Source organism: Sorex fumeus, unplaced genomic scaffold (assembly GCF_029834395.1).
Source record: "Sorex fumeus unplaced genomic scaffold, SorFum_2.1 ptg000037l, whole genome shotgun sequence".
NCBI classification, from domain to species: domain Eukaryota; kingdom Metazoa; phylum Chordata; class Mammalia; order Eulipotyphla; family Soricidae; genus Sorex; species Sorex fumeus.
The window spans coordinates 32924537-32996625 of record NW_026606094.1 but is presented as its reverse complement, the minus strand read 5'-3'; positions in this window follow the sequence as shown (position 1 = coordinate 32996625).

The window sequence follows — 72089 nt, the reverse complement described above, 5'->3', positions numbered from 1 at the left end:
ATGGAGATCAGCAAGGAACCTACTGATCTTTTCTGTCATTGGCAATAATTAAGGCTAGACATTGGCAATAATTAAGACTAGCACTAGGTGCCCTTGCAAATCCACCCACGTGCAGACATTTTGATCCCATTTAGAAAGAATTTATTTGCTTCAGGCAGGCAGCTTGCAACATCTTTGAACTGGAAAATTGCCTCTCCTAGTGTTCCAGCATTTATTGTCCTCTAAATTATTACCAAGACTGTGGTTTCCACTTTTTGGACTCTCTATTATTCTTACTAGAGTACACACACACGGGGAGACAGCTCTCTCTCCTCACTTCTGTGGAGCAGAATGCCAGTGGAAGAATTCATGTTAGACTTTGTGAACATTTATAGTATAAGCATATGATACACAATTTTTGACTACATAAGCAATAGTGGAAACTGCAACAGACTTATTACCCGGCAATTGCTTAAATTTTCTTTGTTTAAATTTCCCTTCTCCATAGCAATTTGCATAAACCCTCTGGGTTAAATACAAGTATTTTTACCTCCTCAAAAATGAAAAGCAACGGCTTCAATATATTTGCTGGTGGCTATTGCCACTCATTAGATGACTAATGAGATGACTAGTAGATGACTCATTTCAGATAGAAAGAGGTCAAGTACAGAATCCTGGTCTTAAATTGAATATGGGCAGGGATGGTCAGAAAGACTTGGTTCTCACCTCCAGGGGTATGAACAACCAAATTGTTTTTACTGTTGGTTCAGCCTTTCCTTCTCTCACTTTCTTTCCTTCCAAGAGTCTAAGGAGAAAACACACCCCAGCTCCTCTTCACACCTGCTCCTCCTGCAGCATCTTCTTGCGTTTCTTGATGCTTTGTCTCCATGACCCCTCTCCCCACTGTGCTTATCAGTTCCATCTGTAACAAGGTAAAATGTGACTTGGCTCCAAGTTTTCAGCAAAGCTTCTAAAGTCTTTGAGTCTTTCCCCTCCCAGTCCGCCGTCTTTTTTTTGAAAGCAGTTTTAGTCAGGATAAATAGGAGAGGGGGACGGATATCTGTGTGGAAAGCACAAGTAACTTCTTCAAATAAACTGGACTACATTTACTTTCAGTTTTCAGTGGGATTGTATTTGTTTTCTCACACTTGATCTTTAACTGTTTCAATACAGCTAGAATTTATGTCCTTTTTGTTGATACCGTTTATTTCAATTACAGAGTTTCTTTCAGCTTCTTTATCCTGATAGCACCCCTTTCTTCCTTCTTCTGTCCCCATCCCATTTATATTCATGTTTCGTCACTTCCCTCATTTCTCTCTGCCTCCTCTGCTTGTTTCTCTTCTTCTGAAGAATGAGACACCTAAGAAATTTGGGTCAGTCCTATATATTTGTTTCTCTGACCCATGTTGTATGAAAGACAGTAGAGGGAGGGCCTGATTCTTCCATCTCACACATGTCTTTTCCATAAACATGTTATTTGATACTAACGTTTTCTCATACTCCTGAATCTAGTCCATCTATGGTCCTTCTCTTACTCCTGCAAAAAAAAGTTAGACTGTCAGTATTACATCCTTATAAAGTGTCTTATCATTCTGTTGACAAAAGTGACTAGACAAAGACAAAACCACTTTTACAGGCAAGCAAGCAGTGCAAGCATCTTATCTGCATAGATCACCCATGACTTCTTCCTTATTCCAACTCTTATTGTGGAGGTGGTGGTGCAGGGAGATGATGTCGATTGTGAGGAACACAGAGCAAGAAAATTCCATTGCTCTTTAAAAGTATCACTGTATCACTGTCATCCTGTTGTTCATCAATTTACTTGAGTTGGTGCCAGTAATGTCTCCATTCATCCCAGCCCTGAGGTTTTATTTTATTTATTTTTTATATAATTTTATTTATTGAATCATCGTGAGAGCAGTTACAAAGCTTTAGGGTTTAAGTCTCTGTCATACAATGAAACACCCGTACCTTCACCAGTGCCCATTCTCCACCCACCAAAATCCCAGTATACCACCATCCCTACCCTCCCAGTACGTGTGGAACAGATGATTTCCACATTACTCTCTCTCTCTCTACTTTGATTACATTCAATATTTTGACACCAGACCCACCATCATTATTTGGGATCTCGCCCGCACAGCAAAGCCTGGCAAGCCCCCCGTGATATATTTGATATGCCAAACATAGTAACAATTGTCACAATGGAGACATTACTGGGCCCACTCGAGCAAATAGATGGACAACGGGAGAACAGTGTCAGTGACAGTGACCCCAACACTCAGATCTGCCAAAAAGGCAACAGTAGACAGTTTGTTTTCTATTGCTGGTTATGAATAACATATGATGCCATATGGCTGCAGCAGTGGCCGTTCAATTTTGAAACTCCAAAATTTTAAAATTAAATCTGGAGGGATTTCTTCCAAAACCTGCTGGGTTTCTAGATTTGTTCCTGAGTCTCTTGGATCATGGCCATTAAGTAGCTTGATCAAGAGCCAGAAAGGCCGTTCATGAGCGGTGACTCAGGGTCTCGTTGGGACGGGGAGGAAAGGGCTGGTTCCAACCCCATCCTGTGAGGCCCTGCGAGTCTCATGACTGAGGGCCCAAACCTGACTGTCCAGTGGCCTCTGGAGGATGGCAGCCACTGAGCCACCTAGGGGCAGCAGGCGGAGGGACAACACCCTTTCCCTGCTAGAATGGCCTGGTGACAGTAATCTACTGCGTGGTCTGGACGCATTTCTGCCAAAAGCAACTGGGTTCTGAGATTTGTTTCTGAGTCTCTTGGATCATGGCCATTAAGCAGCATGATCAGGAGCCAGAGAGACCATTCGTGGGCGGTGACTTGGGGTCTTGTTGGGAGGGGAGGAAAGGGCTAGCTCCACCCCTATCCTGTGAGGACCCGTGTGTCTCGTCACTGCGGGCCCAAACCTGACTGTCCAATGGCCTCTGGCAGATGGCGGCCACCGAGCTGCCAAGGGGGATCAGGTGGAGGGACAGCACCCTTTCCCCCCTGGGGTGGCCTGGTGACAGTAACCTACTGCGTGGTCTGGACTCATTTCTGCCAAAAGCCGCTGGGTTTCAAGATTTGTTTCTGATCATGGCCATTAAGCAGCATGATCAACCAGCCCTGAGACTTTAGCCCCCTCTCCTTACTGCCGTACTGGAGACTCTTTCAGGGTCAGGGGAATGAGACCCGTTATTGTTACTGTTTTTGGCATATTGAATATGCCACAGGTAGCTTGCCAGGCTTTGCCGTACCATCTGGTATATAAGGAATCAAATCTCAATTGGCCGCATGCAAGGAAAGCACCCTGCCCCTTGTACTATTGCTCCAGCCCAACCCCTTAGATTACTTCTAAAAGACTTCCTACTATAAAACTATCCGACTATAACTACATGCTCAGGAATCACTCCTAGCGAGGCTGTGGGACCATATGTGGTTCTGTGAATTGAACATACTGGCACACTGGCTGCACAAGGTAAGCGCCTTAACCAATCTACTATCTTCGACACACACACCACCTCTACTTCCCCAGTATTTTTTTTTCACTTCTTTATTGAATACCAATTCCTTATGGCATAAAACTAGATTTTGTTTGGAGTACATAGTTTATCACTTGAAATTGCTGGCTGCAGATAGAACCCAGAGAAACACAAGAATACAGAATGGTCAAAGTTTATGTTTTCACCATATCTGACAAGAATTAGAAGGAACTTGAGGCCTTGGTAGATTGCCTCTCAGAGCTGTCAGAAGAAATAATGAAACAAGATAGTTATTGAGACTGATTGATGGGTACATTTTAAACTTGTGAGCAGATAGACATCTCAATGTTTCATGTATTCAAACTGATGAATTTATTAGCTACAAATGCAAAATTGACATAAATATATTAATACTTTATTTGAGTACCAGTAACAATGATGGATCTCATTCTCCTAATCCTGAAAGAGCATTGAAATGGCTCTTTTAAAATCTCAGGGTTAGGAAGAAGGAGATGTTACTGGTCCCTGCTAGAGGAAATCGACGAACAATAGGATGATCATGATCGTGATCGTGAATACTTTATTTATAACCAGTTCAAATTAGTATTCTAAATCCTAGTATCACATCAGGCAAGTGGATGAAAGATATAAATGGGAAATTTAAAAATGAGCAACCACAATGTCTAGAAACATTTGAAACTATTTAAATGTTAATTTAAAGCATACTAAGTTTCCAATGTTTATTTTAAGAAAAATTTCTTTTTGGAGAGAATTATGAGTAAAGACTCTCATGTGATGTCTTTAAGTAAAACCTTTTTGCAACTTTTTAGTTAATATTTATCATCTACTTTAAAGGAATATGTCACTCATCTGAGAGTTGATTTCAGAGAATTGATTTTAACACTTTATTATAGAGAAATTACTATACCTATTTTTATAATTTTTTCACTATTATCAAATTTAATTTGAAAAATGGCAATGAAGAAATGTATGGTTTAAATCACTATCACTCTCATCCTGTTGTCCATCAATTGCTTCGAGCAGGCCCCAGTAACGTCTCCTTCGTCCTAGCCCTGAGATTTTAAAAAGTGCCACATTCGAGGCTCTTTCAGGGTTAGGAGAATGAGACCAATCTTTGTTACTGTTTTTTGGCATATTGAATATGCCACGGAGAGTTTGCCAGACTCTGCCATGTGAGCAGTATACTTTTGGTAGCCTGCCAGATTCTCCAGAGTAAGAACTATTTGTCCGCACACTCCGGGAGCTGGGTTTTATAGTCTCTGGGTCTTGGCCATTGATGGGATTACATGGCACCAGGGGCAGTTGGTGGGTATAGCGCCAACATACTGGAAGATGGGGGATCTGGGTGGAGGAGGCACCAGTCCCAATCCGAGCAGGCTTAGAGATCTATGCCCTGGGTCCCGCACACCTGTGTTCCTCTGCCGGTTCCTTCATGTGTGAGGCTCGTCTGAACGTGTGGAGAGTTGTCTTAAGCATGGCTGTGGCTGGAACCGGAAGTCTTCAGCTGCCGGGGCTCTGCTCGGGGTGGGGAGGGAAACTCAACCCACCCTCCTCCAAGGGGCCCCTGTGAGAAGAGCCAGACCCGGAGGCAGGAGACTCTATGGTTTAAAATGAATGAAAATATCAGATGAATATGTATCATCAAAAATGTTTCCTAAATAGAGGTCACATCCAGTGGCTCCATGAAGGGGGCTTTGGGCAATGTTTGGCCTGTGGTGCCCGAGGTACTGTAGTACCGTGGTACTGTGCCAGGTACCAGAGCTAAGAGGTCACCAGAGCTAACATACTAAGAAATTCAAAAAGTACAAAATAAATGAATGAGAGAAAACTATAGACAGATATGTGTTTTGCCATATGCTATAACTCATCATAAAATTCCATGAAAACTCAACCTTTTATATAAATCAAAGCATACATATTTTCATGTTAATTATTCTCAGTAAAATGGTCCCCAAGGGAATGTTCATTCACAAATTATACATTAAGAGATAGATGTTATTTGAGGTCCAATAAATTTTTAAAATAAGGGGACTCTAGGGGAAGAAGGTACAATGTACTGTATGGAGGACATACAATGCTGGTGGTTGTTGTAGTACGGTAAGATTTACATTGAGAGTCATGGAATTCAATCCCTAAAATATACAGTCATATAAACTATGTTAAATAAACAAAATATTTAAATGTTACAATTTTTAGGTTTTTAACATGGTCACAGATTTGGAAGGGAAACAAAACCAAATAAAACCAGGACAAGCTGATGTGGGATCCCAGAGCAGCACCACATTTAAGAAACAAAGTATGAACCACACTGTCAGGTGTGTGTGTGACCCTATCATCACAACATCATCACTGATGATGAACAGAAGGGGGAAGGAATAAAAATAATTAAATAGAATTAATATCTAAATACACATACAAATTCCTGGGTGCAGGAAATAGACCCAGAGTGCTTGCCATGCATGTGTGAGGAATCACATTCAATTTTTGTATCATTCCACATTGTCAAGTAATTCCCAGGACCATACTAACCGACCACTGGTTCTTCAAAAAAGTGTGAGACCTCCAGTCACTGAATTTCATTTGAGGGTACTCAAGCTCTATATGAACTCATGTATCTCCCCACACTCCCACCATCCCTGCAAGCTAAACTGCTGACACCGCAACACAAATAATTTATATTAATTCTGACTCCAGGCACCTTTGAAATGCTAAAAAAAAAGTCATTTTCAATATGCTGCAATGCATTTCTTAACAAATGCACACAATTCTATTTTAATAGACACTGAAAAAAATAGAATAGTAACAGCTGACAAATTCTTTTAAGGAAATGTTCTGTGCTATTTAAATAGTAAGTTCTGCTCTATTTATAAAAGATGTCTGTATGTCTAAAACTGCTATAATGGTTCTTTGGTGTTGGATAACATTGGGTTGTCTTTGCTCCTACCGCAGGGAGCATAACGTCTGTTGAGTCACTCCCACAACAGTGCAACTGAGGCACACCCAATTCCATCAATCACTAATAATTCTATATTGCTTTTCTCTTTCCTTTATGTCATTTGCATGGCTTATCTAGCAATGTCCTTTTTGTATAGACACAAGAAGACAGTTCTTGCTATGCTTTGTAACATGGGAGTTAATTGACTCCAAAATAATATTTACTCCTGACATCCATATTTACTAGTCTTAAGCCTCAGTTGTCTGTGGAGCATGGCAACAGGCACCAGAGCAGAGGTGACCTGTCCTTGCATAGAAGATAAGACCTGTCCCTGCATAGCACCCAGTAGGGAATGTCTGGGTGCATTTTACAAACAACAGGCATCTGGCCTTGAATCTCATCTCCCCCTCAAGATTCATTCCTAACTGCAGCATCTAGCCCTAATTAGGATTGGGTCGGGGCAAAGCAGAGTTGGAAAGGTGATAGGTCAGTGATGCTAAACTTTATGTGATTGGACCATCCTCTTAAGCTGAGACCCTCTATAAATATGTGTATACTTGACAATAAAGTGAGCGGCCATCAGCTGTCTCCCAGAGTGGTTTCTCCCCTCCTGTTATCCTGTGCTTTATGTCTACCTGGATACATTGAGTAATGTGTCTGTTCACGTTGGGTAAAAACTATTCCCCAACACTTGCCCTTAGCAGTGTCCCGATGAAAGACTGGATGGACCCAGGGCAAGCTGTGAGCTACCCTGGCATTGAAATGGGCCAGGCCAAAGTGCTATAATACTTAACTATATGTTAAGAGCATGGTCATGGACTAATTCTGTCATGATCCAAAAAAAAAAATACTGAATAAGAACCCTGCTGGATTTAGGAAAGATGTGGTCTGAGGGCTGTGGTTGGAATATATAGCGAGATGTCCCCAGGAAGAGCCAATATGTCTTTTACTATGTTCTTATAAAATGACATTGCTAGAAATATTATAAAAAGTAAATTTACTATGACTGTTTAAATGGATTACTAGCTGAGGAAAGGAGAAAGCAATACACCCTGAATGGAATCCCATCCTTGAGCGATTCTTCTAGTAATCTGGAGTGCTGAATCCTCAAATGAGATTTTCTCCTTGAGTTATTCTCCTGAAGGATAGCCTTTCTACCTCTTTGTTATTATGATAATGTTCAATCCCACCTTTATTTCTCCACCTTTCATGATTTCTATATAACTATGCTATAAGGGGTAAGAGGTGGTAGAAATGTTGAAGATGTTGGGGACCAGATGCTGTAAACCAAATGCTGAAAACTAGACGTTGAGGACTAGACATTGAGGATGAGAAGGTCAATGACAAGATGTTGAAGATGAGGAGGAGAACTGAGACTTTGGAGACTATGACTAGAAGGACAACCAGATGATGACAGTGACTGGAAGTAGAGGACTATGAGACTACATTGAGACAAGGAAGAAGATATAATGAAAGAAAGGACTTTGAGGTATATGAGGAAAATAGGATGATGGAACTCTGATGACCAGGACTATGCCAAAATGATGACTATAACTGTGCCATGAGGGGAGAGATTGGACTATGCCAGGGAGGAGAGAGAAATAAACCGACTACCGACCAGCCCCCATTTGGATTCTTGTTTCTCCATTCTCCCAGTCCTTCTGTCATCCTCAACCACCCTGGACTGGCCTGGGGAGGCGGCTTTCAGCCACTCAATGCTCAAGTGTCTTGCCTGCACAGGCCCACCACACCTTTTTTTGGCAGGGGGGGGGGGGTCACACCCAGTGATGCACAGGGGTTACTCCTGGCTCTGCACTCAGAAATTACTCCTGGCGGTGCTCGGGGGACCATATGGGATGCTGGGAATAGAACCCAGGTCGGCTGCATGCAAGGCAAATGCCCTCCCAACTGTACTATAACCCCTATCCCCCACCGCACCCTTTTTTCTTCTTTGGAAACTCACATTGTTCTAGGAAAAAAAGTACTCAGTTAAGTCATTTGCCTTGCCTGTAGCTGACTTGGGTTCAATTCCTGGCATCCCATATGGTCCCTTGAGCCCACGAGGAGTGATTCCAGAGAACAGAGCCAGGTGTAAGGCTTGAACACTGTCTGGTATGGCCCCAAACCCCAAATAAATTAATAAATAAAATAATCATTTAAAAAATGCTTCCAAGTTATGTCTCAGCAGTTATATAAAAAAAAAACCTAAAGAACAGGAGCAAAGATATAGTACAGGGGTAAGGTACTTGTCTTGAATACAGCCAACCTTACTTTAATCTCTGACACCAAATATGCTTCCCCAGAATGAGCAAAACTAGAAATAACCCCTAAGCTCAGAGTCAGAAGCTTAAGGCCTGAACACTGCCAGATGTGCTCACACAAAAAAAATAAAAATAAGGAAAAAGTTAAATGAGTATTTATTTTGAATAAAAGTGATGGATATATGTGGTAATTATTTAAAATATAAGTATGAAATTTCATTTCTTCATTCTTGGGACACAGACGCCTCCTGTGGTGCTTATGGGACCATGCACTACTGGGAGTGGGGATTAAATCCAGGATGTATGCATGTCAAGCATGCAATACAAGCTATCTCCCTGTACCCTGAATAAGACATTTTTATTTGCAAATTACTGACATCTAAATGCGAGATCTATTTTTCATATATATGCCATGCTGAATTAAACAAAGCTGCTGGAGAATCATTAAACATTTCTTAAAATCAATATATAAATCCTTTTATTTTTTATTCATCCAAGGGACTGCTGCACACAGAAAAGAAAATTAATTCAAAACCAAAATCTGAATATGACAAGATTCATCTAAGTTACAAGGTGGTTCCATAAATCTTTCCTATTTCTAAGTTCTCCCAAGAAGAAAGCAGAAATTAATTAGATGTTTTCTATTCTAGGACACTACAGTGCAACATAACTATTTTAACTATGAGAAAGCATTCCTTTAGTTAGACACAGCGCTTGATTGTGCTGAAGATTTGAAGAGTTTGAACAACCCTATCCATTTACTTGGCCTCTCGGTGACCACCATTTTTAAATGATGAAGTTGGCAAGTGATTAAAAGTAAGAAAAAAATGATAAGAATATAAGAATAGCTAATTACATTAAATTACTTTCACAGATGATTGACCTAATTTTTCACACCACTTTCTATAGCCATGATTTAAATTCTCTGAAAACTGTAGCATTTATGCATATGGAAATTGTTAGTATCAGCCTCACTGGAGATAAGTTAGCAAATATTATGAAAGATTATGAAGAGAGGGATGCTATGTTACATACAAACACAGAAACACACACACACATGAAGTAATGCAAGGAAAGTGAGAATTTCTTTCAAATAGAGATTAATATTTAGCCCCATTAAGACTTACTTAGCTACCAAGGACTTCTTTAACAGTGAAAGTACATTCATTGTTTAAAAACTCTCCTGTCAGGCATTGAGTGGCAATCATGTTTGGTCTATAGTCTACTTTCAGCATGCTTCTCCCATCCTGGGAAGCACCATGAGGTACAGTTGTAGGCTTACAAATTTTTGTGCTTTGGTTTCAATTATACAATGATCAAATACCCATCCCTCCACCAGTGCCCATTTTCCACCACCATGGGTCCCAGCAGTATTCCTCCCACCCCCTATTCCCCCCATCCCACCCTGCCTCTGTGGTAGGGCATTCCCTTTTGTTCTTTCTCTCCTTTGGGGTGTTGTGGTTTGCAAAAGAGGCAATCATGTTTGGTCTATAGTCTACTTTCAGCATGCATCTCCCATCCTGGAAGGATCCTCCCAACACCCTTTACTTGGTGCTCCCTGCTCTATCTGAGCTGCCTTCTCCCTCAGCATGTGCAGCTGGCCTCCAAGCCATGGAGTGAACCTCCTGGTACTTATCTAGGCTATTCTTGGGTGTTAGTCTCCTATTTTGCTACGTTATGTTCCCCAAATGAATGCAATCTTTATGTCTGTCCCTATATCATCTACACATAATCAGAGTTTGTAATGTGTACGGTCTGTGCTGTCTTACAATCATTGGTGACATTAAGCTAGTTACTGGAGTAAAACCATGTCTGTTTTCAATTTATTGCTGTTCACAATGGAGTAGCCAAGACTGGTTTTTACTTTCCAACCTTAAAATACTGACAGAATGAGACAAAATATATCATACGATTGTGGCCTGACACAATGAACAAACAGGCAGTAGGGACACTGATGCCTGAGGGTAGTCAGACACACAAGGGCAGCCCTACATCCTTGCAGCTCTCTGGAATTTCACTTCCCAGTGCCAAAGGAAGAAACTAAACAAAGCCTGAATTAAAGAAAAGAGAGTTTTAAGGGACTAGGGACTTTGTTTCTGGCTAGAATTCATACACAGAGTAGAGAAACAGAGAGAGAGAGAGAGAGAGAGAGAGAGAGAGAGAGAGAGAGAGAGAGAGAGAGAGAGGAGCAGAAAGACAAAAAGAGAAGTTATAACCTTTTCTGAACATCCTTTGCAGAGTATCAGACTTAGTTGAGGAATCCTTCAAGCTTATTAAACTATTAAGTAATTGTATCTGAATGTAATGTTATTCATTCAAATGCAAAGGAGATTTCAATCAGACTTAAAACTGAATTTCTTTCCTCTTCATTATATTTTATCTTATTGATGGATTCTAGAGGACATCTACAATCGTGGAAAGTAGCCTGGCAAGCTCCCTGTGGCGTATTTGATATGCCAAAAACAGTAACAATAATGGGTCTCTTTCCCCTGACCCTGAAAGAGCCTTCAGCACCGCAACATTGGGAAAGATGAGTAAGGAAAGGCTGCTAAAATCTCAGGGCTGGGACGAATGGAGACGTTATTGGCACCCGCTACAGTAAATCGATGAACAATGGGATGACAATAACAGTCACAGTGACAAGAATGTAAAGTTACAAATAAGTTAACAGTGCTGTAATGACAGCTAAATGTTGAAAGAGAATATGGAGTTTGAGCACAGTGATGATAATATGTGGCTGATGGTGTTAATAAGAAATTTTATCAGTATTAATAACCTTTGGTTCAAGAGTAAAATATTGTTTCAGGTTGTATCATGTAAGGAAGTTTTTTCAAAGTTATGATGCTAATCAAAAACTGCTTCAATAACACAATTTTTCAAGCTATATACAGTTGTAGATCTTCATTTTGACAGAAAGGACTTCAACAGAAGAGGACTCAAGAAAAATTAAAACCAGCAGACTCCTCTTACAATGCATGCATTAGATCAATTTTTAAAGAATAAATGCTTAAAAAAAGAATAAATGCTTAACATCTTAGTCATATTTAATTTATTATGCACATATTTTTAATATCCAGGCTCTGAAATAGTATGATGGATTAAATAAAGATGCTCTCAATATAGTTCAAAGGTATATAATGACCTAATACATATTTTAAGGTAAATATTGCCCAAATAACTTATTTACTGATGAAATTTAAAAGATGTTGAAATTATGTATAGTTTCTTTTTAAAACTCACATTTCATTTGTAATATTTGGCTTCTTGATTCTCTAAATCTAATATGTACAGCAGAAAAAGATTCTATGAATAAAAAGGGTAAAGGTAAAAGAATATATTTTATTTGGTTGTACTACTAGATACTTTATATGCATTACTTAGTATTTTCTCGATGGTTATGAGAAGTATATCTCATCACCATTTTTAATTCAACTCCACAGCACCAAAATCTTAATAGTTTAAGAAATCTTATTGTCAGAGATAACAAACAAGCACATATCTGAAAGAAAAAAAATGAAAAGACTAAGGTAAATCAAAAGATTTTAGAATTTTAAGAAGTTAGGTGTAAACTATTGAAAACAAGCAAAGAGGGGTGTGGAGATAGTATTGGGGATAAGGCATATGATTTCCATATACCATACCCAGTTCAATCCCAGAATCAAATGGTTTCCCAAGTTTCATTAGGACTCCCAACACAATTTGATGTGATCGAATGCAGCACAGTTTGGATGGCCCTCACGCCAACCAGAGAATTGCTGAAAGTTGCCCCCAGCACCCTCTGAGCACTCCCTAAGCTTAGGAGGCACCTAATCAAACAACAGCAATAACAGTAATAACCCCAAACAGAAATACCCAGAAAGGTAATTTAACACCTGTTGGATTAGGATGTAGAAGATTTAGTCTATTTGTAGAGCCTAAAGATAGAAGCATAACTGTAAAATGAAAGTAGCAGTAGAAAGTGAGTAAATGAACAAACTGGAGAAATAGAGTAGTAGCTGCATTTAATAGAAAAGGTGATTCAAGGTATCAAAGGAAGAATACCTATATTATCTTGAACCTAGATTACTGATGTGAGATAAATAGGGAAGATAAGAAATCAAAGGCGGGGGCTGGAGCCATAGCACAGAGGGTAGGGCATTTGCCTTGCACGCAGCCGACCCGGGTTTGATTCCCAGCATCCCTGAGCACCGCCAGGAGTGATTCCTTAGTGTAGAGCCAGGAGTAACCTCTGAGCATCGCCAGGTGTGGCCCAAAAAGAAAAAAAAAAGATATCAAAGGGGGAAGTAAGAGAAGTAAGAGTAGGCAGATGGAGGTAACAGGGTCAGAGAACAGGAGACTTGGGTATATTGATGGTGTAGAGGTGTGGGTATATGTATATATCTAAGCCACAGAGCCAATAACACTGTAAATATGAGACATAAACTATAATAACCAAACAATAACTATATGTATGTGTATATACATCTTAAAATCTTAACAACACTCAAAACTGACATATATAACACAGGGTTTAAGGCACATCTGGGCATGGATTATATACATGGCATGGCATGATTCCCTGAGCCCCACAAGAAGTGTCCTCTGAGCACAGAGCCAGGAGTAAATCCTGAACAACAGGTGTGGCCCAGAAAACAAAAGTAAAACAAACAAAAAAAAATTTGCACTAATTACTGAACTCAGTAAATTAGCAGAAAATTAACATTCAGAAATCAATAACACACACTCACACATATATATACATTTCACGGTCCTCCCGTTGTTCATCGATTTGCTCGAGCGGGCCCAGTAATGTCTCCATAATGAGACTTTGTTGTACTGTTTTTGGCATATTGAATACATCACGGGTAGCTTGCCAGGCTCTGCTGTGCGGGCAAGATACTCTCGGTAGCATGCCGGGCTCTCCAAGAGGGGCGGAGGAATAGAATTCGGGTCGGCCATATTGGCTGCATGCAAGGCAAACGCCCTACCGCTGGGCTATCGCTCCAGCCCATATATACATATATATAATAATAATTCAAATTCAGGAGAATACCTATTCTCATTTATATTAGCATCAAAACAATAAAATACTCAGGAAAAAAATTAAGTCGGCGTAAGTTTTCTACAATGACAAATAGAGGACACTGATAATAAACATTGAAAATGACACAAAGAAATGGAATGGTTCACATGTCCATGACAGAAAGAATATTGGTAAATGTCAGTTGTACCAAAAGCCATAATTAAATTCAATAGTTGAAAGTAATATCAATATTCCAATGGATTTTATTTTTACGGAAGTAAAAAAAATCATTCCTAAATTAAAAATTTATATGGGCCCACAAAAGAGCAGAACAAAAAGACATCTTGAAAAAAATTAAAACAAATAGAATATGTCACATTTCAGGATTTGAAGTTATACTATACATTATAAATGATATTTAGAAGGATAGAATGGTATAGGCATTAAAAAAGGAACAAATAACAAATGGAACAAATTCCAGAAATAAACCAAAGAAAAAATTAAATTTGACAAGGGAGTTGAGTATACTTAATGGAGAAATTGCAGGTTTTTCTCCTACTGGTGCTCAGATAATAAAGTATTTGCATACTAAAGAATTGAAATAGACCAATAATTTACATCACTCACAAAACTGAACTCAAAATAAGTTTAATTAGATATAAAAGCTCAAACCGTTGACTCTGGGAAGAGAGCATAAGAATAAAGCTCTTTGATATGGATGTTAGTAGTAATATTTTTGATACAGCACCTGAAGGAGATAGAACAAAATAAAAAGTGAACAGTTGGAAAAAAAGCAAAATTATTCTGCTCAGCAAAATGGGCTTTCAAAAAAAATGAAGAAACAATCTTTATAATAGAAAAAAAGTAACTATATAAATGCGGTAATATAGCCTAAATGTATTTACAAAATTCAAAATTTAAATTTAAATATACTGTAGCACTGCACTGTGGCACTGTCCTCCCGTTGTTCATCAATTTGCTCGAGGGGCACCAGTAACGTCTCCATTGTGAGACTTGTTGTTACTGTTTTTGGCATACGAATATGCCACAGGGAATTTGCCAGGCTCTGCCATGTGGACGGGATGCTCTCGATAGCTTGCCAGCTTGCCGGGTTTTCCAAGAGGGGCGGAGAAATCAAAGCCGGGTCAGCACTTACAAGGCAAACGCCCACCCACTGTGCTGTCAATCCAGCCCTTAAAAATACAACTGAATATATTTAAAATTACAGATGAATAGAAAATAACTAATGCACGTTTTAAATGGATAAAAGACATGAATGGTTATTATTCCAAAGAAGACATAACCAAGGCCAACAGGTTCATAAAAAGATGCTCAACATCAGTAGTCATTAAAGAAATGCAAATCAAAACCATAACTCAATAGCATCCCACACCTGGTAGAAAGGCCTTAAAAATTACAAGAAATAATAAAATTTCTGGTGTGTATGTGGAGTAAAGAGAATCCTTGTATGCTCTTTTCCAGAGTATCATGCTTTTATTTTACACTGCAGGGAAGGAAGGAAGGAAGGAAGGAAGGAAGGAAGGAAGGAAGGAAGGAAGGAAGGAAGGAAGGAAAGGAGGGAGGGAGGGAGGGAGGGAGGGAGGGAGGGAGGGAGGGGTGAGGGATGAGGGAAGGAGGGGGGAGGGAGGAAGGGAGGAAAAGGGAAGTAAAGTGGGAAGGAAGGAAAGAAGGATAGAAAGGTGAGAAAATATGCCTATTACTGGCAATATAAATTAGTGTCAGACATGTTTTTTCCTCTGGCTTTTAACAGTATCTATAGTGCCTCATCTCAAAACCACATTTTTGATCATTTTATTAATTTTTGTTTTAAGACTATATCTGCTCTCTTCAGAGCTAACTCCTGGCTCTGCACTCAGGGATCTCTCCTGGCAGGCATGGGTGCTGGAATCAAACCTGAGTCAGAAGCATGCAAGGTAAGTGCCTTTAGCTGGCATACTATCTATCCAGCACTTAGGATATTCTTTTATCCCAAGAAAATTCTGAGCTAAGTTTACGCCCTAAAGATAGTTTCAACTCAAACATATCACTTCTGAATTTAGGTTCTTCCTTTACATCGGCATGCACACTTAATTTCCTGAACACTTTCCTGATCGTTGTTCCTCATAATCCCATTCCAATACTACAGTTCTGTCTTTTTCCCATCTCATTAACCAAGTAATTGGGCCATTTTGTTAAAAAATACTACTGAGAATACAATATAATTTTAATCCACTGCTGTATCTGAAATATTTGATGAATAACTCCTACTTATTTATTTAACATTTTATTTTTTGAGTCACACCTGGTAGTGCTGAGGTCACTCCTGGTGGGGATTGGTACACTATGTAGGTAATGGGTGCTGGTAATTGAACCTGGGCCAACTATTGCAAGGCAAACACCATACCTTCTGTGCAATCTCTCCAGTCCCATTCTTTACACATAAAAATGAGCTAAGTCCTTGGACACTTGTTTCTTCACCCCTGACCCCATTCTACTCTCTGCTTTCTAGTACCAACACCAACATTTGGCTGATATTATTTACCTGCAGACATCATAATCCATAGCTTGATATCTTGCACAGTTAATTCCTTAATAATTCCTTAATAGTATCTTGCATAATGGAATACTTTCTTCTGTTTTCATATTCTAGACATTATTTCTCAAAAAATATATAAATCATAACATTGGCACTCCTCTCCTTTATTTGTGGTATTTTTCTTCTTAAATAGTAAGATTTGAAATTCAATAAGAGCAGGGCATAGATCACATGTTACTCACATTGATATATAGCAGTAACAGCCCAAATAGCCAAAGGAATCCTAATGCAGATGGGAGGCTTATTTTTCCCCAATTAAAAATTATGCTCCAAAGCTGCAATGATCAAAAAAATGTGAAACTGGAATAAGGACAGCCTTTCAGACCACTGGAATGGAACCGAGTCCAGAGATAGATCATTCGGTACATGGGCAAAAAAAAAAAAAAATCTTTGAAAAAAGAGCAAGGAAAGCATATTCAACAAAGAGGTGTTGGGAAAACTGGTCATCACAATCCAGAATAAATAAGATATCTTTCTAACACTATGCACATAAGTTAAGTCAAAATGGATTAAAGACCACTGGATACGAGACCTGAATTTATAAATTAGACTGAGGAAAACATGGAGCAGTACATGACAATAAATATAGAGATATCTTCAATAATTCTGTGCCATTGACCAAGCAAACAGAAGAAAAAATAAACAAGTGAGACTACACAAAATTAAGAACATACTGTATCACAAAAGAAATGTTGTGCTCAACAAAAGAGTCCACATACTAAAAAAAAAAGTCCACAGACTGGAAGAGAACATTTACCTATCATTCATCTGATTAGGCTGGAGCAATAGTACAGTGGGTAGGGTGTCTGCCTTGCACATGGCCGACCGGGGTTCGATTCCTCGACCCCTCTCGGAGAGCCCAACAAGTCACCAAGAGTATCTCCCCCGCATGGAAAAGCCAGGCAAATACCCGTGACGTATTCAATATGACAAAAACAATAACAACAAGTCTCACAATTTGTTGCGAGATGTTACTGGTGCCCGCTAGAGCAAATCAATGAACAATGCGAGGACAGTGACAGTGACATCTGATTAGGAATTGATGTCTAAGATATATTAGCTTCAGTAGAACTTTACAAGGAAAAAAACCTGTCAAAATATTAAGAAAGAGATGAAAAAAAATTCTTCAAAGACAGACAAATGTCTAAAAGACATACAAAAAAATTTCAGCATCACTATTCATCAGAAAACTGCAAATCAAAACAACAATAAGATATTGCCTCACATCAGTGAAATTGCTATACATCATATTGAACAATAAGAACTAGTGCTGACATGACTGTGGAGAAAATGGGACTCATTTCACTGATGTTGACTGGCCCAGCCATTTTGGGGAAACAAAATAAATGCTCAGAAAACTGTGAAATACAAGAAGAAAACATCCAACCCCATAAAATAATGGGGCAATGAAATGAACAGAAACTTTCTCAAAGAAGAAATCCGAATGGCAAAAAGGCACATGAGAAAATGCTCCACATCATTAATCATCAGGGAGATGCAGATCAAAACCACAATGAGATACCATCTCACACCTCAGAGACTGGCCCACATCCAAAATAACAAAAGCAACCGATGCTGGCGTGGATGTGGCGAGAAAGGGACCCTCCTTCACTGCTGGTGAAAACGCCAACTGGTTCAGGCCATTTGGAAAACAGTATGGACGATTCTCAAAAAATTAGAAATTGAGCTCCCATTTGACCCAGCAATACCACTCCTGGGAATATATCCCAGAGAGGCAAAAATGTATAGTCGAAGTGACATCTGCACTTGTTTGTTCATTGCAGCACTCTTTACAATAGCCAGAATCTGGAAAAAACCTGAGTGCCCAAGAACAGATGACTGGTTACAGAAACTTTGGTACATCTACACAATGGAGTCCTATGTAGCTGTTAGAAAAGATGAAGTCATGAAATTTACATACAAGTGGTATTACATGGAAAGTATCATGCTAAGCGAAATGAGTCAGAAAGAGAGGGATAGACATAGAAAGATTGAGTTCATCTGTGGGACATAAACTAACAAAATAGGAGATTAATACCAAGAATAGCCGAGATCAGTACCAGGAGGATTACTCCATGGCTTAGAGGCCAGCTGGGCTTTCTAGGGGAAAGGGCAGCTCAGATAGAGAAGGGAGCACCAAATAAAGGGTGTTTGGAGGATCCTCCCAGGAGGGGAGATGCATGTTGAAAGTAGACTATGGACAGAACATGATTGCCACTCAATGCCTCTTTTGCAGACCACAACACCCAAATGGAGAGAGAGAACAAAAGGTAATGCCCTGCCACAGAGGCAGGGTGGGATGGGGGGATGGGGGTGGGAGGCAGATTGGGATCCATGGTCGGTGGAAAATAGGCACTGGTGTAGGGAAGGGTATTTGGTCATTGTATAATTGAAACCCAAGCACAAAATTTGTACGTCTACAACTGTACTTCATGGTGTTTCACTAATAAAAATTAATAAAAAAAAAAGAAAACTGTGAAATGAGCCTTCAGTTCTAGTTTTTTGAAGTGCAAGTCACTTCCAATTGACCCAGTAATGGTATTTACCCCAAAGATTCAAAAAAAAAATCTTTTAAGAAAGGACATTTAGTGTTCTTCCTCTGTTTTCCTCCATGAACCTTATGAATTCAGATCTGATAGAGGTCTTTAACTCGTTTTAACCTAACTTTTGTGCATGGCATTAGAAAGTGGTCTGAGTTCATATTTTTATATATGAACTAGGTACCTAGTTTTCCCAGTACCACTTGTTGAAGAGGCTTCCTTTGCTCCACTTCATATTACTTGCTCCTTTAACAAACATAAACAAATATGTTGACTTGTTTACCAGTCAACATATTTGAGGGTCTGTGTCAGGATATTCAACTTTACTCCATTGGTCTGCGGGTCTGTTTTTATTTATACCATGCTGTTTTAATCAATACCATTTTGTAGTACAGTTTGAAGTTTGGGAAAGTGATGTCTTCCATTTTCTTTTTTCTAAAGGGTTGCTTTAGCTATTTGTGGGAGTTTATTGTTCCATATAAATTTCAGGAGTGTTTGACGTATAGTAAAAACATTTACATCCCTATATTCATTGCAGCACTATTCAGAATAGCCAAAATTTGGAAACAACCCAAGTGTCCAGAAATTAAGGACTGGATAAAGAAACATATATGCAATGGAATGATACTTGGCTTTAGGAGAAGATGAATCATGCAATTTGCTGCTATGTGGTTGGGTCTGGAAGGTATCACACTGAGCGAAGTTAGCCAGAAGAAGAAAGACCTACAAAACATATTTAACATGTGAGATCTAAAGAAACATAAATGTCTAAAGGCAGCAGAAACTGAGAACTGGTGTTCAGTAGGAAACTTAACCACTTGCATTGGGAATTATGGGGGGAGAAAAAATGTTAATGGGGACACTCAGACAAGGGTGGCATGAAATGAACAATCTGGTAAAGGGTGTGGTGCTGGAATATTGTTTGTATAAGAGCATACCATTAACAATTTTGTTTATTATGTTCCCTAAAATGAAATTTGATAACATTTAATGAGTAAGATTACGTTGACATAGAAAAGAAAAATATGTGTATATGTATAAATTTGAGGCTACTTTTTTGAATAACCATTTAGTTAAAATGTACTGCCTTGATATTCCCATGAAACATTTAGTAAAACTCTCACTCTTCTTCTACATTTTGTATGTATATATGTATACATTTATACATATATACATACACATAGGATATATATGTATATATACACTTATTTTTATATAGTAACCTCCTATGTTGAATATATACTGAATATATACTAGATATTGAACACTTTGCTCTATATATAATGCTCTACTTTTAAAAATCAGAATGTAATAATAAGTAAAAGCAACAGATGTAACTCTAGAATATATTAGTACTTTGTATTAGTTCTTTCGCTAATTTCTTTTGCCACATCTGAAGTAATTAGAAATTCCAGACACACATACAAGCAAACCATTCTTCTTTGTAAATTTAAAAAAGGTTAAGAATTTTGGGGTCACATCTGAGTTTATTCCGGGATTACTTCTAGTGTTTCTAAATTAGTGCAACAAGAACCGTCCTTTCATTTTATTTACTCTATCTATTACTCTCGGTTCTGAATGCCACTCACTTCCTGTTCTAGTGCAACACTGAGTTAGATCTATGTTAGAATGTGAGCTATGTAAAGCACTCCCTTTTGGGAGAAATCAATTAATGCGTCCATGGCCACAATGGCAGCTTCTTTTTTTTTTTTTTATAATTTATTTCTTTATTGAATCACTGTGGGAAAAGTTACAGAGCTTTCGGGTTTAGGTCTCAGTCATGTAAATATCAAACACATTTCCCTTTACCAATACTTATTTTTAACCACGAACCCCAATAGAACCCCACCTCCCACCCCTCCCAGTTCCTGTGAGGCAGATGAGTTCTAGTTAATACTCTACTTTGACTAGATACATTGTTTCGATAGAAGATGCACAATTATTGTTTAGAGTTTACGACCCACCCCCACAATCAGACATGCTGAAACAGCGTTGTGAAATGATTTGCTTTCTAAAACTTGGTTTAAGAATAAAATGATGTCACGGCCGCGCGGTTTTGGATTTCTGCTATTTTACTTATTGACCCTGGAAGAATTTCTATTAAAAGATAGTTAAGAGATTGGTTTCTGTGCCCTGGAGTCGTGGCCGTGCCGGAGAGCCGCTCGTGGGGGGCAGCTGGCGACCTCGGTCAGGCGTGAGGGACGGCCCACAACGCCCCCCTCGTGGCAGCTTCTTGATAGATCTTTATGATTTTGACTGCAAATACATTTAACTCTGTATACGATCTTTATTTACCAAATTATTCCTTTGGTACAACTCTAATATATGATTCCACCTGATTACCCCTCATCTTGATATATAAGGATGCATTTATTGTTATCTATGAATGAACATTTATCCAAGAAGGACTAGTATCCCATTATAAGTCTTTCTCATCTAGATATTACTATTAATTTGAAAAACAGAAATAGTTTTGTTAGAATATAAATCGAAATGGATTAAATGAAAATATTTGACTAAGATTTATCAATTTTCTCTTTTGTACTGTGTTCTTTGCATCAGTTAAATCTAACTCCCTGAAATAAACAATAATAAAAACAAAAAGTGTAAACTCAAGACAGGTAATATTGGTTAAATGATAGACCAACTTGATGTTAGGACTAACATCTGAAATCAGAACTAAAACCCCCCCCAAAGATTATTGACTCCTAATAGATTATTATATTATATAGAATATTTTGATCCAAACCTGGAAAGAATTTTTATTTTTAAAATTTTCTACTTTTCTAACTACAAATGTGCTATCTATATGTCTCTCCTTACTTCAATAATATCATAAATAGTAGAAAATAATGGCAAGCACTAAGGTTTTATAATTTTCTTCAAGATGTGTAAGAAATTATTTACCAGTTATGTTGTTTTAAAAGAATCACTTTCTGTTTCATTTCTTGGCTTTCATAATTATATGTATAATTTTGATTTTCAAGACAGACTGGGTTTCAGAAACAATGCAATTATATTAAATCACAGTCAGAGATAGGAACTTGAGTTTAGATATGACTAAACATCCATACTTAAGTGAATTGATTTCATTTAAAATTGCACCCCTTAAGGGCATGGGTTCCTAAAAATTTAAATACTAATTAGAAACTTGTTACCCAACCTGACATCCTGACACCTAACTCCTTCCCGTAACCTTTAAAGAGCAAATGAAAATCATTAAGGTTCCTCATCGGAAAGAAGACAGAGAATTTACTAACCATGATGTCCACTAGGAGGCGTGCTCTGCTCACATATTCAGTTTTTAGCAGCTTGGTTAAAAGGTGAAGAATTCTTTCATCAATAGCAATGACAAATATGACCAAATGGTTTATCTTTATTTTCAGAATAGCAAAATAATATTTTGTAATATTATATTGTAATATATTGTATATGATTAAAACAAACTGCAAGTTAATTTTTATTAACCCTTGGCAAAATCTGTCAAAGCTGTATCAAATTTATTCTTACATTATGTATATATATGCATATATATTATGTTGAGTTTGCTTCAAATTGCCTAATTTTATATTATCTTTCCATGGCACTAAACTATTTTATTATTTTTAAGTATTTTTCTTTCTTATCATTCACCTTATATATGTAGTTACGTGATACTTAGACTTTCTTTTATTACTGGACATGTAAAGTGCCTCTGGTTTTCCATTTATATAAACCATACTGTGGAAACTCACCCTCAAGGCACAAATGTAGGTTCAAGTGGATTCATGTCTCAGCCCCACCGCTCTTTATTCGAAATTGATGTAAGTTATCAATAGCTGTAGACATTAGGTTTTGCTCTGTATGTTTTCTAAAAATAGCAAGCGCAAGTGGTGGAACACATGCCTGGATGTGTCAAGCCTCTAAGTTTGATTCGCCCCCCACCTAAAATTTTTTTCTTAGTTAAATCCCTGTGAGGTAAGCAATGCAATCCGTGATTGAGTTTCACTCATATAGTGTTCCAACACCCATCTCTTCACCCGTGTACATTTCTCACCACCAATGTCCCAATTTCCCTCCTTCAGCCTCTCCCCCGCCCCAAACTGCTTCTACAGCAGACAATTTTCTTCTTTTCCTCTCTCTTTCCTTTTGGTCACTATGGTTTGTGGTACAGATACTGTTATGCTATCATGTATATCCCTTTGCCTACTTTTAGCACTCAATTCTTGTCCAGAGTAATCATTTCCGATTGTCATTGTCATAGTGATCCCTTTTCTCTCTTAACTGCCCTCTCCCCTTCCCCCCACTTCTGACAAGCTTCCAACTGTGGTCCAGTTCTCCTGGCTTTCATTTCTATTGTCCATGGGTAATAGTCTCATACTGTGTTTTGTATACCCCACAAATGAGTGCAATTATTCTATGGCTGTCCCTCTCATTCTGACTCATTTAACTTAGCTTCTCCGTGTCCATCCATTTATAAGCAAATTTTATGACTTCACTTTTCTTGGTGGCTGCATACCAAAAGTGGTTTTGCTGGGTTATATGGAAGCTCACTTGTAGTTTTTTGAGAAATTCCATATTCTTTTCTAAAAAGGCTGGCTCACTTGGCATTCCCAACAACAATGAATGAGAGTTCCTTTCTCCCCACATTCATGCCATGCATAAAAGTCAGATCAAAATGAATTAAAGACCTCAGTGTCAGACCTGAGTCCATAAAGGGGAAAATATAGACAAAACCCTCCGTTATATTGAAGCTAAGGGCATCTTCAAAGAGGAAACAACACCTCCTAGGAAAGTGAAAACAAAGATAAACAAAAGGAATTACATTAAACTAAGAAGCTTCTGCACTTCAATAGCCCATGGAATGGGAAATTTTGAGCCCCTTGACCAAATGGCTCTCTGAGAAGTACTGGGTGACTCCAGTGGCCCCTGTCTCCTATGAGCACTGCTAGCATGAGCACTGAATTACCAGGCTCTCATCACATACAGGAGCATTGCTCATTGCTGGGGTAGTCAGATCCTGCCAACCCCAAACACCAGCACTGTTGAGATTGCTCCTATTATTAAAGAGGGATGGAGTGAGGCAGTAATTAGCCTCTGCATACTGTTTAAACTGAGTCACTTAATATCTATAGAAAAATAATATATTCAACTTGGTATTATAAGGCATTACTGTGACATATTTTTGTACATAAATCTGTATTTCTGGTTATTTCCACCACCCCCCACCACATATGGAAGTAGATTTAGTCATTCAAAAATCCATGAAACTTTCTTCCAAGAAGCTTTTGAAAACTGTTGATTCAATTTATATTATTTGAAGTTATTTTAATATTCTGGGGCCAGAGAAGTAGTACTCTTGGTAGGGTGGTTGCCTGGCATGTGGCTGACTCAGGTTCAATCCCTGGGATCCCATTTGGTTTCCCAAACACCTCCAGGAGTAATCCCTGTGTGCAGAGCTAGGCTCAGGTAAGGCCAAAAATTTTTTTTTTAAAAAAAGGTATTTTAAAATGTTCAGTTTCTTTATAAATTATATCATAAGAAAGAGAATAACATGGTTTTTGAAATCAACTGAAACATATCATTTTCAGATGCAAAAACGCTATGCAGGTATCCAAAACTTTTTTTTCCTATCTATTTCCATCTAATTTGCAGTTTCCATTGGGGATTGGGGGTGGGGGCAAGATTACCTGTTGAACATTTTACAGAGATATAGTTCCTATTCCCTTAGTAGAGGAAGCAATAACTTTATGAATCACAGCCTTCCTGAAAAATAGGATCCAGTGAGATCTACTTCAAAAACTTTAAATATATCTTATTTTTCTGGGCTAGGTATTTATGTTAATCACTTGCAAGCATATGATGTTGATTTCCATCCCATTTTCTTTTCTTTCTTCCTTTTTGGTAGCATTCATAACTTTTTCTAAAAGAATAAGGACAGAAAGCTTCTAAGTAATATGTTATAGAATTGTTGTAGCTATTTTAAAGCTCACTTTAAATGTAACTCATTGGAAGCTTTAAAGTGAGTTCTAACTACTAAGTCTTGCTGCAGTGCATTCATATCATAGATATCTATCCTGAAAATGTTTTATTCATTCAGCTTGGAGACATCTTAAAATTTGGGGCCTTTTGACTAATTAGATCTAATTAGAAGACACATTGAAATATAAAGCGCAACACAATTTAGAATTATCTCTCTTTCTTGGATGTCTGCCAACTACATATTTGCAAAGGGATCAAGAACCAACTTCTATTAAATGCAAGTACATTTACTATGTTATGTCTTTGTACATCCATTTGTTCAAAATGAAGAAAGTTTTGAATATTGAATGCGTTTTGGGTACTTAGAAAATTAAAGGTAAAATAGCAAATTAAAACAAACAGAAAAGAATTTGATAGCAACTTTGAGTTTGGGTTAAAAAACCAACAAAACAGACTTCAAATACATGAGATTTTGAGCAGGTTACTTAAATAAATTCTTTAGAGGTTTGATTATGTTCAAGAGGAAGATGTAGTTTCCTTAACATGGTTTTACTTAGCCTTTACTCTCCCAAGGGCTTCCTGGATTTTAGATAAGAATGTCAGCTATGCTAATGTGAAAGCTGCTTATGAAAGGATCAGATTAAAGGGTTGAAATACAAAATAACTATTGATAAGTTTCTATGGCCCAGGAATGAATGCGGCTTGAATTTTATCTCAAGCACTCCCCTACTTTGGCTTTGTGCAACTAAGCATGTGTTTGCATCATAAACTAATAGGTACAATTCTTACATTTGAACCTTGCAATCAGTTGTGCAAACTTCACAACCAAATGTGTGAACCCAAACATTGTGCAGCAACAACAAAGAGAAGGGAAAGGACTGGAGAATTGCAAATCTGACCAAATTAAAAAGAAATGAAAAGTTAGTTGTTGAACCCCTTAACCTGCTTATCTGGTGCGACTTTGAGTTTTACACCAACTTCATGGGTAAGAGCGAATAAACTCTTTTCTATTATATTTAGCATTCTTGTTGAATTTGATAGCTTGTTTCCAATATTGTTAGATTGATAAATTCAAAGTCCAAGAAGAAGATTTCCAGTGGAAAGGACAGGTTTTAGATCAGGAAAGTCTTATGAAAAACTAAGATTAAGTGAAGATAGGTAGATATCAAGTCAGCTTGCAAAAATGTTTTGTTTAAATTATAATAGAGTCAAATGTATTTTTGTGAAGTTAGCAAGAAGATGCCTTTTTTTTTTCTCTATCATGTCACAAACTTTAAAAAAATGGAACTGACCAGAAGGGACTCAGGAGTGAATTTTTGTAGAAAAATGAATGCAATTTGAAATATTAAGGGATTTTAAAATACAATCCTAATGTCTCTGTTAGAATATATCTAATTACTAAGAATGGACTACCAGACTACTAAGAATCACAAAGTGAGAGATATGTCAGTAATCCAGATTCATTCTACCTCTTTGATTTACAGGTGAAGAAATTACTCAGAATTACTCAGGTGCTCACAAATCACATTTCCCGCCTTTCTAACAGTGCCTACTACAAAATTAACCCATGTAGAATTGAAAGAAGACTTCCACTCCAGATTCCCCTATTTTAAAAATAAGATTTTTTTATTATAAAATTTTTAAATAGTGAGACATCATGAGGTACAGTTGCAGACTTACACATTTTTGTGTTTGGATTTCAATTATACAATGATCAAACACCCATCAAAAATAAGATTATTTTAAGGGACTCCTTTACTAATGAATAGAAGATGCTACAAGGAATTTTACAAATGAATGACCTAAATGCAACAGTGATTTGATTAAAATGACATATTAACATAGTTTCATAGTGGTTACAGACTCTAAAATCCTTGTTTGCTTATCCTCATTGCTAAGGAAGTTCAACACGTATTTATTTAATGATGGAATATTTGCTCACACATACAAAATACATAGATACTGCCCAAGTTTAGTAACTATACTTGTTCATTAACTAACTGACACTTGTTTAGTGACTTTAACTAACTGAAAACTAACGAGGTCTCATAAAAGTGTTCCTACTTAAATTTATATGCTTCCTTATGTCCATATAATCATAACTGTCATTCAAATTTGCCCCTTCTCACCTGGTGAGATAAAAATACACTCAGAACTAATTCCCATTATTTAAGGTAGCACTTAAAGAGAATATATGCATTCAACAGAATTCAATATTTAGTTTCTCTTTATTTTTTTTCTGTAACTTTGGTATTCAACAGAATTCATATTTTTTCTCTTTTTTTCCCTCCCAGTAGCTTTGTATACCAAATGTTATAAACTTAAATAATATTGGAACCTCGTCCCTGCGTTATAATAAAAAATTATCTTATCTGAATCACTCTCTTCCAATATAAGCATTTTTAGACGTATAACCCTTGTTTGTGGAAACTTTTAAGATAAAACTTGCCTGATTTCAAGAAAAACCAGGAGGTTGAAAATTTGCTTACACATGAACCCTGGCTTTCTTTCTAAAAACCAGTCTAAACGAATTAGTGTATCTTCAAAGAAGAGACAGTAGAGCCAAAGGGTTAAAGGGAATACCAGTAACAAGAAGAGCATTAATTGTCCTCTGAAGAGAGAACAGATTTCAAACCCCACACAGAAGGTCTCTAAAGAGTGGTCAACATTTATACTTAGAAAGTTCTTATCTTCAGTGTTTTATGAGATGGTGAAGTATGAGTAAATAGGATTAATATACATTACATCACCTAGTAAAACTCACCATTACAGGGATAAAACTGGGCAAGATTTGCAACATTGATACTGACCCACGTTTACTTAACATTAGAGAATGATAAAAATTATGTTTAATCAGAGCACTAATTACAATGAAATAATTTTCAGTCTTTCACTTTATAGTGGAAAAAGGTAAAATTGAAATGGGAAAACCCTCAGCTGCTAAAAGTTTTAAAGCTTTTTGGAATGTTACTCAGGATGAGAATTATAGCAGAATATAAGCATAGAATAAAAAAATAAATTAAGCCTCTTCTAATCCAACATATAAATATATAAAACATATTTTTCTTTATCTGCAAAAAAAGTCTACATTTATCTAATCAGTCATGGTTATATGTCAAAGTAAAATTCTATGTTAAAAAAATCTAATTGTAGATGCCAGAAACATTTATTTTCTGTACAGAGGCCAGATCTACTGTGCGTTTATTGGAACAATCTTGAATTTCATTTGATTATCCCATTATTATTGTCATAAAATCCCCATGAAGTCTTTATAATGTATTTCCACACATTCCAACAAGAATCAGCCCCAGTAAAGAGGTTTCTTTCTTTGGGGATTTAATCATTGCGTAGATTGACAAACATGTATGTCATTGTTGGTGCCATTTTAAGAAACTGTAAATTACAATTTTTCCTCAGATTGCTTTCTTTATCCTTAAATTCATCTTTAATGATTGTTTTATGCTCAGCAAAAGATTAAATATCTTTATATTACATTAATATCAAAAAGATATTTTTGTTTTCTCACTTAAAGACTATTTAATTTTAATTTTATTTAGTGGTGTTGGGGCCCTACACAGCAGTACTTTTAGGGCTTACTCCTGACTCTGTGCCCAGGGATCACTCTCAGACGTACTGAAAAACCATACGTGGTACAAAGGACTGAATTGGATTCAGCCACATGAGAGCCAAGTTCCTTACTCACTATAGTATTTCTCAGGTGTCTAAAGATTATTTGAAAGAAGAGTTTTAGGTTCATAACTAATTGAAAGCAATTTGCAGAAATGTCCATATAACCCCTCCCTGTCATTTATAGCCTCCTTTTACTCAACATCCACACTGGTACATTTGCTATAGATGATAAACCCACATGAATCCAAAATCTACAGTTAATCTAGGGTTCACCTTGGTGAATTACTGCTTTTGTAGGTTTGAAGAAATAGAAATGGCATATATCTGTCAATGAAGTATCAGATGTGTGAATAGTTTCATTGTGCTAAAAATCCTCTGTTTGTTCATTACTTCCCCAATAAGCTCTGGAAACTATTGAATACTTTACTAATATTTATATTTTTGCCTTTTCAGATGATCATAATTGAATCATACAAAATGTAGTATTTGAAGATTGCTTCTTTTACTTGGTCACATTCATGTAAATGTTCTCCATATCTTCTCATGATTTGATAGATAAAATATATTTAAAACAGAATAATATTCTATTGTATAAATACAGTAGTTAATTATCCACTCAAATAAATACCAAAAGACATATTGGTTTCTTCTAGATTTTCACAATTAAAAATAAATGTATTATAAAAATGTGTCTGTTTTGTATTGGGAATATCTTTACTTATATTTAAGGTAACAAATTAATGCACATTAGAAACATCAATCAATCAACTACATAAAGGGTGGAGTCTTTCAATAGATGATGGAGTCACTCCACTAGCTAACTATTCCCCTTCCTTAATTCCTTAACACTAAATTATTACTACCCTTGGCACTTTTGGGTTGGGGATATGGCTCATCCTCAGAACACTCCCCTTGTATGTTTGAGGTCCCAGCTGCACCCCCTCATACAAACACACACACTCTCACACACACACAGACACACACACACATACACATGCACACATACACATGCACACACTCACATTTTGCAGAACATGAGTAAAAGCATTTTTCGTGTTAGGGGAATTAAAAAAAATTGAAAGATATTAAATCTAAAATTTTATTTTAATGTACTAAATAAGTACATCTAAACTAAAAGAACAAAGATTACCATATAAGGTTTCAAGGTACATTTTGTAGATTTATCTATATATTCTAGATATGTCTGGGTATCTGGTATAAAAACATATATGTGTATGAATGTATATACATGTGTATATTATTCTAGTTGTGCTGAAGTATATATGCACTTAGAAAAACTAGTAAGAATAGTAGACATTTTATCTGGATACTTGCAGTTTGTCTATTCTTTTTTTTTCTTAGATATAATCAAGAAGTATTTAATGAAAAATAGGAACAGGAACTTTTCTTAAAACCTTTTTAGGAAAATCTAAAAGATATAAGCTTTATTTTTTTTCTATGTTTTTTTTTGAGTCACACCCAGCACTGTTCAGGTCTTACTTGTGGCTCTGTATTCAGGAATCACTCCTGGAGATGCCAGGGGACAATATGGGATGCTGGGATTGAATCCGGATTAGCTGTGTGCAAGGCCAGTGCCCTATCTTCTGTCACTTTGGCTCCATTAACTTTATTTTTAAAGAAACTCAGAGATTTAAAATAACAAGTTATAAACATTTTTTCTATTGTTTTTAAATAACAATGTGAGCGATAGCACAGCAACAGGGCATTTGCTTTGCACGCGGCCAACATGGCCGACCCGAGTTCGATTCCTCTGCCCCTCTCGGAGAGCCCGGCAAGCTACCGAGAGTATTCGATATGCCAGACAGTAACAACTGAATCATTCTCTCCTTAACTTACAGTTGATGAGATCTTAACTACTATAAATTTCTAGTTCTGAAAAGAATTCTTGGTTTTGTTTTGTTTTTCTACATTTCACCTCATCATTTTTCTAACTGCCTTTCAACAAGCTACTATATTTACTTTTCAACTCAAGCTTCAAAATTTTCTGTGGTTTTCCATTTTTTTTCTAAAAGTTTTACAAATACACTTTCAAGGAATTAGTCTTCTTTTGTAACCTCAGAAAAGTAGTCACACAGAATAAAATATTTTATACTATATGTGGGCAGAAAATGTCATATAAAGAACTTTATCTGGGGGGTATGGTGCTGGCAGCAGGTCAATTTGTACCTGTAAGGTGAGTGCATCAGCAGCCTGATGGCAACTTCACTTCCATAATTGCTGCTGTGCCTTTGGCCAGAACCGAACAACTTGGGGCAAAGTTTACCAAGAAAGTAAACAGCCAAAAGTTAGGTATGTGGGAGACACATCCACAAGCCACCTCCGGCTCAGCTATATAATTGGAGGCATGGCCTCTCTGATTCCTAATTGAACTGCTTAATGGCCATGATCCCAGAGACTCAGAAACAAATCTCGAAACCCAACGGCTTTTGGCAGAAATGCGTTCAGTCCCTGTAATAGGTTACCAGCACCAGGATTTAGAACACATAAATGACAATAACAACAAAAATTCTTATTATGTCTTTAAATGAAGAGATAATTAAATTAACTATGTGGAGATGACTAGGGTATTAGAAGATGCTGTTGCCTATTGAAAGTAATTTATTGTGAGTAAATGTGAAGCTTTTGCACTTGCACAGTCGTAATGTGATCTTATGTGTGACTTATAAAAAATACTATGGCTATTGTGTTGAGAATATACTGTGGGGATCATGAATAAAAACAAAGTTGAATTAGGAGTAAGTTAAATAGGTCCTGAAGGAAGTTGTGAGATATAGAATAATTACAGATATGTTTTGGAGGGAGGATAAGAAAAACATCTGTCAAATAGGAGTGGAGACATAAAAATAAAGAGAACGCAAAGACAACATCAACTTCTTGGTCTTAAAATCTGATGATGAAGGATAAATGAAAATCTCAAGGAAACTGATAAGGAAGTTAGTACACTAGTCCCGCTAAAGGCACAATAAAATAAAGAACGTCAATGGTAGTAAAATTAGGGAAGAAAACAGAAAACTATGATGTATAACAATAATGATAATGAACATTCACTAATAGTTGTATCAAAACAATAAGAAAACTTTAATTCATCAATTTTTAATGCTAATATAATTAAAAGAGGCACTGCCTGAAGCAGCTTATTCATAAAATTGTCAATTCTCTCTCTCTCTCTCTCTCTCTCTCTCTCTGTATAGCAGATGGGAATGTGGTACTAACAAAGTCACAGCATACTCCTGATGAAATTTTAAGTAGGAGAACATTGAAAATAGAAAAAAATACTCCATCTACCTTCTGGATGGCAGATGGTATTCATTCATTCATTCATTTCATTCATCTTACTTATCACTAGCAGATACATAGTTTCCTCAAGTACAACTCTGGTCATGCCTACCTTTTTTTTAAATTTTTATTAGTAAAACACCATGAGGTACAGTTGTAGACTTAGAAATTTTTGTGCTTGGGTTTCAGTTATACAATGATCGAGTACCCATCCCTCCACCAATGCCAATTCTCCACCACCAATAATCCCAGTATCACTCACATCCCCCCACTCCCCAATCCCACCCTGCCTCTGTGGCAGGGCATTCCCTTTTATTCTCTCTCTCCTTTGGGTGCTGTGGTTTGCGAAAGAGGCATTGAGTGGCAATTATGTTTGGTCTATAGTCTACTTTCAGTATGCATCTCCCATTCTAGGAGGATCCTCCCAACAGCCTTTACTTGGTGTTCCCTTCTCTATATGAGTTACCTTTTCCCCTAGCATGTGCGGCTGACCTCCAAGACATGGAATGAACCTCCTGGAACTTACCTCAAATATTCTTGGGTGTCAGTCTCCTATTTTGTTACTTTATGTTCCCCAGATGAACGCAATCTTTCTATATCTGTCCCTTTCTTTCTGACTCATTTCACTTTGCATGATACTTTCCATGTGTATCACTTGTATGTAAATTTCATGACTTCATCTTTTCTAACAGATGCATAGTACTCCATTGTGTAGATGTACGAAAGTTTCTTTAACCAGTCATCTGTTCTTGAGCACTCGGGTTTTTTCCAGATTTTGGCTATTGTGAACAGTGCAGCAATGAACATAGAAGTGTAGATGTCATTTGAAGATAAGATCGGCAAAACCCTCTACAATATTGAGGCTAATGGTATCTTCAAAGATGAAACTCCACTGACCAACCAAGTGGAAACAGAGATAAACAAATGGGACAATCTTAAATTAAGAAGCTTCTTCACCTCAAAAGACACAGTGACCAGAATACAAAGACAATCTACAGAATGGGAAAGTATATTCACCCAAGACCCATCCAATAAGGGGTTGATATCAAGGATATACAAAGCACTGATTGAACTCCACAAGAAGAAAACATCCAACTCCATCAAAAAATGGGGCTATGAAATGAACAGAAACTTTCTCAAAGAAGAAATACGAATGGCTAAAAGGCACATGAGAAAATGCTCTACATCACTAATCATCAGGGAGATGCAGATCAAGACAACAATGAGATATCTCTCATGGCACAGAGACTGGCCAACATCCAAAAGAACAAAAGCAACAGGTGTTGGGACGGATGCAGTGAGAAAGGGACTCTCCTTCACTGCTGATGGGAATGCCGACTGGTTCAGTCATTTTGGAAAACAGTATGGACAATTCTCAAAAAATTAGAAATTGAGCTCCCATTTGACTCAGCAATACCACTCCTGTGAATATATTCCAAAGAGGCAAAAAAGTATAGTCGAAATGGTCATGCCTATCTTTGTCATATGAAACTATACTACCCATCCATAGGATGAGAGAATGTTAAACTAGAAACTTCAGATTTTATGTAATTAATATTTTCAAAATATTTCATCATATTTTATTGAGTGAAAAATAATCATATCTTTCCATTTATAAGTCGAATGGCTCTTGTTACGTGGTTATTTACCTCAGCATCTACTGCCTTCTAGGTTATGTTTCAATTGAATCGCCATTTTTTATCACCTTCACTTCTTTGAACTACCACCATATTAAAGGTGAGATTATTTTATGGATACTCACTATTTTTCATATTACATTATCAGTATTCATACAACATACAATATTCAATATGAGGAATTTTCAACTAGGCAAATGATACAATTTGTATTCTAACAAGAAGAAATATGATGAATTTAAACAAGCATAAGAAAAATAATGAATTCCATGAAATTAAACTAAAACAAAACTTAAGTTACATGATTAAAGTCACATAGCAAGTATATGACAGAGATGGGATATTTTTGTTACAGTATCATCTTACCATACTGTTTTACATCAATCCTTGTAATCTCCAAGATGCCCAATGACTGGAACTTTATTGGTATGTAGGGATTGCAGGGGTGTGGGTGTGGATATACACAGGGATCAAACCATTAAGTAAGTGTTCAAATGCCAAAAACTGTTTAAATTTCATCCTGATATCATAGAGAAATAGAAGGAGAATATAAAAGTTCTTCCTGTTGAGTATTTAAGATATGCTTTATATAAAAAGCATTACAGCTTCGAGGATGATGATATTGTACCAAGTCTCTTCACATCCTAGATTTATACAAACTGTGTAAGAACTTTAATACTTGTGAATAATCTCAAAACTCAAAATGTGATGGTTGAAAACTACCTTGTAATTCCATGCTGTATCCATAATCAACTGTATACTCAGTAGAACATGAGACCAAAGATTCACCAGCACAATTAGATTAGATCATATCATCGACTGTGCCATGCCCTGAAAATCCCTATAGTCACTTCTGCTTTATACCATGTAAATAAATATAATATTTATTTCATATAGTAAGAAAAAGGCAATCAAAGTCTAGATGAAGAGAGTAGAGAAACAATGGAAATAAATATGAGAATCACTTTCCCTATATACCTCAGATCTTCAATTTTACAGAGTGATGATTATTTGAATGATAAGTATGATTTGCAAAAGGATACAGGGAACGAAGTAGATGAAAGATAAAGACATAAGGGATCACAAACATTTCCTTTTTAAATCTGCAAAAAGATTATGGCCAAATTATAAAAGCAGATTGAAGGGCAAAGAGATATCTTACTTCTGCTCATATTATGCTTATTGATATGAACTATATATGTATTACAGTATGAATGTGCTTATTTAATAATATTTTCTCTGTTAAATACTAAATGAAAAAATTAAATACTAAATATTTTAAAATAAGCTTAATTGATAAAATTTCATAATATGCAACATTTATGCTTGACAATTTTCTAGTATTTATTGAATTCCACAGGGCTAATGGAAATCATCAAAATTTAACTTATAAAGAAAATAATATGCTAACATCAACATAATAGTGATAACAGTAACTCCAACATTTGCTGAGCTTAAATTACTTTGAAGATTCACATTGGTAAGCACTTGTGTCATATTTTTCTAGTTGTTCTCACAAGAAGTTGTTTGGCTGACGAAGAAATTGCAACACTAAGATTTCAAAAATTGCCAAGTGACTAATTTAAAGTCAGCATGAATAAAGTCTTAAATTTTGAAAATTTACTTCTTACATTTTAATATAAATGCTGAATATATACTTAGATGAAAATGATAATATTTTCAAAACCAATGTTATATGACATAAATTCTGCTTGAATTAGAAGAAGATAATGGATGGAAAACTGTCTAAGAAGACTTCTCAGTTTACAAAGTACTTAATGACTCACTTTTTATATCATTGGTCAGAGTGAGACTTTACTCCAAACTGAAGTAGGATGAACATTCAAGTTACATATGAAGAAACTGAATACAAAATTTTGTCGCTGAAGTTACCAGTGTGGTTAATATTAGTTGTATATACACTGAGACACATTGTTCGAGGTGGAACCTTGTATTCAGTATAAGAATACCAAGTCAGCATTGGAAAAACAATGAAGCTTTTGGCAAATGACTGACAAGGTGCCACATTTGAGTAGTCTGACAAAAATGTAAGGGATGATGGGAAAAAAGGAGAACCTTCTTAAGTCAAATAAGAAACTAATACGATGACACAAGGTCTTTGTTGATTATATGAATATTATACCAGTAGTGGTATGAGAGCAATAAGCAGCAACAAATAAACCATTTGGGGAGGAATAATCAATGAGACTAACAACGTCCTGAAGGGTAATAATAAAAGAGTGGTCACAAAGTTAAGTATTCACAAAGAGAGAAAGTAATTCAAAATTCTGGCTTGTAGAGTCTCATTTGATAGATCCGCTGTGTGTCTTACGGGCTTTCTTTTGTAAATTCCATTTTTGATCTCGATGCTTTCAATATTCTGTCTCTATCTTTAGATTTTGTCATTTTGTGTATAATGTGTCTTGCAGTTTTCCTTATTGGATCTATTTTCATGGACCCATCTGGCCTCTTGGAACTCGATGCCTGTAATTCTCAATTCTGGGAAGTTCTTATTAATGATTCCTTTAACTATTGTTTCTTCACATTTGCCTTCCTGTTCTTCAAAGACCCCAGTGGCTGTTAGGTTGTTACTCTTGAACTCATCCCATAGTCCTCTAGTAAGTTATTTATTTCTTTTTAAACTCCTTTCCACTTTCCTCTGTCTCATCTTGGAGCTCTTCAATCTTTTGCTCACACTGTCACACTGTCCTCCCGTTTTTCGTCAATTTGCTCCAGTGGGCCCAGTAACGTCTCCATTTTGAGACTTGTTACTGTGTTTGGCATATCAAATATATCACGGGTAGCTTGCCAGGCTTTGCTGTGCAGGCGAAATACTCTCGGTAGGTTTCTGGGGTCTCCGAGAGGGGTGGAGGAATCAAACTTGGCTTGGCAGGGCTGGCTGCTCGCAAGGCAAACGCCCTACCTCTGTGCTAATGCTCCAGCCCAGCTTCTCTTATTCTGCTGTTAAGAGCTTCTATTTAATTCTTTCATATCACCTATCAAGTTCATTATTTCTATAATTTCTATCATCTCAACTCTCATACTTTCTTGTGCTTTTCTGTGTTAACATTTCTTTGAACTCATTGAATATCCTCATAATGGTGTCATTAAGGATACTGTCAAAGAATTGACTGGTATTGCTTATGTCTTCAATGGTAATGTTTTCACTCATCTAGCTTGGTCTTTTTCTACGTGTTTTTTTCCCATTGTTTTTCTATGCTCTTGTTGTGCTGGGGTTGAGTTTTTATAGTAAATTCCCTCAGAAGTGGTGAAGGATTAGCTGGAGATTACCCTCTGCCTTCTCTCCTCTCCTCACAGAGTAACTGTAAGCAAAATGTAATTTGTTGAGCAAGTATATCAACAGATACTGAACACTCACCAAGAATGTTCTATCCAGCTAGATTATCATTCAGATTTGAAGAAACTACAGAGATTCATGGATAGGCAACATCAGGGAATTCATAACTTTGAAACCAGTTCTGCAAGACGTGTTAAAAGAGTTTCTTTAAAGAATATGAGAGGAGGGGATAGAGAGAGGGGATGGAGTGACAGTACAGCGAGTAGGGTATTTGCCTTGCATGCGACCAACCCGGTTTTGATTCCCAGCATCCCATATGATTCCCCTGAGCACTGCCAGGAGTAATTCCTGAGTGCAAAGCCAGGAATAATCATCAGGTGTGACACAAAAAACATAAAAAAAGAGAACGTGAGAAACTTCCCATCATGTGGTATTGAATGTAGCACCCACTAATGGTGCATATGGTTATCCTTACAAAAAGTTAAAAACATAGAAATTAATTATAACACATTGACTTTTTTTTTATAATTTATTTATTTATTGGATCACTGTGGGAAAAGTTACAGAGCTTTCGGGTTTAGGTCTCAGTCATGTAGATACCAAACATATTTCCCTTTACCAATACTCATTTTTAACCCCGAACCCCAATAGACCCCCACCTCCCACCCCTCCCAATTCTTGTGAGGCAGAGAGTTCTAGTTAATACTCTATCTACTTTGACTAGATAGATTATTTCGATAGAAGATGCACAATTATTGTTTAGAGTTTACGACCCACCCCCCACAATCAGACATGCTGAAACAGCGTTGTGAAATGATTTGCTTTCTACAACTTGGTTTAAGAATAAAATGATGTTGCGCGGCCGCTATTGCGGCCGCGCGGTTTTGAATTTCTGCTATTTTACTTATTGACCCTGGAAGAATTTCTATTAAAAGTTAGCTAGTTAAGAGATTGGTTTGTGTGCCTCCGGGGCCGTGGCCGTGCCGGAGAGCCGCTCGTGGGGGGCAGCTGGCGACCTCGGTGGGGCGTGGGGGACGGCCCACAAAGTCCCCCTTCCCATGAGGTCCCTGCCGCTCCCGCCAGCCCCGGCTCAAACCTGCTTTCCACAAGGCTCCCGTGCGGCCGCCATCTTTCTTTCCAGAGAGGAGCGGGTGGGCTGGTCAACGCCCTTTTCCCTCCGGGCAGGCTTGGTGGCGCGCGGTTTAACACAAGTCCATTTGCTTTTCTGCTCCAAGCGGCTGGTTCTCTGTGCTAAGTCCTTGTGCCTCCGGGGCCGTGGCCGTGCCGGAGAGCCGCTCGTGGGGGGCAGCTGGCGACCTCGGTGGGGCGTGGGGGGCGGCCCACAAAGCCCCCCTTCCCATGAGGTCCCTGCCGCTCCCGCCAGCCCCGGCTCAAACCTGCTTTCCACAAGGCTCCCGTGCGGCCGCCATCTTTCTTTCCAGAGAGGAGCAGGCGGGCTGGTCAACGCCCTTTCCCCTCCGGGCAGGCTTGGTGGCGCGCGGTTTAACACAAGTCCATTTGCTTTTCTGCTCCAAGCGGCTGGTTCTCTGTGCGAAGTCCTTGTGCCTCCGGGGCCGTGGCCGTGCCGGAGAGCCGCTCGTGGGGGGCAGCTGGCGACCTCGGTGGGGCGTGGGGGGCGGCCCACAAAGCCCCCCTTCCCATGAGGTCCCTGCCGCTCCCGCCAATAACACATTGACTTTTACAGATTTATTTTCTAATAATTAAATTTGTAATTCTTTTATTATTTGGACCAAGTAATATGAAATAAATTTCTTGTATGCTCATCAAGGGGGCAAAGAAAAAAACAAACCTCTCATTTATGACAGGAAAGATATAATTATTATCACAATAAGACTCAAGTATAAAACAATTTTTTATGAAGGAATACTGCTATTTATTCAGCCACTGATTAGCTGATTGAATTGGGCATGAACTCCACCTTACTTTTTCTTTTTTCAAAATTTTATTTATTTTTTTCTTCTTATACTTATTTATTGAATCACTGTGGGAAAAGTTACAAAGCTTTCAGGTTTAAGTCTCAGTCATACAATGATCAAACACCTTTCCCTTCACCAGTACTCATTTTTCACCACCAAGAACCCCAATATACCCCCTCCCGCCCCTCCCAATGCCTGTGAGGCAGATGATTTCTACTTAACTCTTCTCTACACTGATTACATTCATTATTTCAACAAAAGATACACCATTATTGTTTAGAATTTCTCCCCCAACAATCAGAAGTGCTGAAAAGGCATTGTGAAATACTTTGTTTTCTATAGCTGGTTATGAGAATCATATAATGATTTTGGATTTCTGCAAAGAGCCAGATAATTATGAGATTGGTTTCTGTGCATCTGGTGTTATGGCTGTGCCAGAGAGCTGCTCGTGGGGGCAACTTGTGACCTCAGTAGGGCTTGAAGGATGAGCCGGTACCACCCCCCTTTCCATGAGACTGCAGTTGCCCCGTCACCGCCGGCTCATACCTGGCTTTCCTATAAGCTATGAGGCAGCAGCTACCTTGCTGCTGGGGGGCGGGGGGAGGAGAAGGTGGAAGGGAGCAACACCCTTTCTCTCCTGGGGAGTTATGACGCCATAGTTTAACTCATGGTCCATTCACTTTTCTGCCGCAAGCTGCCGGGCTCTGGACTAAGTCCTTTTGCCTCTGGAGTCATGGCCGTGCCGGAGAGCCACTCGTGGGGGACAAGTCGTGACCTTGATAGTGTATGAAGGATGAGCCGGTACCACCCCTCTTACCATGAGACTTCAGTTGCCCCATCACCGCCGGCTCATATCCGGCTTTCCAATAAGCTCTGAGGTGGTGGCCACCTTGTATGCGGTCCAGATGCCTTTCTGCAAAAAGCCACTGGGTTTTGAGATTTGTTTCTGAGTCTCTGGGATCGGCCGTTAATCAGCTTGATCAGGAGCCAGGGAGGCCATTTGTAGGTGGCAACTCGGGGTATCGTTGGGATGGGGAAGAAAGGGCCGGTTCCACCCTCATCTCGTGAGGCCCTGCGTGTCTCATCACTGCACTCAAACCTGATTGTCCAGTGGCCTCTGGAGGATGGCAGTCACCGGGCCACCAGGGGGAATAGGCCAAGGCATGAAATCTTTTCCCACCTGGAGTGGTCCAGCACCAGTAACCTACTGCAGGAACTGGACGCATTTCTGCCAAAAGCCTTTGGGTTCCAAGATTCGTTTCTGAGTCTCTGGGATAAGGGCCATTAAGCAGTTTGATCAGGAACCAGAAAGGCCATGCCTCCAATTTTATAGCTTAGCTGGAGGTGGTTTGTGGGTATGTCTCCCACATACCTAACATTTGGCCGTTTACTTTCTTGTAAACTTTGCCCCAAGATTTTGGGGTCTGGCCAAAGGCTCAGTAGCAATTTTGGGGTATCTGAAAGTCTGACATTGCCATTAGGCTGCTGATGCACTCGCCTCACAGGTGCAGATTGACCTGCTGGCAGCACCATATCCCCAGTATAAAACAAAATTTTTTTAAAAAAAATTTTATTAGTGAAACACCATGAGGTACAGTTATAGATTTACAATTTTTGGTGCTTGGGTTTCGATTATACAATGATCAAACAACCATCCCTACACCAGTGCCATTTTCCACCACCATGGATAATATCCCTCCCACTCCCACCCCCCACCCCATCCCACCCTGCCTCTGTGGCAGGGCATTCCCCTGTGATCTCTCTCTCCTTTTGGGTGTTGTGGTCTGCAAAAGAGGCATTGAGTGGCAAACATGTTCAGTCCATAGTCTACTTTCAACATGCATTTCCCCTCCTGGGAGGATCCTCCAAACACCCTTTATTTGGTGCTCCCTTCTCTATCTGAGCTGCCCTTTCCCCTAGAATGCCCGGCTGGCCTCTAAGCTATGGAGTAATTCTCCTGGTGCTGATCTCAGCTATTCTTGGGTATTAATCTCATATTTTGTTACTTTATATCCCCCAGAAGAATGCAATCGTTCTATGTCTATCCCTCTCTTTCTGACTCATTTCGCTTAGCATGATACTTTCCATTTAATACCACTTGTATGTAAATTTCATGACTTCATCTTTTCTAACAGCTACATAGTACTCCATTGTGTAGATGTACCAAAGTTTCTTTAACCAGTCATCTGTTCTTGGGCACTCAGGTTTTTTTTCAGATTCTGGCTATTGTAAATAGTGCTGCAATGAACAAACAAGTGCAGATGTCACTTCGACTATACATTTTTGCCTCTCTGGGATATATTCCCAGGAGTGGTATTGCTGGGTCGAATGGGAGCTCAATTTCTAATTTTTTGAAAATCGTCCATACTGTTTTCCAAAAGGGTTGAACTAGTCAGCATTCCCACCAGCAGTGAAGGAGGGTCCCATTCTCGCCACATCCATGCCAGCATCGGTTGCTTTTGTTCTTTTGAATGTGTGCCAGTCTCTGAGGTGTGAGATGGTATCTCATTGTGGTTTTGATCTGCATCTCCCTGATGATTAATGATGGAGAGCATTTTCTCATGTGCTTTTTTGCCATTCTGATTTCTTCTTTGAGAAAATTTATGTTCATTTCATTGCCCTATTTTTTGATGGGGTTGGATGTTTTCTTCTTGTGGAGTTCAACCAGTATTTTGTATATCCTTGATATCAACCCCTTGTCAGATGTGTATTCGGCGAATATCCTTTCCCATTCTGTAGGCTGTCTTTGTATTTTGGTCACTGTTTCTTTGGAGGTGCAGAAGCTTCTTAGTTTAAGATAGTCCCATTTATCTATGTCTGTTTTCACTTGCTCAGTCAGTGGCGTGGCATCTTTGAAAATACCATTAGCTTCAATGTCATGGAGAGTTTTGCCAACTTTGTCTTCAATGTACCTTATGGTTTCTGGTCTGATGTTGAGATCTTTAATCCATTTTGATCTTCCTTTTGTACATGGTGTTAGGCAGAGTTCTGAGCCCACTTTTTTGCATGTAGCTATCCAGTTTTGCCAGCACAATTTGTTAAAGAGACTTTCCTTACTCCACTTCACATTCTTGCACCTTTATCAAAGATTAGATGATCATATGATTGAGGGGAGATGTCAGTGTATTCAACCCTGTTCCATTGGTCTGCAGTTCTGCCTTTGTTCCAGTACCATGCTGATAAAACTAAATTTAATGTAATGTTTTAGATGCCAGAATTGAAAACTTAGTTATGTAAATGAGAATAGGCTCTGTGATATGTTGCATTAAGTGCTTTGAATTTTTTTATTTACATAGGTTAAAATCATAAAATCAGTATGAAGTGACTTGTTGATTTACTTTCTGATAATTCCATTTGCTATTTCTTTAAGTTTTGTTAGAGCAATCAATATGAAATAAATTTGTCATATATTTCCCAAGGCAGCATGCCAGAGGATGACAGCAACCTTTGGGACACTGGTGGTAGGATTGATATTGCAACATTGTACCCTTGAAGCAATTCTATTATGAAAAGCTTTGTAAATCATGGAGTCCTAATAAAAAAGACAGAAAATGAAGAAGAAAAGAAAGAAAAATAAAGGAAGGAAGGAAGAAAGAGAGAAAGAAAAGAAAGAAAGAAACAAAGAAGAGAAAGCGAGAGAAAGAAAGAAAGAAAGAAAGAAAGAAAGAAAGAAAGAAAGAAAGAAAGAAAGAAAAAGAAAGAGAAAGAAAGAGAGAGGGAGGGAGGGAGGAAGGAAGGAAGAAAGAAAAAGAAAGAAAGAAAGAAAGAAAGAAAGAAAGAAAGAAAGATCTGGAAAATAAAACCATAAAGAGAAAGAATAAAGGATAGACTACATGATTATTTTATTTAAGAAATTAGTATGAGACCATGCTGAGACCACTCTCCATGAGACCATGCTGAGACCACTCTCCGCACACATGAAGGTACTGGCAGAGGGACAAAGCCACGCGGGTTCCGGGGCTGAGACCTCCAAGCCTACTCGAATTGGAGTCGAGCATCTTCCACCCAGATCCTCCAAATTCCAGTAGGCGGGGGTCACACCCACCACCTGGCCCCCTGGCGCCGTGTAATCCCATCAGCGGCCAAGACTCAGAGACTATAAAATCCAGATCCCAGAACCGCGCGGCGGCCGCGCGTCAATTTATCAGAACTTTTCTTTATGACATCTTATTATCTCATTCCTACTTTGGACAAACTTGCAGGCTATCGAATGTAGCCTGCCCACAGGGCAGAGTCTGGCAAACTCCCCGTGGCGTACCAAATATGCCAAATACCAGTAACAATGATGGGTCTCATTCTCCTAAAGAGCTGTGAATATAATCTCAGGGCTAGGATGAAAGAGACGTTACTGGGGCCTGCTCGAGGCAATCGACGATTAACAGGATGATGAAATGAAATGAAATGATGAAAAAAAGAAATTAGTAAACCATTTTATTGAATTCATATTATGTATAAAATTTTGTAAGTTTCATATGTGCATTGTAAAAAAACCCAGCATGTGTCTATACTTCAGTAAGTTCACCATTGAAAGTCAAATTCTCCCCTTTGCCATACATTTGTCACAATTTACCAACCTCTTTCCCCATTCTCCATGGTAACATCAGGAAGTTTATTTTTGTTTTATTTAGTATGTTTTTTCTCTATATGTCACATATGAGTGAAGCAAGATCATTAATCTTTATTATATTTATTTGGGAGGATACCGGGTCCACCTGGCTATGCTCAGTGAATCCTTATTCAGATACTACTCCTGACAGTCCTCAGGGAAAAAAATGGAATTCTGGAAATAGAACTAAGGTTGACTATATGTAAAGCTAGCATCTCACCCACTATTTTGTCTCTCCAGCACCCTAAAATAATTAAAATTTAGATAATAAAAAGAAATTTAAGGAGATGTATTTTGATCACATCTCCTATACTTGTTAATTACTCATATCATTATCAACAGCAATGCCATCACTATTAAAAAAATTAAAAATCATCTGAAGGAAGCCTTTTACATTCTGACACCCATCTTATAAAATAACCCATGTAAGCACCCTCCTTCTTTATCCATGAGGAGGGTGCTCTGGATTATGTTTTTCCATAGACTTTATTCGATAGATTTTTCAAAAATTTTCTCTGTGATCTTCAGTCTTACCTTTTTTTCTGGCTACATCTAATTGTTATTTCCATAGGTACTACTAAGAATACATTAAATTTTCATAAGAAAACTTCTACATAGAATGAAACACATGTATACCTAAGCATTATCCATCACACTCTCCTCTTCAGCCCTGAAATCCCTCTCCTTAAAGCCAGTGGTCTCTCAAATTTTTAAACCAAATGCCTTAACATCAATGTGAAGACATTTAACTCACTTTGAGCCGTCTGTCATTTTTACTGTCTTCTCAGAATTCCTAGAAAACTGATCATAATGATTTTGCCTGATTGCCTTGCCTATGGAAGAATTTCAGACAGTAGATTATATAGTTAATCTTTTAGGAGAAACTCAAACTATCAATCTGATTACCTTCTGTGAAAGGCTTTTCTCAGTCTTCCACAATCCTAATTGCTTGTGCTTCATTTTGTCAGAATAGAATTTTTTATACTATTGTAGCACTGTTCTCCTGTTGTTCATCGATTTGCTTGAGTGGACACCAGTAACGTCTCCATTGTGAGACTTGTTGTTACTGTTTTCGGCATATTGAATGTGCCACAGGGAGCTTGTCAGGCTCTGCCGTGAAGGTGAGATACTCTTGGTAGCTAGCTGGGCTCTCTGAGAGGGGCGGAGGAATCGAAGCCAGGTCAGCCGCGTTCAAGAACACCCTAGCCTTCTGTGTTAAATTCATATACCCATTATAAAAGAAATACAATTTAGAAAAAAAAAATCAACTTATCATAGATTAAAAATTTTATTTGAATCCAGTTTAACTTTCTTCTTCCTTATCTGTGTAAGTGTCAACACCCTGCCCCTTCCATCACATACAAACACCACAATGTCTCTTTCTCTTTCATATGTAGGATATAAAGAAATAAAGAGAAAAACAAATGTCCATGCAATTGGGACTGGAGATTTTGTCTACAGAACTGAGTTTTCATGTGAGGAAGGGTGTCTGGAAGGGTGTCCTGCTACTTAGGACTCTAGTAAATGGAAATGGACACATAGTGATGGGTGTGGTACTGGAATGATGCATGTATAAAAACTATATTTAACAGTAGTATAACTAGTTTTTTTTTATTTTAACAGCACTGTAAATTATGAATAAAATTGGTTAAAAATTTGACAAAGGAGGACAACATTCACTTTATAGCAAAAACAGGTTTACAATTGGAAGATCTATATTATATGCATATGATCTATATAAACTAAACACACAAATCTGCCATTATGCTCATCCGACGTATATGGAAAACAATATGGAAAACAAAACATGTTTTAATTGAAACACCCTGTTAGGCATCTTTGTTTTTAAGCGGGGCCACATCTGGCTGCACTCAGGACTTTCTTCTGACTCTGAGCTAAGGGATCACTTGTGGTGGGGCTCAAGGGACCATATGGAGTGACATGAACTGAAACTGGGTCAGCCACTTTCAAGGCAAACACACTCCACACTGTACAATCACTCTGGCTCCTCTTGATCATGTTTTCATCTTTAATGAAGTTACACTGAAATTGTCCAAATATCCAGGATATTTATTCATCAGTATGCTTTATAGTTAACAGACAGGAAGTTATCAGTTTTAATGACATTTATCATTACTAGATATGACCAACAGCATAAATCCTTTAGTTTTTGATGCTTTTGTTTCTTCTACAAAATAAATATTATTATTAAGATTATATGTACAAATATGCCTTTATTTACTAAGTTCTGATTCTATGAATCAAAATATGATATGTACAATGCAATGGAAAGTAAAAAATTTGGCTTAAATATGTTTTTTATCTTAAAGCTTTTTTATCTTAAAATAAAATGGACATTCAGCAACATTTAAAGTAGAATTTGAATAACGTTTTAAAGGATTTTTAAAAAAAGAAATTCAAGACTAGAGGTAGTGATAATTTTTGTAAATTACTTTTCAAAATATTGGAAACTCTCCTCATTCCAAGGGGCCACGAGTCCTGCAGGCTGCAATATTAGTCCACTTAGTGCTGTGAAACATCATGCTGACTGGGGGTTTGTATGTCTCTCTGTGATGTGGCAGTGGAAATCTCATAGAACCCTAAGACTAAGAAATAATTGCCTTTTGATGCCAGTGCAGTCTTTTGCAGGAACGCCAAGTAGAGAAAACAGCACATGGCAATTAGATAAGGATAAATATCCTCTCAGGCAGACATATGATCACTTGAGCTTTCCCATCCCCCAAACCCCCAGATGACTTCCAGCTAAGGCATAAAGTCTCCTCCAAATGCCACTAAATGCTGGTAAGTAAACAATTCAGACTCACACCAGAAACGCATGAAATCCAAATTAATAAAATATTTTCCTACTCTATATGTCCCAAACTTCATCAAATGAGGAAAAACCTACCTAATTAAAAAAGCCTATGTTATAAGCATATGGTCTATAAATTTAACACATGAATCCAGACGCATTCTGTTCAAAATACTATAGCCATTTTTTCCTAAAACAACTTTAAGAACATTTCACAGTTAAAATTGATACAGATATCAGGATGGCTTCATGGTTTTTCTAAAAGGTTTTAAATATAAGTAAGTGGACTGCACAAAAAAATAATTGAAAATAAAAAGGTTAGCATTAATATAAACTGTCCACCTTGGCAGCAAATACCTAATATTTTTCCACAATTAATCCTTGCTTTATTTTTTAAAATTTTAATTTTTTATTTAGTCACTGCAATATAAAGAATTACAAAGTTAATTGTGATCAACTTTTAGTCATACAGTGTTTTCCAAACCCATTCCTCTACCAATGTACTTTTCCCACCACCAATGTCCCCAATTTCCTTCCTGCCACCATCTCTTCAGCCTGTTTCTATGGCAGGCACTTTTCTACTTGGATGGACATAGAGGATATCATGCTGAGTGAAATGAGTCAGAAATGAGAGGGGATAGATATACATTGATTACACTCATTTGTGGGATATAAAAAAAATAATATGAGGTCAATACACAAGGACAGTAGAAACAAGAGTCAGGAGGATTGTCCACTGTTGGAAGTGTACCTCAAATGCTGGGGAAGAATACAGTTGGGATAGAGAAGGGACCATCTTCTGACAAAGATAGTTGGAAATGAGCACTCTGGATAAGAACTACATGCTGAAAACAGGTAAAGAAATAAACATTATAACCTCTTAGTACCTGTATTAAGGTACTGAGATACAAACCATAATGCCCCAAAAAGGAGAGAGAGACACAAAGACAGAGACAGAGACAGAGAGACTGAGAGAGGCAGAGAGACAGAGAGACAGACAGAGACAGAGAGACAGAGACAGATAGAGATAGACAGAGACAGATAGATAGAAATAAGTAAATACGTAATTTACTTTGGACTGGAGCGATAGCACAGTGGTAGGGCGTTTGCCTTGTGCGCAGCTAACCCGGCCGAGCCGGGTTCGATTCTTCTGCCCCTCTTGGAGAGTCCGGCAAGCTACCGAGAGTATCTCGCCCGCATGGCAAAGCCTGGCAAGCTACCTGTGACGTATTCGATATGCCAGATACAATAGCAACAAGTCTCACAATGGAGACATTACTGGGCACGCTCGAGCAAATCAATGAACAATGGGAGGATTGTGTTTTGTTTGTGTGTAATTTACTTTGTGAATTTGTGAAGTTTAGTACTTCATAAAAAACAAGAAATATGTCTTTATGTTTATATGTGCAAACAAAAGCAAGACATTTATTTTCTTAAAAAACTAGTTTTAAAATTAAAAAAATATTATGATACCAAAAATACAAAAGAAAATATGAATTAATGTAAATATACAGGATTGCAGAGCACGACTGTTTGAGAGCAAATAAACTCCTAATAGTCAAGATAAAGAATATTTTAGAGAAGTATTTAAAAAAATAAAGTAATGCCCAAATTCTGAGATTAAATTTCTTAGAAAATTAAATAAAGAAAGGAGAAGCATTACTAATTTCCCCCTTTTCTTCAGACTTCAGTCTGGCTACCCTTGGCACCATAAGTATTAAATACCTTTTAATCACATACTCAGAGCTATAAATAACACAAAGAATGAGTCTATTTTCAGTGTAATATTTCAATACTTTTCTTCTCTTACTATACATATTTTTAAGATGTACCTTAGAGTCTACAGCATTTATATTCTAACCATATGTATAACCCAAGCATTTGCCAGGATGTTCAGATAGGAGATTCTCTCGTACTTCTATTTAAAGTGTATCATTTTTTCCACATGTATATTAAACTTTACAAATAAATATGGGTTAATTGAATGCTGATAATTTGCATGACTTTCCATATTCATCCTCAAGTTTTCTTTTTTTATTGAAAATTAAGCAATATAACCAAAAGAAATAGAAAATACTTGTACATCTAGAGATAAAAATTTATGTTTTTATAGGGCTGGAGCGATAGCACAGCGGGTAGGGCGTTCGCCTTACAAGCGGCCAACATGGCCGACCCGAGTTCGATTCCTCCGCCCCTCTCGGAGAGCCCGGCAAGCTACCGAGAGTATTCGATATGCCAGACACAGTAACAACAAAGTCTCCAATGGAGACGTTACTGGGCCCGCTCGAGCAAATCGACGATCAACGGGAGGGCCTTTACCTTTACCTTTATACATGTTTTAATCTCATTGAAATATATTCTTTTCATGTGCTTTTCAAAAATAATTTGATGTGACTTAAAAACTATATCAAATAATTCTACTTTTGATATAAGAGGAATATTATATATCCCATTTAGCATGTAAATGAAAAAATATTGATTTTGAAAATAATAGTTTAATACGAACATGGGATAAAGATAACAGAAGTATAAGAGAAAAACAAAATTATAGAACATTTCATTTTTTCAAATACTTGAAGTGTTAACTATATCTAATGGAAAATAAGGATTTGGTTAGTATATACATATTGGTACATATGCTTTAACTTGTATCAAACTAAAATAACTGTTATTGTGTAACAAAACATTTAAACAAACACTGATGAGACTATCATTCTACCTTTTAATTGTCTTTACCATATTACTTAAAATGTATATGTAGTTGTAGCTATTTGTGAAATTCTAGTTTGCATATTATCTAATACTTGTGCAATATGGAAGATGAAATTAGTACTTACAGTTGGGTACCATTGGGAAAAGTTGTAGTAAAATAACCCAAAGTTACACACCTGGGATCTGTGGAACACGTGTTCTTTCCTGGCAAATACAATTGCTTCTTAAAAAGATAGGTAAAAGGTAAAGGCCCTCCCGTTGATCGTCAATTTGCTCGAGTGGGCCCAGTAACGTCTCCATTGGAGACTTTGTTGTTACTGTGTCTGGCATATGGAATACTCTCGGTAGCTTGCCGGGCTCTCCGAGAGGGGCGGAGGAATCGAACTCGGATCGGCCATGTTGGCCGTTTGTAAGGCGAACGCCCTACGGCTGTGCTATCGTCATTATTGTCAACACTCCTGTCTCAGTGTTGAGATCTTATCTAGTGACAAGATCTCTACAGAGATGATTCAGCTAAAATGAGTTTATTAAGATAGGCAGGTTCTAACCCACTATAACTACTGCACTTCTAAAAAGGGGGTGTTTACAGATATACATACAGGGAGAATACCATTTGAATATGAATACAGAGACAGGTTTTTTCCTTCAAGTCAAGTAGCATTTATAGACTACCAGCAAACTACTAGATGTTAGAGGAGACATGAAACAGACTCTCCTTGAAGGCCTTCACAAAAAAAACTATTCTGCTGATACCCTGATCTTGGAGTCTAGCTTCAAGAACTGTTAGACAATGAATATTTGTTGTTAAAGATATCTAGTTGTGGTAATTTGTTATAGTCACATCAAAGTGTAGTATAAAAGTTATAGAATAATAAACGATTAAATCAACTTTCAATTTAGATTTAAACAGTTTCACTGTCACTGTCACTGTCCTCCCATTGTTCATCGATTTTCTCAGCGGCCCCAGTAACGTCTCCACTATGACAATTGTTGCTGTGTTTGGCATATCAAATACATCACAGGTAGCTTGCCAGGCTTTGTTGTGCGGATGAGATACTCTTGGTAGCTTGCAGGGCTCTCCTAGAGGGGCGGAGAAATCAAACTCGGGTCGGCTATGTTGGCCACTTGCAAGGCAAATGCCCTACCTGCTGTGCTATCGCTCCAGCTTTTAAACAGTTTAGATTTAAGAATTTATTCATCAATTGGATGAATGAGTACAATAACTTTGAAAACAATTATCTTCCATGAAGGTTTTATCTTTTACACAGAATTATATACATCTATAAATCATTAATTTAATAAAGTATAATGGGAAACTGTTTCAGAAGCAAAAAATTAACTATTGATATTACTATATGGCAACATAAGATCATTCTATATAAATTTATGTTCATTTAATATAAATGAATCTTCCTTAATGTTGGTATAGATGCTATGAATATAAAACTCAGTTATATAGCTTTACAAATAAAAACCCTTCAAGTAAAATTCTATTGTAAGACTATTGTATACAGAAATGATTCTTTAATATAAAAAATATGAAGGTCAAATATACTTACTCTGCTTCAAGAAATTCACACTTTAGCAGGAAAAATTGATTCAATATAGCACAGTGAGAGTATTCATAATAATGTGCTGAAGACACATCAGAGGAATATAGCAAAGAATGAGTGATCATCTTTAGCATGCGGTCAGGAAAATAAAGGTATATCATAAGATGAAAACCAAATTTTTGAAGGAAAAATTATATTTTTGGAGTGGACTAGAGTACAACTGACATTTTACATGGTGTGAAATGGACTATTAAGGCTAGAAATATATTTATTGGTAAGTGATTTGGTAAGGTCAGAACATAAAATGTGTCCTGTAGATGGGCTTGACTAGCCAATAGGAAGTGATGAGAACTATATTATATAAGAACATATATATATAAAATATCTAATAAAATATATCAGCACTATTATAATATATATACACAAATATATACTAACATACAATTTTTACTTAAAAATAAACTATAAAGGGAATCAGAGGACTGTTGAGGAGTAGATCAAATAAGAAGACAGACATATTGCAAATGTCTGTCTAGGTTACGCCTAACCAGTCCTTAGGATACCATTCACAGAGACTGCAATGTGCATAGTTCTATAGGGAATGTTTATAAGGAAAAGCATTGAGGTCCTAAACTGGTTCTAAGGATGTACTAAAAAATGTTTAGAAAGTAAGTAGAAATAAAACAGGTATTTATCTAATGGCCTATGAGCAGTAGGTAGAATGAGGAATCTAAATAAGCTTTGCTTTTGACTTTAATTGCTATGATTATTCCTATCATGTCAGGACTCATGGCAAAAAAAGTAATTTTGGTTGGAGTTTACATAAGTCAAAACACTCAATTTTAGTCTTGTTTTTGTCCAACATGCACAAGCTACTCCTTGAATGTCTGTGTTAAAAAAAACTACAGTGTTCAAACTGACTTTAAATCTAAATACTCTTCCATTTGAAGAGAATCATGGCATATGGCATACAACTGTCAGCTCTAAAATGTTTTTTATCATTGGCCCCCATTTCTTTCCAACTTTCATGTTTTTAAAGGGTCCAAAACAAAGGATAATGAGATTTAATAGTAGTCTTAGTCAACAAATTGCTACAACTGTTGTTTAAAATCAATGTTACTAATCTATTTCATTTATAGGTCCATTCCTTAACTAATCATCAACTACTGGAGAAAATTTAGTTGTCGACATGTTTCCTTTTTCGTTTGTTTATTTGTTTTTAGTATTAATTTCATTAAAAGAACAAAAAAGAATAAAATATAAATGGAGGCACTATAATCATGAATAAATCCCAATATAATTGACAGCTATTGCTTTAAAGAGACAGAGACAGAGACAGAGACAAAGAAATACATTTACATGAACTAAGTCAGGGAAACTGGAAAGTCTGGCCAAATTTTTATAAAACCATTGTTATTGTTTCAAAGTACTCAGTTTAAAAGTGAGTTGCCAGCATAATGAAGTACTTTAATAATTTTTTGACGGAAAAAAGTGAACAGAATGTGGGCAGAGAGATGTTTGAAACAAGCTGAAAATATAAATAACTAAAAGGAATTGAAGTTGTCCTGATGGCAAATGCATTGACAAAAAGTCTGGTTCTTCTCTCATTCATGAGAACCTATTTATAATGCGTGGTTTATAAGAAGTTGGTGGGCTAGGGGGATTGAGTGCTACACTTGGAACAGTTTTCTGACCATTGAGCCAGATGAGAAAATGGCCTGGGTTTCAGGAATTTATCCAGTTTGTGGTAATGTTTTCCATACTTAACATGATATTCTTTACTCCATCTTGTTTTCAGTGGATCAGATATGAACAAATTTATTTTGTTGTGTCATTTGGTTGCTTTAAGCCGTATTGATGCAGCACACACACAAAAATATTTCTTTTTCCTGTATATACAAAAGATTAAAAGCAGAGAACTTTAATTTGAAAAGCAGCCTCTTACTGCTATTGCACTGCTTTACCTCCATGACAGGCTTCAGTGTTACACATACGTTTTTCGGGGTTGGAATTTAGCACCAGATTTTCATTATTTACAGAGCAATAATACCCATAAAAGTCATGTGGACTCCCCACTAGCATTTATTTTTAGTTAATATTGTCACAGAAAATTCATTTAAACCCATTTCGGCTTTGTACTTAAATTGCATCTCAGGGCCTGCAAGAGGGTTCAAGGGGCCAGACAGCACGCATTGCAGCCGAGAATCTGGAGTTTAATGTCATGTATTGCACAGTTCCTTAAGCACCAGTCTGACTGCCCTCCTCTTCCATCTAAATAAATAAATATATTCCAGTTAATACCATGATAGTACTGAGTTCTTACAAGAATTTTTATTTGAATATAACTCGACACTTTTTTTTTTTACTTTTTAGAGTATTTAAAGCAAATTTTCTTTAGGCAGAGTAGATTCAATGGATGATGGTTGGGAATGGGTGTGGAGGTGGGCATGGAGTAGAAATATACATTTTGAAGAGTTGTGAAATTGCGATCTTAAAACATTTGCAATCTTGTACATCAGTGAAACTTCAATAAAAATAATGTTAAAAGGCAGGAAAAAATAAACTTGTCACATATAATATTTTCATGGCTATTTCACAAGGATCAGATGTAAAACACAAAATTTTTTAAAGACCTAGATTAATATAAGGTCTTATTTCCGTACTGAAGTGCCAATACCTTTGTTCTTGTCTTATACTAATGTTATTTAAGTTTTAATCTTATATGATGTCGAATGACATATGCACTGAATGACATATGCACTATTTGTATGTACTTCTCAATACTATGGATGAGAGGGTACGGACTGCACTTTCACATGTGTAACAGTTCATGAAAAATCAAATGAAAGCACATTCATTTCATACCTCCCTTTAATGTCTTGCCATACCTTTCTGATTCCATTAATAATTAAATACTCATTGTTTAATACAATATTTGATATTGTTCTAAAGTCACTGTATAATAACTTTATTTATCTGCAGCTACCTTTACTTCTGCCAGGACAAGAAATTAACGATAGAGACTACAATTGAGATTTCACAGATATCATATCAGTCTTGTGACTCTGTGTCCTAAAGACATATTGCAGCTCCAAGAGCATGTGGTTGACAACATTGTACAGCAGCTGGTACAGAAGAAAGTTGGCAGAGCACATCTTATAATAAGAATGAAACAAGATTTTACCAGTTGCCACTGAAAGATTTCATGTGTGTAGTATAAATTGTTACTAGGACTGTCTTATTAGCAACTGTCTCATATTATGAATGTGTATATTTTTACTTTAAAAAGAACAGCTTCTTAAATATTTGCATATTACATTTTAAATGGTCCCTGCATTTGACACAGTATTCTATGTAACCATACATGTTTTAAAGAAAAGCTACCAAATTATTCCAGGTGCTATATTGAGACTTATGGAGAAAAATAAAATAAGATCAATGAAAATAACAATTTATTTGATAGAAGCCATTCAATGTTGATAGATTTTAATCTTTAAATTAATGTACACAAAATTCGCATGATTTTACTTATCAGAAAGATGTGCTAAGGTCAAAATTCATGTGCCACAAAGTTTTTATTTATTTATTTATTTATTTTTATTTATTTTTTTATTAGTGAAACACCATGAGGTACAGTTATAGACAAATTTTTGTGCTTGGGTTTCAGTTATACAGTGATCAAGTAACCATTCCCTCCACCAGTGCCCATTTTCCACCACCACGTGTCCCAGTATCCCTCCCATCCCTCATCCCTCCCATCCCAACCTGCCTCTGTGGCAGGGCATTCCCTTTTGTTCTCTCTCCTTCTGGGTGCTGTGGTTTGCAAGAGAGTCATTGAGTTGCAATCATGTTTGGTCTATAGTCTATTTTCAGCATGCTTCTGGGAGTATCCTTCCAAAACCTTTTATTTGGTGCTCCCTTCTCTATCTGAGCTCCATTTTCCCCTAGCACGTGTGGCTGGCCTCCAAGCCATGGAGCAAAATTTCTGGTACTAATCTCGGCCACTCTAGGGTGTTAGTCTCCTATTTTCTTACTTTATGTTCCCCAGATGAATGCAATCTTTCTGTGTCTATCCCGCTCTTTCTGACTCAATTCACTTAATATGATACTTTCCATGTAGTACCACTTGTATGTAAATTTCATGACTTCATCCTTTCTAACAGCTACATAGTACTCCATTCTGCAGATGTACCAAAGTTTCTTTAACCAGTCATCTGTTCTCGGGCACTCAGGTTTTTCCCAGATTCTGGCTATTGTAAAGAGTGCTGCAATGAACAAACAAGTGCAGATGTCACTTCAACTATAATTTTTTGCCCCTCTGGAATATATTTCCAGGAGTAGTATTGCTGGGTCAAATGGAAGCTCAATTTCTAAGTTTTTGAGAATCGTCCATACTGTTTTCCAAAAGGGTTGGACCAGTCGGCATTCCCACCAGCAGTGAAGGAGGGTCCCTTTCTCGCCACATCCGTGCCAGCACTGGTTGCTTTTGTTCTTTTGGATGTGGGCCAGTCTCTATGGTATGAAATGATATCTCATTGTGGTTTTGATCTGCATGGCCCTGATGATTAATGATGTGGAGCATTTTCTCATGTGCCTTTTTGCCATTCGGATTTCTTTTCTGAGAAAGTTTCTGTTCATTTCATCACCCTATTTTTTGATGGGGTTTGATGTTTTCTTCTTGTGGAGTTCAACCAGTACTTTGTATATCCTTGATATCAACCCCTTGTCAGATGTTTATTCGGCGAATATCATTTCCCATTCTGTAGACTGTCTTTGTATTTTGGTCACTGTTTCTTTTGAGGTACAGAAGATTTGTAGTTTAAGATAGTCCCATTTTTCTATCTCTGTTTTCACTTTCTTGGCCAGTGGCATGACATCTTGGAAGATATACCATTAGCTTCAATAAGCTTCAATATCATGGAGGGTTTTGCCAATTTTGTCTTCAGTGAACTTTATGGTTTCCGGTCTGATGTTGCAGTTTTTAATCCATTTTGATCTTACTTTTGTACACGGCATTAGGCAGAGACCTGAGCCCACTTTTTTATATGTAGCTGTCCAGTTTTGCCAGCACAATTTGTTAAAGAGGCTTTCCTTGCTCCACTTCACTTTTCTTGCCCCCTTATTGAAGATTAGATGATCATATGCTTGGCAGGGTAGATGTCAGTATATTCAACCCTGTTCCATTGGTCTACAGCTCTGCCTTTGTTCCAATCAGGCAGAAGGAAAGAGATAATAAAACTTAGAGCAGAAATCAATGACATGGAAACCAAAGAAACAATCCGAAAGATCAATGAAACCAAGAGCTGGTTCTTCGTGAAAATAAATATGATAGATAAACCACTAGTAACACTCACAAAGAAACAAAGGGAGAGAACCCTAATAAATCTAATCAGAAATAAGAATGGAGATATCACAACAGAAACCAACGAAATACAAAATAGTCTCATCAGAGACTACTTTGAAAGTCTGTATGTCATGAAACAAGGGAACCTAGAAGAAATGGATAAATTCCTGCATTCCTATAATCTCGCAAAGCTGAATCAAGAAGATATAGAGTATTTGAATAGACCTATTCACATCAAGGAAATTGAAACTGTAATCAAAAGTCTTCCCAAAACAAAAGGCCAGGTCCAGATGGATTCACGTTCAAATTTTTCCAAATATTTAAAGAGGACCTATTGCCAGTTCTCATGCTTTTCCAAGAAATCGAAAAAACAGAAACTCTCCCAAACAGTTTCTATGAAGCCCATATCTCTCTAATACCAAAAGGAAACAAAGACACCACGAGAAAAGAAAACTGCAGGCCAATATCCCTGATGAACACAGATGCGAAGATTCTCAACAAAATACTAGCAAATAGAATTCAACAACTCATCAAAAAGATCATACACCATGACCAAGTGGGATTCATCCCGGGGATGCAAGGATGGTCTAACATTCGGAAATCAATCAACATAGTCCATCATATCAATAAAAGAAAAGTTAAAAAGCATATTATCACATCAACAGATGTAGAGAAAGCATTTGACAAGATCCAGCACCCATTTATGATGAAAACCCTTGCCAAAATGGGTAAGAGGGGACTTTCCTCAATATAGTTAAAGCCATCTACCACAAGCCTATAGCAAGCATCATCCTCAAAGGGGAAAAAATGAGAGCCTTCCCCCTAAGATCAGGGATGAGATAAGGATGCCCACTCTCTCCACTACTGTTCAATATAATACTGGAAGTACTTGCAATAGCGATTAGGCAAGAAAAAGATATTAAGGGCATCCAAGTAGGGAAGGAAGACATCAAGCTCTCACTATTTGCAGATGATATGATATTATACTTAGAGAACCCTAAAACATCTACAAAGAAACTACTAGAAACAATAGTCTTGTATATTAAAGTTGCAGGCTATAAAATCAATACCCAAAAGTCCATTGCTTTCCTATACGCAAATAGTGAAAGAGAAGAAAGTGACATGAAGAAAACAATCCCATTCACAATTGTGCCCCAGAAAATCAAGTACCTAGGAATCAGCTTAACTAAGGAAGTAAAGGACCTATACAAAGAAAACTACAAAACGCTACTTCAGGAAATAAAAGAGGACACGAGAAAATGGAAAAATATCCCCTGCTCATGGATGGGAGAATTAACATTGTCAAAATGGCAATATTTCCCAAAGCACTGTACCAATTCAATGCAATCCCTATTACGATACTCCTGACATTCTTCAAAGAAATGGAGAAAACACGCTTGAAATTTATATGGAGCAATAAGCCCCCACGAATAGCTAAAGCAATTCTTGGGAAAAAGGAAAATGGGAGGAATCAACCTCCCTAACTTCAAGCTCTACTACAGAGCAGTAATAATTAAAACAGCCACAAAGTTTTTAAAGGAAGCTTTTAACTCATATCAATATATTCTATTGATTTCACATAATTTACAAGATATTTTATTACAAATAACAAAGGTACTTTACATTTTATATTTATAAAATATTATATAATATATTTTAAATTTTAAAAATATTTTAATTATTTAAAAATTATATTAATTACATATTTAATTATTTTAAAATTATAATTAAAATAAAATTATAATTTAAAAAATTTCAAGTTAATTTTTTATTAACTGCATTTTCAGTCTTCCATCCTTCATTAAGCTTTTAATTACTTGACTATATTCAAATTTCCCTTACTTGAATTACAGGTCATATTCATCCATTACATTTTATTGTTATCTGTTTGCTTACCAATATATCTTATATATCCTTTTTTTTGACTTTTTGGGTCACATCTGGCAATGCACAGGGTTTACTTCTGGCTTTGCACTCAGAAATTACTTCTGCCGGTGCTCAGGGGACCATATGGGATGCTGGGAATTGAACCCGGGTCAGCCGTGTGCAAGGCAAATGCCCTACTTGCTGTACTATCACTCCAGCCCCGATTTTATATATCCTTATAGGAAAGGATATATATAAAAAACAATCTCACTGCCTAGCATGCTGGGCATTAAGCAAGTGTGAGTGGGTGTCCTAAAGAAGCTAAAGCTTAATTCTTCTCAAAATGCTCAATAATGCTATGAAGCATTACTATGACTTTGTATTTGAAGTCAGAATTTCATATACTTCTGATTTCATCCTGTATCCTTAAAAATTATTTATTTCTAAATTTTCATGGTCTGACTGATTATCCCTAACTCTTTTTTATTATTTGTGCTTGACACTTGTTTTCATATTTTTCCCTATATTGGAAAATTATCAATATTTTTATTACTGCTTGCACAGTGTTCTTTACAACCTGCTTATTTTCATCAATAACACATTAATCAAATGTTTCTAACATTGCAATGTTCCTTAAATATTTCATCAAACAATGCCTTGACTTCTCTTCAAAAATAAAAGCCAACCCAAGGACACTGTATAATTACTCACCTCTAAATCTCAAATCTTTTTAAGGGCCTAGAGGATTATGCCACAGTGTGGAAGCTGGCCCCATGTGCTGGGGGAAAGGCAGTTGGGATGGAGAAGGGTTCACTAACTAAATGATCACTGAGGGATCACTTGGGGACGAGAGATACGTGCAGTAAGGACCAAACATGATGGCCTCTTAGTATCTTTACTACAAATCATAATGCCCAAAATTAGAGAGAGAGTAAGAAGGAATGCACCTGTCACAGAGGCAGGGGGTGGGATGGGGTGGGGGTGGCGGGAAGAACAATGGGAACAATGGTGGTGGAAAATGTACACTGGTGGAGGGATGGGTGCTCAATCATTGTATGACTGAAACATAATCATGAAAGTTTGTAACTGTATCTCATGGTGATCCAGTAAAATGTATTTAAAAACTAAATAAATCTAAATTTTTTATAAATGTATTAAATCACATACATAAAAAGTTATTCATAGTCGAGTTTTAGACATATGATGTTCTAGCACCAATCCCACCACCAGTAACAACTTCCCTCCACCCGTCCACAGGTAACCCTTACCCATTCTTCCCCAGGTCACATTGACAGGCACTTTTTTGTTTGTTTGTTTTTGAAGTTTGAATTTTATGTTTTCAGTGTTTTATGTTTTCAGTGGTTGTCTCTGTGGTTTGTTTATGTTTTCAGTGGTTGTTTCTGTGGTTTGGATTTAAAGCTCAACATCACAATATACTCAATTTCCTTTGACCCATATTCCCTGTCACTTTCTATCCATCTCCTCTTGTCCTCCTCCTCAATCCCCCCTCACACACAATTTCTTTCCTTTTCTATCCTTCTCCTCTTTATATTCTGGGGACAGACTGATCTAGGCATCTAGACATTTCCTTATTACTGATTACATTCCCGCATCCAGTTATTCTTGTTTGACCGTCTTTTGACTTAGTTCACTTACATGAGACTACCAGTTCCATCCATTACCAGTTAAGTGCACGATTTTATCTTTCCTTGCAGCTGCATAATATTTTATTGTGTATGTATACCACATCTTCATAATCCACTCTTTTAACATTGGGTACATTGGGTAAGTTGATTCCTATGGAAATTAAGCCATATAAGCCCTTGTACTATGTGTTGCAATGAATAATGGTGTGCATATCTGCTTTTGAATGGATGCTTTTGTATCCTGAGGGTAGACAAAAAATTGGGATTTCTATGGGAGCTCAATTCTTAGGTTACTGAGAAATCACCATAATATTTCTATACAGGCTGAACCGAAAAACATTCATACCAACAGTGGACGTGATTCTTTTTTGCACCAGACTTCCACCAACAAGATTATTTCCATTATTTTTAATATATGTCATTCTCCTTGGTGTGAGATAATATCTCATTATCATCTTGATTTGGGTATCTCCAAATTATGAACATATTTTCATGTACCTATTGATCAGCTGTATGTCTTTCTTAGAGAATTGCATGTTCATTTTCTCTTCCCATTTTTTGTAACATTTTTCAATACTTCTTTTTTGTATCTTTGTGTGAATCTTAAATATCATTTATATACTTTCCTCCTTATTTTAGAGGAAAACTATTATTTAGCTAATGGCAAAATATATGTATATATATTAATGCAGTGATATGTCTTTTGGAGTTTGATTATAGTGCCTTCTTACATATCTTATTATTTACCTAATTATTAAAATAGCACTGTAGCACTGTAACACTGTCCTCCCATTGTTCATTGATTTGCTCAAGCAGGCACAAGTAACGTCTCACAACAAACTATGAGACATGTTGTTACTGTTTCTGGCATATCAAATACATCAAGGGTAACTTGCCAGGTTTTGCCATACGGGCAATATACTTTCAATAGCTTGCCAGGCTCTCTGAGAGGGGCAGAGAAATCGAACACAGGTCAGCTGCATGCAAGGCAAATGCCCTACCTGCTGTGCTATCGCTCCACCCCAAATATTAAAATTCTGGTACCATTGTTTACTGAGTTCATAGTATTTGTTAAATAAAGTCTTTTTTCCCCAGGAAATAGAGCAGTCAAATCAAACATAATTCCTTTTCTTCCTAGACGTTACAGTTTTATGAGAGGAGAGAAAAAAATGTAGAATGTAGAATGTAGACTATTGAAAAAAAGAGCCAAGTACTAAGAAGGAAAATAGCATGTAGAAAGGTGAATAGGTCATCAAAAATTAAACTAGTGCCATTTTGAATATAATTATGTTTAAAACTTACACAGAAAATGGTTAAATTTAGATCAAATCATGAAGGTTAAAATAATCAGTGAAGATAGTTGGAAGAAGTGCTTTTTTGGAAGATAGAAAGGCAAATAAACCGGGACAGTGTCTGTGTGTGTGTGTGTGTGTGTGTGTGTGTGTGTAAGGTTGCAGGGTGGAAGGGGGTGGCAGAGGGGATGAAAGAGAGAAAAAGAGAGAGAGATAAACAGACAGTCAGAGAAAGGCAGATAACAGGTCAAAGTGTAAATCAGAAAGTACTGTAGAGTAGTCTGTCCTATTATGACTTGGATTTTTGTTGTTATTTTTGGACCATACCTGGTGGTGCTGCTCAGAGCTTACTTCTGGTTCTATACTCAAGGATCGCTACTCATGAATTGGGGAGACTATATGAGAGTTCTGGGATTGAACCCAGGTGGCCGTGTCCAAGGCAAAATACTTTCCTGTTTTACTATCGATCTAATCCCTGACTTGGATTTTACTCTGTTGGATAAAGTTTGCCAGCTACAAAGACAGAAGTTGGGAAGAGGCTGACTACATTTTCCGTCATCCATACAAGGACAACAAATCATTACTCCTATGTACTTGGACCAGGAAACTAGCTATCATATATAATTATCTGAAAATAATATAAAGACACCATCACCACTGATGAAAGGTGAAAGAGAAGGAGGACTCAAAAATGACTCTAAGACTTTCGGACTTGGAGTTTTATCTCAATGTGTAGGGAATATTCTGAAGGGATTCTGGAGGGAGTTTTTTTTTTTTTGATGTGCCAATTATTAGATTTTATTACATAGCTCATATCCAAATTTCAGAAGAAGAAAGAAGACATAACAGGATTCAGAAGATAATTTTGAAGTTCAGCAACATACTAGCAAGTAAAAGCTAGTAAATTAGATTTGCAAAGATAATTTAGTTTTCCTAGAGGAAATTATTTAAAGCTAAAAATTATTAAGTATTAGTAAATGAAGGACAATTTGAGATATTTGACATAATTTATCCAAAAGGAATTAATAGGTAAATTGAAGTATGACATAAAATTGATATAAAATGAAGTATTGAAACACTGTTGAAAAATTTGGAACCCTGAAAAATTATATACAAATATGTAATTATTAACCTATAAACCCTCATATAAATTTTGTTCTTAATCTTGACTAAAAGAAAAGTTAAAGTTTTTTCTTAGATTCATATACAATTCAAATAGACATCGCTCATTTTGGGGAAGTGAGTAATAAGACTAGAAATGAACTTAAACTGTACTTACAAAAAGTTAGAAGCAAAGAGACTACTTAGATAATGTGTCCACTATGAATAGAAAAATTGGTGAATTTTAGATTTTTTTAGATATTTACTCTTTTGATTAAGAAACCAGTAACCTATTGAATTAGTTTTGTAGGAAAAGAAAGAGAAGAATGTTGATACCAAGGTATTTAACCTGAACAATTTAAATGGAGGTGTTCTTCACTGGCTGGCACTAAAGTTTGTTCGTTGAAATGCTGTGCTCAGTGTTGGACAGGCTTCCTTCTGGAGTATTAAAAGTTATCTGCATGCCCAGTATAGAAATAAAAACAATTGTTTAGGCAGTTTTCTAAGGTAAACCTAACAATGGGGTCTATCAATGACATCTCAAAACATAGGGGGAACTTTTAAAGTGAGCATAAACAATTTCAAATGGCGGTAAGTTGAAATAGAGTATATAGGAAATTAAGAAGGAACTTCTCAACAGGTGGGAAGAAAAGTAAAAATTGGGATAGCAATGAAGTCAGGAAAAAAGAAGTACTCAAGAGAAAAACAAGAATAATCAGTATCAAAAGTTATTGAGCAATAGGTAACAAATAGTTAAAGGGACAATGTTATTCAGATAAAAGAATGCTATCGGTTATGTTGGCACATGTGGTCCTCACTGGAGTGATATATATAAAATAAAAGGTAGGCAGTTGTAGTGTAGTGAAAAATAGCAAGAAGGTGAAGATACTGAAAAAATAAGTACAGGAAAGTGTTTATGTATGTGGAAAAAAACTATAGAGTGGTAGGCAAAGTTTTTATTGTAAAGAACAAAATATTATTGGGAATTAAATAAAAATTATAATAAGACATCAGATAGGTAGAGGTGATGATACACAAGAAAAAGAGTAACTGTGGCAGTTAACATTTCTAAGAAAGAAAAATATGAAATGGCAAGACACCTGTTTAGAAGGAAAAAGATGAGTAATGAGAATAATACCAGAGTGATAGTTTTAGATGTTGTGCTGAGAAACACACAAGCAAACAAAAAATATTCATTTATATGTAAGAAAGAAAGAAAGTGACATTAGTAATAGTAATTAGTAATAGCTAAGAAAGAAGACATTTTGGAATATTTTACTGTGTTTGGCATATCAAATACTTCACGGGGAGCTTGCCAGGCTCTGCGGTGCGGGTGAGATACTCTCGGTAGCTTGCCGGGCTCTCCGAGAGGGGTGGAGGAAACGAACTCGGGTCGACCATGTTGGCTGCGTGCAAGGCAAACGCCCTACCTCTGTGCTATTGCTCCAGCCCATTTTAGGTACATTATAGAAGAGAATCTATGCAACATTTCTTCTTCTGTGTTTGACTTATTTCATTTAGTAGAAATTCATTCAGGTTCATCTTCATAATAAACAGCATCAGTTCCTTTGTTTAAGTCTGAATAGTATTCCATCTTATGTGTATAACTCATTTCCCTTATTTATTGATATATTTTGTGTATTTAAGGTTTGGATTAAAATGATATACTTTTTTCACTATCACTGACCAATTTTAATACCTACAAATAGTGCAAAAGGGTTCCAATTTTCCTACTACCTGGAAACACTTATCTTGAAAAAATTTATCAGGGCTGGAGCAATAGCACAGCAGGTAGGGCTTTTGCCTTGCCCAAAGCCCACCCGGGTTTGATTCTCAGCTTCCCATATGGTCCCCTGAGTACTGTCAGGAGTAATTCCTGAGTGCAGAGCCAGAAGTAACCCCTATGCATTGCCAGGTCTGAAGAAAAAAATTGTAGTAGGAATCCTTAGCCATTTTTGTTTATTTTTCATCTTTCCCATATACTTGATCACTTGATCCTCCGTTATTCATCGATTTACTCGAGTGGGTGCCAGTAACATCTCCATTCATCCCTGTTGCATGCTAGCGTAGCCCAGTGGCATCTGTTTGTTCTAGGTACATGTAGAGCCTCAAACCGATCATTCAGGGTCCTGACGAAGAAGTCTGACCATCTTGCAGGTGGGCGTCCACGCGATGGTGGCACTGAAGAGTTTTGGTGAAATGATATCACCCTGCCGAAACCCTCTCTTGACATGGATGATTACTTCTTTGTAGAATGGTGAGATCCTGGTAGTGAATCCATAATAGAGCTCACGAAGGATCCTGATGTATTGAGTTTGTGCGCCCCGATTGGCTAGGGCTTCAATAACCGCTTCTGTCTCAACAGAATCAAAGGTCTTCTTTAAATCAATGAACGTTAGACAGAGCGACATCTTGAACTCCTGAGAAACCTCAATGAGCCTAGTAATTGTGTGGATATGGTCGATGGTACTGAATCCTTTGCGGAATCCGGCTTGTTCACATGGTTGTCCTTCATCTAGTGTTCTGCTAATCCTATTCAGGATGACTTGAGTGAACAGTTTGTAGATGACAGACAATAGGCAGATTGGGTGATAGTTGCCAATGTTGTGGATGTCTCCCTTCTTGTATATAGTAGTACAGTCCTGCTGGTTTTCCATTGGGATGGAACCTTGCATTCAGACAGGTAGCGTGTGAGGAGCCGAGCCAGTGTATTGATGAGTACTGATGGTAAGTTCTTCAGGTATTCAGATCTGATCTTGTCTGGGCCAGGCGCTCGTTGTTTCTTTACCGACGAGATGGCATGTTGAATTTTGGAAGGGAGAACATTGGGAATGACATATCCATCATGTGGAATGTGGTATGTGGGCAAGTGGACGTGGCTATTAAAGAGATCTGAGTAGAAGTCATGAATAATCTTCTCCATTGCCCTTCTGGAAGATATGATAGATCCATCAGGATGTCGGAGGGCAGTCATCTTGGTCTTGTAGTTGGTGAAGGACAGGCGGGCATTATGAATGCTTTTCCCGGCTTCTGCCACATCTACCAGCACCGCTGCTCTCCTGTCTTTGAGGTCATCCTTGATGGTTTCTCTGCATTGTTTGGCCAGCCGGGATGTTCGCTTGCGGTTGCCTGAGGCATGTGCCAAGCCATGTTGGTGAATAAGTTCAAGAGTGTTCAAAGAAAGGCATTTTTTTTTTTTGTGGTTATCTCTCTCTTGGCATTCCTCGCACAATCATGGAGGTGCTGAATCATTCAATCGTATTCCTCATCAATGTTGTCAATGATGGCATCTTCCCATATTGCCACAACAGAGCCAAAGAGCTCCCAGTTGGTGGTCATTCCCATATATATATATATTTATTGCTTTTTGGGTCATACCCAGCGATGCGCAGGGCTTACTGCACTCAGAAATTATTCCTGCAAGTGCTTGGGGGATGCCGGGGATTGAAGCATATGAGATGCCGGGGATTGAACCTGGGTTGGATTCATGCAAAGCAAACACCCTACCGTCTGTACTATCGCTCCAGCTCCATCTTTCCCATATTATATTGCTTCTTTTTAAACATTTCTGTTGGAAATTTATATGTCTTATTTGGAGAAATGACTGTCATGTTCTTTGTTTGAATTGTGAAATTAGGTTGTGAAATTAGGTTGTGCTTTGCTGCTCAACAGTTCAATGCTTGATATTTGTTGAACATTAACCTTTCACCATAAAATATATGACTGAATATATTTTCTGCTTTCTATAATTTGCATTTTAATTCTATGCATTGCTTCTTTTGCTGTGCAGGAACTTTGCAATTTGCTATATTCCAATTTCCTTTTTCCTTTTACTCTTGTTGCCTGTTTCATTCATTCATTCATTCATCATCCTGCTATTGCCTCGAGCAGGCCCCAGTAACGTCTCTTTCATCCTAGCCCTGAGATTATATTCAAGGCTCTTTAGGAGAATGAGACCCATCATTGTTAGTGGTATTTGGCATATTTGGTACGCCACGGGGAGTTTGCCAGACTCTGCCCTGTGGGCAGGTTACATTCGATAGCCTGCAAGTTTGTTCTGTTATTGGTGACAATAAATAATAAATCATTATTAAGACAAGTGACCTAATTTGAATTAATTTAAAACCATATAAAGTAGGAAAAAAGATACCATAACTGTAGTATAAAAATAAATACTGAGAGAATAAACTAAAAGCGGATGTGAAATAATTATACACTTGGCAGCAACTAAAAAATTATGAAAGAAATAAAAGCAAAGGATTGGAGCGATAGTACAGCAGGTAGGGTGTTTGCCTTGCATGAGCCAACCTGCATTAGATTCGCAGCATCCCATATGGTCCCCCGAGCACTGCCAGGAGTAATTTCTGAGTGCAAAGCCAGGAGTAACACCTGAGCATTGCCGGGTGTGACCCCCCCCAAAAAAAAGAAAAAAGAAAAGAAAAGAAATAAAAGAAAATATGAACACAAAGACTTCCTGTGTATACGGAATGGAAGACTTGTGAAAATATGCCTTCTATTTGTTGTGAAATACAGACTCATTGCTATTTCCACTAAATGAATAGTGATTTCTTTTTTTGTGGAGATAGACAAAAGATAACACAATTTAAATAAAACCAGAAAAGATCCAGTAAGCCAGAGCAATCTTAAGAAAAAACAAAACTAAAGACCTTATATTACCTGACTCTCAAAAAAATGTTACAAATTGTAATAAAAACAGTTCGGTACTGACATAAAGGCAGTGTTATAGATGGAGAACCCAGGAAAAAAAGTCTCACATATATGATCAACTGGTCTTTGACAAGAGAGCCAAGACAAATATCTTTAAATAAATTATGCTAGAAAAAAACAAATGCATATAATTTTTAAAGGTTAAAATTGGACTTTTAGTTTAGAGAAAATGCATCAAATCAACTCATCATGCATTAAGACATAAATACAAGAGTTGAAATTTGTATAATTAAAACAAAACATTAGAAAAAATATTTCTTTGAACTATCTACCATATAAGAGCTTACATTATAGAGATAACCAGAAATAATTCTAGGGCCGGAGCAATTGCACAAGGCACTTGTCTTGCATGCGGCTGACCCAAGTTTGTCCCTGGCACCAAGTATATTCCACCGTGCATCATTAGGAGTGATCCCTGAACATAGAACCAGGAGTAAGCCCTGAGCACAACTAGGTATGGCCCCCGAAACAAATAAACAAAACTAAATAACTCCTTTAGTCAAATTAAAGAAATGCATAATTTTATTATATTAACATTATTCTAATTATAACTACTGGCTAAATTTTTAAACCTTCCAATATTCATAGACACATAATAAAAGCTCATGAAAACATTGTTTATAAATTATACACTATAAACTTGAAAACATATATTACTTGGCAATGCATCAGTTTACCATTTGGGCAATTACAATTCAATATGATTTATTCAATATTTAAAGAATATTTATTTGATCTCTATATTTTTGTCAAAAATATGAAACAAACTCATGATAAAATAAAAGAGAAAGGTCACTGTATCACTGTCATTTCGTTGTTCATCGATTTGCTCAAGTGGGTACCAGTAATGTCTCTATTTTCTCGCCCTGAGATTTTCGCAGCCTCTCCTTACTCATCTTTTCCAATGATTAGAGACTCTTTAAGGGTTAGGAGAACGAGACCTGCTATCGTTACTGTTTTTGACATATTGGATATGCCACAGGTAGCTTACCAGGCTCTGTCTGTGCAGGGGATATTCTTGGTAGCTTGTCAGGCTGTCTGAGAGGTATATAGGTATATATGTATATATGCGTGTGTGTGTGTGTGTGTATATATTTCCCTATGATTTTTTGCCTAATGACTGAACCCCATCAATATGGTGTGTTAATTATGGAAAATGGGTAGGAAGTGTCTTATGACGTGTCTGGAAAGCAACTTGAAGTGTGGCAGTCGTTGGGTAGTAGAGGTCCACTGCCAGGGCTGGGTCCCTTGCTACTGTTTCTTTTTCCCCACCAAACTTTAAACTCTAAGATCACTGGATATAAATATGGGAAGCTATTTAAATTAAAAAGAGCCATATTAAAAGATGGGACCCGTGGTGGTGGAGGATGGGCGCTGGTGGAGGGATGGGTACTTGATCATTGTATAACTGAAACCCAAGCACAAAAATTTGTAAGTCTATAACTGTACGTCATGGTGTTTCACTAATTAAAAAAAAATAGTTAATTAATTAAAAAAATAAAAGAATGGCAAGATACTTGGGCAACAAACTTAAAATATAACAAATGGAGCAATTGCACAAGGCACTTGTCTTGCATGCGGCTGACCCAAGTTTGTCCCTGGCACCAAGTATATTCCACCGTGCATCATTAGGAGTGATCCCTGAACATAGAACCAGGAGTAAGCCCTGATCAAGTGCTTAAAGAAATACTGATTAAATGAAACAAATTTCTTGTAGTAAAAACTATCAAATTATAGAAATATAATAAAATTACTGAACTATGGAAATAGATATCAGTTTCAACAAAAAAATCTATACTGAAAGAACACAAAACAAACCATAGAAATTGAAGTAATTCTATATGTATATTTTCAAGAGATATATGAATGCAATTTTAGAAATTTTAACTTTAAAACATTTGCTCGAGCAAAAAGGCCCTCCTGTTGTTCATTGATTTGCTCGAGCGGGCCTAGTAATGTCTCCCTTGGAGACTTTGTTGTTACTGTGTTTGGCATATCGAATACATCACGGGTGGCTTTCCAGGCTCTGCCGTGTGGGCGAGATACTCTCGGTAGCTTGCCGGGCTCTCCGAGAGGAGCGGAGGAATCGAACTCGGGTCGGCCATGTTGGCTGCGTGCAAGGCAAACGCCCTACCGCTGTGCTATCGCTCCAGCCCTTAAAACAGTTTTTTCCTCCTTTGAAGCTTTTAAAAATAGAGAAATCAGACAAGGTATAATATTGATGATATCCACTTGCTAATATCTGGATGTATTAGATAAAGATAAAACAAATGAACATGAAGTGACATAAGACGTAATGCAAAGTGTAGTTTAGTCTGCTGTTGACAATTAAAGAGACTAAGCCCAAAGACCAAATCTCATTTTTCCCCCTTGATTCCAGTAAAGAACCAAGAAAGCAACAGGGAGGAGTCAGTGTCAAAAGCAGGTTTGACAGAAATGTTCTTAGAGAAAAATAATGCTAAGGATACAGAGTAAAGTTTCAAAACATGATTGTTGTTTTACTACATGGAAGAAACTTACTCTGAAACTGGCATTGAGGAACCCAGGATTTATGCTAGAATCTCTTAGACAAAACAGAAATAAGACTTTAGAAGAATGACTTTAGACCAGAAAGGAGATGAAATCAACAGGATAGGTGACTCAAAAAGAACTTAGAAAACTGTGATGAAGTAAATAAGGCAAAATAAGAGTTTTACAGGGATGGTGGTAGTGGTAGTGGTGTTAAAGGGGAAAAACTATTTTGTTTTGTTGTTATTGTTGTTACTGTTTTCTAGATTGGGAGATTCATATTTGCTCCGTGACTGCAAGAGAAAACCCAAGTCTTCTATTACAGCATGTAATATAACTCCTGGGCTTGAGCAATAGCACAGCTGGTAGGGCATTTGCCTTGCATGCGGCTGACCCCGGTTCAATTCTTCCATCCCTCTCGGAGAGCCCGGCAAGCTACCTAGAATATCCCGCCCACATGGCAGAGCCTGGCAAGCTCCCCGTGGTGTATTCAATATGCCCAAAACAGTACAATGCGTCTCACAACAGAGACATTGCTGGTGCCTGCTCGAGCAAATAGATGAACAAAGGAATACAGTTCTAATGTGCTACAATATAACTTCTAGGGAGTGACAGAATATGGGTACCTAGCAAAGGAAAAACATCCCATCCATCACATCACAGTCTCTCGTATCTGACACTGTATGAAGGAAACCACAAAGTATGCTTAGAATGTGTATATACCAGGTTTTTATACTTATAGTGACTAAATTAAAAGATCAAATATATATTTTCTAAGTTGTAGATAGTATAAATGATTAGCAAAAAAATATTTAAAAATTTATAATAGTTTTACTGAAAAAAAAAGATGAACTAGAAAAATAGTTGACCCCAGGTAGTTCTTTTATCCTTCCCCTAGTCCATTCTCTGTATTGTACTACTGTCCATATTTCCTTTGAAATAAAATTAAATATGATTTCAGAATGCTTTATTAAACAATACTCTAACTTTTCAGTAGAATAAAACATGAAATAATGTGCTTTAAATGGTAGTAAAAGAGTATGACATTCAACATTTCCAAGAGTTAGTTCACATTTCAAATCACAATAAATCATGTAAGCCATTTCAATATTCATTTTGAAGTAATTACATATGTAATATTGCTTCCTGGAAGTGGAAACAAATATGTTCTGGTTGAAGAACTTTTCATTTTGTGGCCTTGATATAAGTGAAACATTAAGTATAAGATAAAACTGATTTAAACTTGAGACAGCTCGTTTGATGATGAATGATTAAATAGAGTTTATATTTTCAAATAATTACTCACATCAAGTGTAATATTGAAATATTACATGAATGAAAAAGGTAATTTCTTTCTCCATTTCAGATGGAATGCATTTTTTCAGAACAATACTATGAGTGGTTTTTGTCATATAAATATGTTCTACAATAATTTCAAGTAATGTGAAACTCCCTCATCAACCGACCAATGTTCTGTGTATCTTGAGACAATGGGAACCAAAATCATAAACAGTATTTCACCTCTTCCTGGCTTGTCTCCATTTGGAGACACAAATAGGTACTTATAAGGCTCTGAGATCTGGAAAAGTTAAGCAGCAAACCTGCTTGGAACTACCTCAAATTCTCTTTTTATTGTTTTCCAAAGAAGTAAACATTGACTCTAAAGCCATATTTGTGGCAGAGAGTTTAATCTATACTGTACAGAACTGGCATTATAATAAATATAAATATAATTTTATAGCAAAATGTTTATGTCCAAATATTTACCTCATTTCCATGATAAAAACTAATATTTTATATGAATTACATAATGATCTCTTTTGAAATTACAAGAATTCCTGATATTTGTTTTTTGAAACAGCTAATATTTCTAAAATATAAAGTTAAAATGCTTATCCTAGTCATACTATTTAGCATATCTGCTGAAAGTCATGGCATATGTAAATAAGAATATATAAATATTATACAATACTATTAATGTGGTTAAATGTATTATTTATCAACAAGAAAACACAGTGAAGTTACATGCTTCTTTATAGTCAAAAACAAACTAATGAGATTTGAGATGAAAAAGAATCCATTTTTTTCAAGAATATTTTGATCATTTCCCCCTTAATCTTATAAAGGAACATTATATTGAGTATTCTGAGGAAAAGTGTTATAAATCACACTTGGATAGAATAAATCAAGTTGAGTCACCCTAAAGTTTCCTGTAATTTCTCCAGTTCTTTGGAGAAGAGAGAGAAAAACTAATGTTCTGTTTTTCAACAGCAATGATCAAAATGACTTCAACTTCTTAATTTAAACTTGAGTTTCATATCCTTTTCTCAGCTCAGTATTTTGAAATTTCTAAAGCAATAAACTCTTGTTTTAATTTTGCCACTTTCCTTCTACAGCTTTCTTAGAAAATGTTTTTGAAGCTCAATCAACCTTTCTTGGCATTTCTTGACTTTTCCATTTCCCTTTAACTCTGTTTTATACATGTCAGTTGGCTTTGCCACCTGGCAAAGAATCAATAAAATTCAGGAGGCTTTTTCAGCCAAGTTCATCTCAATCATTCATTAGCACTTGGAAATGTATAGGCATAAAAAGAAAATTAGTAGAAAAATGTTTCTAAAGCTTTATATTTTCAACACTTGATCATAAATAGTTGCTAATTAGGTTATTATAAAGTAATCAGATGAACTCATGGAACAATATTATAGGTTATTAAATTTAACTTGTTAAGTTGGGGGAATCCTGGCACAATGACTTTTATTTTTCTAATGTTTATAATTAATTTTACTGCAGTATGTATAACATGGTTACAAGAGTAATTATTGTGTTATAAGCATTAAAGTTTACTGTACTGATGTAAAAAGTTACTGTATTGCACAGCTAGCAAAGAACACAAGACCCTTCACCACTGACCCTTTATTGCCTCTAGTTCAAAGGAATATCAGTCTAAAAATAGAGAAATAAATGAATAAAGTAAATGGAAAACAGAAAATACACATCACATTAAGGAAATAATGAAATTCATTAGCTCTCATTTATCTAAAGTTTAGCTAAGAAAAAACACATTCTAAAGGTTTTTGCTAAAGAAAAAATGTCTTACAAGATATTTCAATAATGCGAATTTGTGTCAAAATAGTTACTTTGAAAACTCTTATTAAAAGATATTCTGAGTTCATTACATTGTGACCTGTATTTTCTCTCTATTTAATTAATAACCATTCCTTAATAGTTTGACATTATTTCATCTCTTTCCTTCTCTTCCTTGTGCCAATAACATTGTTTTTAATCTCTCTTTTCTATTGTATTGACTGAAATTTACAATACTGTTAGTATAATTTCATTCATAC